Consider the following 60,948-nt stretch of genomic DNA (forward strand, 5'->3'; position numbering starts at 1 on the left):
CATTGGCACTGTGCTTTGCTGCCACAGAACCCATGAAAAGGCACTTCCCTGGCACTCACCTTCCTCCCATGCATACCCGCACACGGCTGCGTCTCACGGCATCCTGGAGGCTCCCTTGCAGGGAGTGACTGGGACTCGCCACTTGGGGATGGTGCAGAGGTGAGGCCGGCTGGGACCCAGGAAGACCCCAGCCTGACGGAGGTGAGCATTTCCCAGACATCAGCTCCATTCTTCGGTATAGCGGCTAGGATTGTCATCTCTTCTTGTGGAATAAGTTACTGGGCTTTTAAAAAAATAATTATTTAGGCTGGGCACGGTGGCTCCATCTATAATTATGGCAATTTGGGAAGCCAGGGTGGGAGGATCACTTGAGACCAGGAGTTAGAGACCAGCCTGGGCAACCTAGGGAGACTCCATCTCTACAAAAATGTTAAAAAGTCAGGTGTGGCGGCGTGCACCTATGGTCCCAGCAACTCGGGAGGCTGAGGGGGGAGAACTGCTTGAGCCTGGGAGGTGGTGGAGGTTGCAGTGAGCAGAGATCGCACCACTGCACTGCAGTCTGGGTGACATAATAATAATAATAACAAGATAATTTTTAAATTGTTATTTGCTAAACAATGCCCTGGCCTTCCTGTATGGCGGCTGTCGTCATACAGCCTCTGAACACTTCCCTCTGCGTCTGATGTCTCAGGAGGCCACAGCCCAGGGCAGGCCTGCTGTTCCCGTGTTTTCCCTGTCTCGTTGGCGCCGCCAGGGTCCCTCTGTGTGAGGGAGATGTTCTGTAAACACATGGCCAGCAGCCGCATCCACAGACTCGTGGGGAGAGGCTCGGCACAGCACAGGGAGAGGCTCGGCACAACGCGGCTCCACGGCAAACTCTCTGAGCAGTTTTAGGGTTCTGGGTCCTGGAGGGGACTCACCTGGGCACATTCTCACCAGCAGTGGGTGGGCCGTGGCCCAGCAGCCGGGACCAGCCCTTCCTGAAACCCAGCAAACCTTGTCCTCTCACAAGCTCCCCCCGCCTCCCAGCCACGGCCCATTTCCACGTATAAATCAATTTGTCTCCACTGAGGGGAGAGAATTGCAAAGCAAACAAATTATGCCCGCCCCATTGAGCCCCAGGCACTCTGGCCCAGGCTTAGAGCGTCGGAAGGGATTTTTTTTCCTCCACTTCTCTCGTAAAATGACCACCCCCCGGGGGGAAGAGAGAGAATGCCATGTAGCTCCTGGAGAACCACTCCCAAGTTCATCTCTCTTCAAAAGGCCACCTCGGCAAAAACGCACAGAGACCCAGCCGTCGCCTGGGAGGGTCTGTGTGTGTCTCTCACAGCTGCTGGAGGAAGCCCCACCAATGGGGTGCCCTCAATGGCAGACATTTATTTTCACACAGTCCTGGAGGCCAGAGTCCGAAATCAAGGTGCTGGCAGGACCACACTCCGGGTCCTCCCCAGCATCTCACAGGTCCCGGCGTCGCTGGTCAGCCTTAATGTCCCTCAGCTTGTGGCCTTCCCTCCAGCCTCGGCCTCAGCTGTCACCTTCTCCCGGCATCTGTGCGTCTCCTGTCCTCTTCCCATAATGGCACCAGCCACTGGTTAGGACCCACCTTAAATCCCAGGTGACCTCATTGTAACTTCATTACATCTGCCGTGGCCCCTTGTTCCAAATAAGGTCACAGTACCTGGGGTTGGACTTCAGTATATCTTTTTGAGGACACCACAACCCAACCCACAGCAGGGTCCAACCATCCTCATCAATGATGTGGACTGCCTTTTCTGAGGCTCAGTGAGCGCCGGCCCTGCCTCCCGTGGTCTCCGCCAGGAGGGGACATGAGATTTTGCCTCTTTCGCTGCAGACAAGGTGCTGCTGTGCAGAGGAGCACCGGCCACGCCACGCGGCCAGGCAGAGTCAGGGTTCGTACCACAAAATTCCACACCACCCACTACATCTGCACCCAACAGGTCTCGCTGGCACCCTGCTCGAGGGTGGCTGTCACCAGTGTGGAAGGGGAACACTGCAGCCCAGGAGCTGCACCGGGCACACAGCACCACCCTGCCAGCCACACACACTCCTCCCCAACACACCACATCACAGTGGGAGCCACAGTCTCAGGGACCTGCCTGGAGGCTGGTGTTGATCCCAGAAGATGCATTGGGCACAGTACCCAACCAGTCACCAACAGACTGTGGCACTGTGGTGTGTCTCCAAGCCTAGGCTTCAGATTCCCCTCCCGTGACATAAGGGGCAAGAAGGACCGGTGATCTCCAAGGCCTCCCACCATCTCCACCCGGGCAGCTCCCATCCCAGCACGATGAAGGCACTCACCTCTGACTCCCTCCAGCAGCGGGATATCCAGAGGTATCCTGTTGATGGTGATTCGCGCTGCACAGTGGCTGATTGTCCCCATGTCCCCACACCCACACACGCAGAGGGGAGCTGCCCTTCATCCTCCCCACCATGGTTGAAGACATGGGGGCTGCACCAGCCTTACCTCTCAGTCCGCATAGCAGCCCGGAAGGATGGTCATATCATCATCCCACGTTCTGGATAAGTACACAGAGGCAGAGTATTTGAGTACCTGCCCCAGGGCTGGCAGCCAGGAGACAGTGGAGCTGAATTCACACCCCAGAGTCTGAAGGGAACCTGGGAGCCCGAAGCCCAGAGCCTCTTCCTCTTCTGTTCTCCAATCTCCCACTCAACAGAACTCCATGAGCCGCTATGCCACGCTGGCACTGCATGCGTCCTTGCCCATGATGCACACGGCTGCTTCTCCGGGAGCACCCGCTCCAGTGTGCTGGGGTCCTCAGAAACCCACCTCTTTCTTGGAGTTCAGGTGGCTGACAAGGAATGCCCAACCCTTGGTGCAGAGTCAGCATGGATCAGGGTCAGGGGTGGGAAGCCATCATCTGCTCCATTCCCTGCTGGGGATTTTTTTCCTCAGCCACATTCCAGCGAGAACTAGGAGGAAGCACCAGTAACCCTGGGGACAAAAGCAGGCACGAGGGGAGAGGCCCAGCAGCGCCTGTTACGGGAGCTGCTGCCCCAGAGAGGCTCTTGACTTATGTCCCCTGCAAAAGATGCTAAAGTCCTAAGCCACAGCGCCCGGGAATGCAACCTTCTTTGGAAGTAGGGTCATTGCAGGTGTCATCAGTTCAGAGCAGGTCCTGCTGTAGCAAGGTGGGCCCTGATCCAGTGGAACTGGGAGAGGAGATGGGGACACACAGACTGACTCAGGAGGAGGAGGCCAGGGGGCCACCAGGAGCCTCCCCTGGAGTCATGGGAGGGAGCCTGGCCCTGCTTGATGTGGCGCTGCCGGCCGCCTGGCCTGGGATGGCGCCATCTCTGTTGTTTTAGGCCCTGGTGAGCGGGGCTTTGTGACAGCGGCCACAAGAATCCGATGCAGGCCTGAGGCTTGGAAAGCCCCTTTGCAAGGCCTTGTTGCTAAGTCTCCATTTTCCAGCTTGGAAAACTCCGTGATTCTGACAGTGCCAGCACCCAGCCAGGCAGGAGCCTCGCCCACCCTCCCCGCCACTCCAGCCTGAGGCCCTGAGGAACGAGGGCCGGGCAGCGCACAGGGCTTATGCGGCAGGCTTCAGGAGCCAGGACCAAAACACTCCTGTTCACAAGCCGGCTGCCGCCCTGTTGGGGGTGAGGCCAGGGGTCAGGCGGCCCCTCAGGACGGCTTCAGCTGCATGGAGGCTGCCCCTGCAGAGCCAGGGTGGACGCTGCTGCCATTCATCGGGGTCAGCACTCGGTCAGGCTGGGATTTACCACCGCCCGTCCCAGGTCCTCCAGGTGGCACCTGCAGAGGGACATCAGATGCCCTCAGACATGCCTGCACTTTACGGGCCAGGTTCAACACAGAAAACTCCAGCGGCAGGTACCTTCCGTGTGGCCAGCGGTGCGAGGCCAACCCCCGGGGGTCACCTTGCTCTGTCACCCTCAGGAATCCAGGTCTCTTAGCTCAGGGCTGCCACCGCAAAATGCCACAGACTGGAAGGTTAAGCGACAGTTATTCCTCTCAGTTCAGGAAACCGCAAAGTCCAACATCAAGGTTCTGGCCACGTTCTGTTCCTGGTGAGGCCTCCTCCTGGAGCACAGATAGCTGCCTTCTCCCTAAGGCCTTGGGTGGCCTTTCTTGGTACCTGTGGGTACAGAGAGAGAGAGAGAGAGACCGCACTTATGTCTTCTAGACAGGCAGATCTCCTGTCAGGAGGACCCCACCCTCACGACCTCATCTAAACCTGCTCACCTGCGGAGGTCTGGTCTCCATCACACTGGGGCTTGGGAGAGACACAGATGTTAAGTCCATCACACCGGAGACTGCAGAGGGCCATGGAGGCGTCTGCAGCCCAGGCGGGGCCCTCGCCCTGGGGGCACCGCCGCCTCTAGCTGAAGCAATGTGGTAGCTGTGACACCATCTCAGCGTCTGCAAACAGGAGCTCACCATTCCCCCTCTTTCTGTTTACACGGTTGAGGGGGGCTTTCTTGAGGCAAGTGCTTAGAAGTGTGCTTTGCAACGTAGGTGTGGTTTTTCTGATTCTGTCTCCAGGGAGTGTGGGGAACCAGCTTCTCGGAGGGGACTCTGCAGGAAGCCCGCGGAGGGAAGGCTTATGGAGGAGGGTCACCTGCACAACTCACCTCCTGAGAACATTTTCAGAAACTGCTGGGTGGGGGTCTCCGCAGAGCCAGCCCTCCTGCTAAGCACTTCACATGGGTTATCTTATCTAATCTTACGGCAACTGGCTATGGTAAGTACTTAAGAGTTGATTCAGTAATTTGGAAATGACTGGGCCACTGAGTGCCCAGTACTAAATGCTGAGGGTGCCTCGGGGACAACAAGAAGCAGTCCTTACTCAGGGAGCTTGGAGGGTGTGTGTGTGTACAAGTGCACACACACGGGTGTATGTTATTTCTCTCTTTGTTCCAGAAAGGCTTTCAGAGAGCTCCTGGTCTGGGCGGGCAGGGGTAGGTGGCCCAGGAGAAGGTAGCAAACCCACAGCAACAGCCTGGGAGACTGCGGGTCCAGCTGACAGTGGCGTGAGAGTGAAGGCTTCGCAGCAGACAGGAGAACTCGACGGTGGTTTTAGCCCTGGAAGTGGGTGTTCCCCTCCAGGGAGAGAGGAGAGTAGTAGGCCAGTGTTGGGGGCACCCTGTGCCCCCAGCACATAAGTGACTTCACGAGAGGTATCAGCTCCATTCTGCGGGATTGGTGGGAAGGAGAAACTTATCCTTGTCAGGGTGATGGTGAAGCTGACGTGGACGGGGATCATCTGCATGGGGCCTTGAGGGACACGGGGCTTCAAAGGAGCCCCTCTTTCTACTCTGTTTCTTTAGGAGTCTCAACCCAGCTGCAGACATGGCCAGCCTGCAGACACCTCCTGAGCACCCAGTGTGTCGGGCCTGCCGCCCACCTTTCTCCCAGGAAGCCAGAGAGGTGCGGGTAGTGTCACCGCACAGGCTGAGCTCCAGCTTCCCGGCGCAGGCCCAGCACTCCCACAATCCTGCCCGTCCTGAGCCAACCACGTCACCAGGCGGGAACTTGGAACCTCACAGCTGCAGGCAGGTCAGCAGTGGAGAGAGGCATAAGCCCAGGTGCTGGGATCCCCCGCTGTCCCCTGCACGTGGGAGGCCACGGTGTCCTGGGCTGGGGCCTGCAGTTCCCTGTGTTGCTGTGCTGGGCGCCGTCTGGGCATCGCTGCCATGTTGGTAAAACACCGTGGGTTTGTTTCAGCCGAGAGAGATGCAGACTGGTCAAAACAGGCTCTGATTCTCTTTATTGAATTGGGGATATTGGATTTGTAGGACTCAACTTTCTGATGACAAAAAAATTATCTGCGTGGCCAAATAAAGATGAACGAAGCTGAGAGCCAGCGCAAAGGGCCATTTCAGCCGCGGGCCCGCCTCGCAGGCCACTTAGCAAAGCCGGGCTGGTGTCCTCTGTGGGGCTGGGCTGCAAAATACCCTTTTGGATTTTTCTTAAGCGAACGTTAGTAAATTGCGTATAAATTGAATCTCAGCTAAAAGGTAAGGACAGCCCACGGCCAAAGGGCAGGGCCACCCCCCACAGCAATGGCTGTGCTTTATAACCAGTCAGACACAAACTAAGAGGGGAAATACGGTTCCCTCCACTAATCAATTACATTTGGGTAATTGATCGTATATTATTATTGATGAAAGCCCGTAATATGTGAGTTAGAAGGGAGAGGGTTCTCCAAAGATTAGATTTGTATACGAAAATGGAAGAGAAAAAACGACTCTCATAAAATCATTTGCGAGTGCTTTTTGGTGTCATGCCTGGCGGAACACGGGGCCTGGCCCTGATCATTCGTGAGTGTTTTATGGTGTCATGCTTGGTGGAACACGGGACCCAGCCCTGCACGGCTTCTCTCCGCTCCCTGTGCCCTGTCCACCTGGGAGAAAAGAACGGGACGTTTAGCAGAGAGGAAAGTTGTAAGGCCACAGGATCTGCCCAGCGGTCAAAACGTTGTCACAGGGAAGAGACAGGACGTGGCCAGTGCAGCTGCCGAGGGCCCCATTCCGTGGACGGTCCACAGAAGAAATGGGTTCCATGTAAGGAAGTGCTTTTTCACACGGAGAAAAATCCAGTAGCAACAGCTTCCCAAGGGGCTGATCACCCCACTTCACCCCATCCCTGAAGGCAGCCGGCAAGGGTGGTGAGAGCTGCCCCCAGGGACACTGGAGAGAGCATCGGGCTGGGTGTAGGTACATCTGGGTGAAGGCAGCTGGCAAAGGTGGTTAGAGAGGCCCCCCAACCCCCAGGTCTCTGGAGAGGACATCCAGCTGGGTGCAGGTGCATCTAGGTGAAGGCAGCTGGGAAGGGTGGTGAGAGCGGCCCCTGGGACTCTGGAGAGGACATCCAGCTGGGTGCAGGTGCGCCTAGGTGAAGGCAGCAGGTGCGTCTAGGTGAAGGCAGCTGGAAGGGTGGTGAGAGCGGCCCCTGGTCTCTGGAGGACATCCAGCTGGTGCAGGTGCATCTAGGTGAAGGCAGCTGGGAAGGGTGGTGAGAGCGGCCCCTGGGACTCTGGAGAGGACATCCAGCTGGGTGCAGGTGCGCCTAGGTGAAGCAGCAGGTGCGTCTAGGTGAAGGCAGCTGGGAAGGGTGTGAGAGCGGCCCCTGGGTCTCTGGAGAGGACATCCAGCTGGTGCAGGTGCATCTAGTGAAGGCAGCTGGGAAGGGTGGTGAGAGCGGCCCCTGGGACTCTGGAGAGGACATCCAGCTGGGTGCAGGTGCGCCTAGGTGAAGGCAGCAGGTGCGTCTAGGTGAAGGCAGCTGGGAAGGGTGGTGAGAGCGGCCCCTGGGTCTCTGGAGAGGGCATCCAACTGGGTGCAGGTGTAACTAGGTGAAGGCAGCTGGGAAGGGTGGTGAGAGCGGCCCCCGGGACTCTGGAGAGGACATCCAGCTGGGTGTAGGTGCGTCTAGGTGAAGACAGCTGGGAAGGGTGGTTAGAGAGGCTCCCTGCCTGAGATGCCAGAGAGGACATCAGGCTGGGTGAAGGTTTCTCTCAGTGCCCTTCAAAGCCGCTTCAAAATCAAGACTCCAGGCGTCTCGAGAGTGCCAAGCCCGCACTGGGGTGGGGGACTGGAGGGGCCTGAGATGGGACTCAGTGAAGCCTCTGGCCCTGCAAGGCCCCCAGGTCTTGTTCCTGCCCATATCCAGGGGTGGTTCCCCGACCCTCACTCTCCCACCTCCCCTCACTCTCCCACCTCCACACTCTCCCACCTCCCACACTCTCCACCTCCCCTCACTCTCCCACCTCCCCTCACTCTCCCACCTCACCTCACTCTCCCACCTCCCCTCACTCTCCCACTTCCGCTCACTCTCCCATCAACTCCCTCACTCTCCCACCACCTCCCTCATTCTCACCACCTCCCCTCACTCATCCCACCTCCCCACCTCTCCCACCTCCAACTCTCCCCACCTCCCCTCACTCTCCCACCTCCCCTCACTCTCCCACCTCACCTCACTCTCCCACCTCCCCTCACTCTCCCACTTCCGCTCACTCTCCCATCAACTCCCTCACTCTCCCACCACCTCCCTCACTCTCCCACCTCCCCTCACTCACTCCCCACCACCTCCCCTCACCCGCCACCCACCTCCCCTCACCCGCCCCCACCTCCCCTCACCCGCCCACCACCGCCTCTCCCCCTCCCACCTCCCCTCCCCTCCCACCTCCCTCCCCTCCCCCCTCCTCCCTCTCCCACTCCCCTCACTCTCCCACCTCCTCTCATTCTCCCACTTCCGCTCATTCTCCCATCAACTCCCTCACTCTTCCACCACCTCCCTCACTCTCCCACCACCTCCCTCACTCTCCCACAACCTCCCTCACTCTCCCACCACCTCCCTCACTCTCCCACCACCTCCCTCACCTCTCCCACCACCTCCCTCACTCTCCCACCACCTCCCTCACTCTCCCACCACCTCCCTCATCTCCCTACCTCCCCTCACTCCCCATCTCCCCTCACTCGCCCACCACCTCCCTCACTCTCCCACCACCTCCCTCACTCTCCCACAACCTCCCTCACTCTCCCACAACCTCCCTCACTCTCCCACAACCTCCCTCACTCTCCCACAACCTCCCTCACTCTCCCACAACCTCCCTCACTCTCCCATCTCCCCTCACTCGCCCACACACCCCTCCTCACTCTCCCACCACCTCCCCTCACTCTCTCACCACCTTCCTCACTCTCCCATCTCCCCTCACTCGCCCACCACCTCCCCTCACTCTCCCACCACCTCCCTCACTCTCCCACCACCTCCCTCACTCGCCCACCACCTCCCTCACTCGCCCACCACCTCCCTCACTCGCCCACCACCTCCCTCACTCGCCCACCCCCTCCCTCACTCGCCCACCACCTCCCTCACTCGCCCACCACCTCCCTCACTCATCGCACACCACCTCCCTCACTCGCCCAACACCTCCCCTCACTCGCCCACCACCTCCCCTCACTCTCCCACCAACCTCCCTCACTCTCCCACCACCTCCCTCACTCTCCCACCTCCCTCACTCACCCACCACCTCCCCTCACTCGCCCACCACCTCCCCTCACTCTCCCACCACCTCCCTCACTCTCCCACCTCCCTCACTCTCTGAGAACAGCTATTTTCTTACTGCTCAGAGAAAACAGGCCAGGAGGTGGCCAGGGTCTCCACTTCCAGCCTCCAGTCACCACACCCATTTCACCTTCCTTTCTGCTGCTCCAGCCCCCATGGCCCAGAGCCCCTGCAGGCGCTGAGGCCCACACCTTCTCACCCCCTTACCCCCACCCCCACCCCCACCTCCCTTTCCCAACTCAGACTTCAGGCTGACAGCACGCATGATTTAGAATCGTTTTGACCCCCCACTTCCAGAGGATAAGCACCCTCTCTTGGCCTCCCCCACACCCCAGTGAGGGCCGGTACCCTGTTTCCCTCGCGGATGTCTCAGTCCACCCTCCACCATGCCCCAGAGACGCCTCTGACAAGTCTCTGTGACATCCACACCAGCAACGTCAACAGCCCGTTTCCAGTTTTCATCCTGCTGCTTGTTCATTTATTCATTCATTTCATTCGTCGTCTCTTCTCTGCCCGGTGAGCATCAGGGTGGCCAGCTCTCTGCTCGGACCTGGGATGCAGAGGGGGTCCGAAGGACACAGCTCGCTGCTCCCTCCCGCACAGCCTTACAGGTCAGCAGGGACCCCAGACAGGGCAAGGACACTCCGGGAGCCAAGCCGAGCACCCGGTGACGGGGACGATGGGAAGCCCTGGGTGCACACCAGACCCCACACGCGTGCTCTCTCAAACACCCTCACCCTAAACGCTCCCACCGACACTGCTGCCTGGTTTCCTCCTCTCTGGAGACTCCGTCCTGGCCTCTTCACAAAGCCCTTCTCCCTGACTCCTTCCTATAAATTGAGATAAAATTCACATCACTTAGTAGTCACCATTTTAAAGTGCTATTCTTTGGGTTTTTGTATTTCACAGTTGTACAACCATCACCACTCTCTAACTTCAGAACTTTTTTTCATCATCCCCCCAAAAACTGCATCCCCATCACAGTCACACACACCCCAGCCCGGACGACCACATTCTCATCTCTTCTATGGTACATGAGCTGTTCATGTCATCTACTTCGTCTTAGGTCAATTTTACCCACTTATATTTATATTTTAGGATATGTTACATATTTAATTCGTATTTTTCTAGGAAGTCATCTCTTTTTTTCTTGGTGTTCAACTTTAGTGAAGAGTTATATAAAGAGTTCTATGAAGTTTTTTTAAAAATATATTTTAAATCTCTTCCCATTTTTTAGTCACAACTCTTTTCTTATTTTTCATTGTGTCTCTTTCGCTTTCTTTATTTCTTAATCAGGTTTATGACAGATGTGTCTGTTTTGTTGTGTCTTTAAAGAACCAACTCGGGGGCTTCTGAGTATTTTCCACCATTTTCGTTTGCTTTCTATTTGTTCTGTCATTTTCATCTCTTTTTCTAATACTTTCTTTTCTTTTCTTTTTTTTTTTTTTTTGAGACTGAGTCTCACTTTGTTGCCCAGGCTGGAGTGCAGTGGCATGATCTTGGCTCACTGCAACCTCCGCCTCCCGGGTTCAAGAGATTCTCGTGTCCCAGCCTCCCAAGTAGCTGGGATTACAGGCACCCACCATCACGCCCAGCTAATTTTTGTATTTTTGGTAGAGATGGGGTTTCACCATGTCGGCCAAGATGGTCTCAAACTCCTGACCTCAAGTGATCCGCCCACCTCAGCCTCCCCAAGTGCTGAGATTACAGGCGTGAGCCACCGCGCCCTGCCTCTAATACTTTCTTAAAGTGATAGATCAATTCCTTTCTTATAGTCTTTCTTCTTCAATACCGAATGTATTGAAGGCTTTCTTGTTTCTCACTGAGGAGCTTCCCTTTTCATGGCTGTCAGATTAGTTTCTAATTCCAGCTTTCATTCTAATTCCAAGAATGTCATACAGAGTGATTCCTTTCCCAAATCTTCTCTCCCCTCTCCCTGTAGTAACAACACCTTTGGTGTTTACTGGATCCACATTCACCCAGGATAAAAGGTGCATCTCCCAGCCTCCCCTGAGTCAGCTGTGGCCATGTGACTATGTCTGGCCAATAGGGTGTGAGCAGAAGTGATGGTGCCCTCCATGTCTGTCTGTTGGGGTACAGGTGTGACAGTGAGCCAGCTGGGACCATGTGGAGGAGGGCACCCCCTAAGATTGTGGACCAGCAGCATGATGAAGCCTAGGTGCTCGGAGAGCACCCAGCTCCCTGCCCACCACACAGCCCAGACTTTTGTGTTAGAAATAACAAAAAAAGTTATTTTTATGTCCATAATGGTGATCCACTCTTCTTTGGTTCTCAGCCATGCAGCTAAACCTATTCTGTAAGATTAAAAGTACAGTTTAACAGTATATTGCTTACTTTCCATATACTGAGAGTTTCTGGGGGGAGAGGAGCAAAAATTTATTATTTCTAATTTTTCTAGAATACAACTAGAAAAAAAAATCTACCTTTTCAACTTTCTTATGGTTTTCTTTGCAACTATAAACATCATCAATATTTATAAATGGTCAATGGGTCTTTGACAAACTGTATAATCTCTATGTGAAGCAGGGGATGTTTTACACATTTATGAAATCAAGTTTACTGGTTATGTGGTTCAATTCTCTAAAATATAATTTATTTATCATCTATTAAGTTGGTCTGATTCTGAAGATGGTACCTAGCATGGGGCCATCTGGGATCCTGCTTTTATTAAGTTCTTATATTTCTAAATAACTTGGCTTTTATAGAGTTAGCTGCTGAATTGATTCACGTATAATACAGATTTATTTTTTATCTTACTCACTACTTACTCACAATGTCTTTCCCACTTCATGCTTTGCTCTTCACCTTGCCTCCTCTGTACTAAAGCATGCCTTGCTGTCCGGCCTGCGGCTGCTTGGCACTTTTTTTTTTTTTTTTTGACAGAGTCTTGCTCTGTTGCCAGGGTGGAGTGCAGTGGTGTGATCTCGGCTAACTGCAACCTCTGCCTCCCGGGTTCAAGCAATTCTCCTGCCTCAGCCTCCCAGGTAGCTGGGATTACAGGCGCCACCACGCCCAGCTAATTTTTGTATTTTTAGTAGAGACGTGGGTTCTCCAAGCTGGCCAGGCTGGTCTCGAACTCCTGACCTCGTGATCCACCCGCCTCAGCCTCCCAGAGTGCTGGGATTACAGGCGTGAACCACCGCACCCGGCCGGCACCACTTTATTTGAAGCCTTGTTTATCACTGGCCCATCATTACGCTTCTTTAAAATGCATGCAACGTGTTTTCAGCCCCGGCGGATGATCTTTTTGCGGTTCCCTGGGTTGCAGAGGGCTCAGGCTTCTCTCCTGGTTTACCCGGAGGGCTCTCCCCTGCTCAGAGTCCCCGCGTGGTCCCGGCGCTCCCGTGCCACCAGGCGGCGCTGTTCCCTTCCATCCTCGGCGTCAGACTCCCAGTCCTGCAGGACAGGAACCCAAACACCACCCTCCACCAGCGACTGGGAGCCCTTCTCCCCACCACGCCTGAGCCCCCGGGGGCTTCCGGCCACTTACACCCCCAGGCCCGGGAGGTCAGCCGTGGGATGCCTCTCGATCGCATGCTCCTCATTCCACATTCAAACCTCACTTTCCCGGGGCTCTCACGTGGCCTTGAATCTCTCAGAGAGCTGGATAGCCCCTGCTTCCTCTTCCTCCTGCTGGCCCTGTGCTAAGTCCCTGCTCGTCTGCTCAGAGGAGGGTCTGGGGGTCATCTTCCCTTTATCCTTGCCAATCTACATGTCTTTCTTTCTCTGTGACCACGAATTCCATCTGAAGGGGCAGTGAGAGAGTGGCAGAGAACGCAATCCCAGCCCAAAGCCAGGTTTTCTGGTTTCTTACCCTGGCTGTGTGATGGTGCACAAGTCACTTGACCTGTCCCTGCTGTGAGATGGGGATAATTCTTTTTTTTTTTTTTTTTTTTTTGAGACGAAATCTCGCTCTGTTGCCCAGGCTGGAGTGCAGTGGTGGGATCTCGGCTCACTGCAAGCTCCGCCTCCGGGTTTACGCCATTCTCCTGCCTCAGCCTCCGAGTAGCTGGGACTACAGGCACCGCCACCTCGCCTGGCTAGTTTTTTGTATTTTTAGTAGAGACGTGGGTTCTCCAAGCTGGCCAGGCTGGTCTCGAACTCCTGACCTCGTGATCCACCCGCCTCAGCCTCCCAGAGTGCTGGGATTACAGGCGTGAACCACCGCACCCGGCCGGCACCACTTTATTTGAAGCCTTGTTTATCACTGGCCCATCATTACGCTTCTTTAAAATGCATGCAACGTGTTTTCAGCCCCGGCGGATGATCTTTTTGCGGTTCCCTGGGTTGCAGAGGGCTCAGGCTTCTCTCCTGGTTTACCCGGAGGGCTCTCCCCTGCTCAGAGTCCCCGCGTGGTCCCGGCGCTCCCGTGCCACCAGGCGGCGCTGTTCCCTTCCATCCTCGGCGTCAGACTCCCAGTCCTGCAGGACAGGAACCCAAACACCACCCTCCACCAGCGACTGGGAGCCCTTCTCCCCACCACGCCTGAGCCCCCGGGGGCTTCCGGCCACTTACACCCCCAGGCCCGGGAGGTCAGCCGTGGGATGCCTCTCGATCGCATGCTCCTCATTCCACATTCAAACCTCACTTTCCCGGGGCTCTCACGTGGCCTTGAATCTCTCAGAGAGCTGGATAGCCCCTGCTTCCTCTCCTCCTGCTGGCCCTGTGCTAAGTCCCTGCTCGTCTGCTCAGAGGAGGGTCTGGGGGTCATCTTCCCTTTATCCTTGCCAATCTACATGTCTTTCTTTCTCTGTGACCCACGAATTCCATCTGAAGGGGCAGTGAGAGAGTGGCAGAGAACGCAATCCCAGCCCAAAGCCAGGTTTTCTGGTTTCTTACCCTGGCTGTGTGATGGTGCACAAGTCACTTGACCTGTCCTGCCTGTGAGATGGGGATAATTCTTTTTTTTTTTTTTTTTTTTTGAGACGAAATCTCGCTCTGTTGCCCAGGCTGGAGTGCAGTGGTGGGATCTCGGCTCACTGCAAGCTCCGCCTCCGGGTTTACGCCATTCTCCTGCCTCAGCCTCCGAGTAGCTGGGACTACAGGCACCGCCACCTCGCCTGGCTAGTTTTTTGTATTTTTAGTAGAGACGGGGTTTCACCGTGTTAGCCAGGCTGGTCTCGATCTCCTGACCTCGTGATCTGCCCGTCTCGGCCTCCCAAAGTGCTGGGATTACAGGCTTGAGCCACCGCGCCCAGCCAAGATGGGGATAATTCTAATATGTCTCTCCTTAAGGAGAGGAAACAAGTTGAACAAATTCAGACAACATTTAAGTTGTGCCTGGATAGGGAAAACAGTCCGTGGGTATCAGCTATTATTATATCATTTATTATGAGTAGTATTATTCATGCTGGGGTATAGAGTGTCAGGGTAGAGCCCTTTCCTCTGAACACTTTGTATACATCCGTCAGTCTTCTTTTATTTGTTTGTTTATTTATTTTGGAGACAGGGTCTCGCTCTGTCACCCAGGCTGGAGTGCAGTAGCACAATCTCGGCTCACTGCAACCTCTGCCTCCTGGGTTCAAGCAATTCTCCTGCCTCAGCCTCCTGAGTGTAGCTGGGATTACAGGTGCCTGCCACCGTACCCAGCTAACTTTTTGTATTTTTTTTTAGTAGAGATGGGGTTTCTCCATATTAGCCAGGCTGGTCTCGAATTCCTGACCTCAAGTGATCTGCCTGCCTCGGCCTCCCAAAGTGTAGGGATTACAGGCGTGAGCCACCGTGCCAGGTCTTTTTTCTATTGTATTTTATGTCCCTATTATTTGCATATGGGGCTACTGGATCTGTTCTCAAAATCTCTTTTCCCTCATAACTTCCTCGAGGCGGTATTTTTGCTTTATGTTTCAGGTAATTCCTCCATTTGTTCCTCCCCAACATGAATTGAGAACTCAGAGACATGAGTCGCTCCTCTGATTCAACTCGTAAATGGGTTTTTCGTTTACAAATAATGATTTCTAGTTCCAGAAATTGTTCATGCTGCTGTTGAACGTATCCACCTGTCTGTCCATTGTCGTGTTTTAAGAGGCAGCACCTCTCCCTCAGACCAGTCCCCTGGGGACCCACTCCTCGGGGTCTCAGCTCTAGACACATGGCCTCCTGGCCAGGCGCGGTTTCTGGAGGGGCTGTGGCTCTTCATGGCACCTTGGTCTTCTCAGCTGCTAGGAATATTAAAAGTCAATCATCAGAGCTTATATGTAGCCCTGGTGGGTTATATCCCAGAACGAAAGGAACTTGAAGAAACAAGTGGAGCTGTTTGCAGTGATTGCACTGTGGGTAGCGGGCTGGCCCTGGGCTGTGAGATTATCGTGTGTGCTTCGGATAAAGCAGGCACAGTTGTGTGACTTTCTACTCTGTCCTTTCCCTGCTTTGCCCTGAAATCTGGGATTCTCTACACAGGAGAAGGTCATTCTGGTTTGGAATTGGAAGTAGCGACATGAACCCTCTGTGTTTTTTATTTTTGTTTCTGTTTTTGAGATGGAGTCTTGCTCTGTTGCCCAGGCTGTGGTCCAATGGCACAATCTCAGCTCACTGCAACCTCCGCCTCCCGGGTTCAAGCGATTCTTCTGCCTCAGCCTCCAGATTAGCCTGCCACCATGCCTAGCTAATTTTTTTCTTTCTTTTTTTTTTTTTGCATTTTTAGTAGAGATGGGGTTTCACCATGTTGGCCGGGCTGGTCTTGAACTCCTGACCTCAGGTGATCCACTGGCCTCAGCCTCCCAAAGTGCTGGGATTACAGGCATGAGCCACCACTCCCAGGCTTATGTGTTTTCCCTTTAAAAACAATTGGATATCTAGCTGTGTCCACGGACGGGCCTGGAAGCGGTGAGCACCCCTACAGCAATAGGCAGCCCTGGTCCATGGCTGTGTTTTCCCGATGCCATGTCCACACTAGCGTCCACCCGAACCACTGCCAGAGAGGCTCTCCAAATGAAAATGAGGTTCGTTCAGGAGTCGGGCATTGCAGTAGAAATACATATGCTGGAGTCCACTGTGCGTATTCAGGGAAGTACAAGCACAGAAGCATTAATGGGAAAGTGAGGAGAATCACATCATTGTTTTGGGATAACTATCCTTGCCACGGGAATCAATAACACGGGTGGTAACAGTCTGAGGCTGGGCAGGCGTCCTCGCAGAAGTGTGTTTTGTGTCAGGTTGTCATGGACTTTGCTCACGAGTGCGGCGTTTGCCGTCTTCTGTGATCGATTTATGGGGAATACCGTCAGGGTTGTGCCCAGCTTTATTGGTTGGGGTTCCGGTTTGCTTTGTTTTTTAACACAGGTGTCTCCGTTTTGATTCTGACAGCTTTCACACTGGAAACCAGGGGACGGCGGAAAGTGAGAGGGGGCAGCAGGGCCCAGCCAGGGGGTCCTGCCAGAGGCAAGGATGTCACTACGGACTGCGCAGATTCTAGCAAAAGGACACGGAGCCAGGCGTGGTGGCTCACTCCTATAATCCCAGCATTTTGGGAGGCCGAGGTGGGTGGATCACCTGAGGTCAGGAGTTCGAGACCAACCTAGCCAACATGTTGAAACCCCATCTGTACTTAAAAAAATACAAACATTAGTCGGCGTAGTGGCAGGCACCGGTAATCCCAGCTGCTTGGGAGGCTGAGGCACGAGAATCGCTTGAACTCAGGAGGTGGAGGTTGCAGTGAGCCTAGATCGTGCCACTGCACTCCAGCCTGGGCGACAGAGTAAGGCTCTGTCTCAAAACAAACAAAGAAAAAAGGACATGGAAGTGCGGAATGGTCCCCCACTGGCTGGATCTGGGGTGGTGTGTGGAGAGAATGCCATCTCCTCGTCTCCCCCTCCCCAGCTCCCACTCTTGCCATGGCCCTCCTGCACAGCCTTCCCCAAGGCTCCCTGACCAACTCCTCATCCCAGTTTCTATGATGGGGACCTGGTCCTTGGCTCCTGACATGAACTGGGCTCTGGAATGAGTCCTTCCACCCCACACACCCACTGATTAGGCTTTTCCCTAGACAATGTGAACGGGTGGGACAGAATGAAGTGCAGGGAAGGCCTCGTGCAGGTGCCCCTCGGGGGCACTGAGACTGAGCAGCCACCTGCACACCCGGAGTCCTGGGCAACTTGCGCCCGCTGTCTCCACACCCATATCAGCAAAGCAGGAAGCAGAGGCCTGCTCCATAGGCCTCCTGGGGTTTCAGAGGACCCCTGCATGGTGCCCTGTATGCAGTGGAACCAAATAAATGTAGACCTTCAAGTCACTAGGCACATGGGTGAATGTAGGGTGCAGGGGCTCAGGAGGCTGTGAGATGTTTCTCAAACACTCCAGATCATTACCCGTGCTTTGCTCAGCAAACCAAGCTCTGCTGTGCCAGTGCAAAACTTGAGGGCTGTAGGCTGCCTGAGCCCTCCCCGTGCCTTCCCCTCAGAGCACACCGCCCAGCGCCGGGGGTGTGCCTGCTCCTCTGGGCTTTAGCTGGGAACCCCGAGGCCTTCACGTCAGGGCATAGGTGCCAGGAGGCAATGGAGTGAGACTGAGGGTGCTGGTGGGGACCATGCTGTCATTCAGTTGAGGTCGAGGCATTGCTCAGAGTGGATGCCCATTTCCATGGAGGGGCCTGCCCGGGCCTGGAGCTCTGGAAACCAGGACAGCTGATGGGCACAGCTGGGAGCGCGTGAGGGGCCATTGCATGGCAGATGTTACCCTCTCCTAGGGGCTGAACCGTGTCCCTCCCACAAAATTCATCTGCTGAAGTCCTAGCCCCAGGTCCTCAGTGTGATCTTATTTGGAGGTAGCATCTTTATAAAGGTAACTACATTAAAATGAGGGTCACTAGGGTCTTATATGAGGCCCTAGCCCAGTATAAGAAGAGGAATGTGGACAGAGACACACGTAGTGGGACGATGATGGGAAGAGGAGGGGAAAGATGACTGCCAACGCGCCAGGGAGTGTGGCACCAGAAGGAGCCTGCCCTGCCGACAGGGCTCTGACGTCAGCCCCCAGGGCTATGGGAGGACACACTTCTGCTGCTGAAGCGTCAGGTCTCTGCTGCTTTTTGACACAGCCCTGGCCGGCTCAGGCACCTTCTCTGCCGCATTCTCTGTTCAGGCTATGGGACCCCTTCCTGGAGGATCCTGGGGCTGACAGACTTTCTGGATGGTGAGAGAGGGGACAAGAGAGGGTCCCTGGACCCCAGTAGCATGATCAGGATGAGGGAGGGCCCAGGAATATCCACCGCCATGGAGCCAGGCCCCCCTGGAAGCCTGTGAGCCTGAGTGTGGTCCCCTCGACCGTGCCATGAGGCCCCAGGCTCTGGCCAGCTCTCCTGCCCTTGAGGTCTTGACCCTACCTTGGGGTCACCTGCTGCCCACCCCCATCCTCCCATTCAGCGCCCCCGCTTCTCTGTACTCCAGGACACATGAGCTTCAGCTGCAGGATCCAGAGCACAGCTCCTACAGCGGCTCACACCCTTGGCCCACCTCAGTGTCCCGTTTGAAGTCAGTTCAAGGCCTCGTGGTCTGGGAAAAGCCAGCTAGTCCATCTGGCCCAGCACAGATGGGCTGGAGTCTCGGGCCTGCAAGCGGGACCTGTGGGCAGCAGGATAGCTGCCTGGGGTTGCCCCATGGGGCCCAGGCCACAGCTGTCCTCAGGCAACAAGGGTCAGTCCCCAGCCTTCCCTGGAAAGTGCCTCACACAGAGCCTCTCATTCCAGTGGAAAGTGGATATAAACACTTTAATAAAACGGCAGCGGCTTTGTGGGATGTCTGTGGCAGACAAAATCAAGAGCCAGGGGCCCGGGATGCAGAGATGGGCCTGGGTCTCCACATCCAGGCGGGTGCTGGGGCTGGGGCTAGTACTTGAGCAGCCAGCGTGGCCTGTGCGTGCTCAGCGATGTAAAGTAGGACCACCACCAGGGCTTGCTCCCGTCGGCCGAGGGCTGCCTGCGTGCCCGGAGTGGGTCGGGCTCCGTGGCCTCCCCCAAAGAGCTGGCACCTCCCAGCGGGTCGTGGGGCCCAGTCCTCCGCAGCCCGTGAAGAAAGTTCCTGGGTCCCACTCCCAGAGGCTGCAGAATGAAGTCGACACGGCCAGCCCTCTTCATCCGGGCGGGGAGGATGACTTTCTTCATGACCTTGGTGTAGCCAGGGGCTTGGGCAATGACAATGTGGGTACCTGGGGGCAGCAATCTCCAGTAGTCGCCATCAGGGGCTGTGGACAAACAGATTACAAATGATTCTCAGGAGGACTGCAGACCCAGCCACGGGGTGATGGGTGATGGGTGTGAGAGGGGAGAGGTTGGCGTGGGAGGCAGACGCCAAATGTTCACTTGCCTCTGTGTGAGCCTGGAATGTTCTTTCCACCTCTTTTCTCTGTCAGACTCTTTTATCCCTCAAAACCCTGCGTAGGCACCCCCTCTTCTCTGAAACCTTTGATGACCACTCCCATCCCCCATACCCAACCACAGTTAGCAAAAGTCCTGCTCTTCTCTGGACCACATCTCTGCCAGGTGACACATCACAGCATACTGTCATTTTTCATCAGCTGTGAAATCCCTTTAAGGGCAGCCAGAGCCTGCACGGGGCTGGACATCCCAGCTTGTCAATGGGGTATGAACTTTGGGATCGAAACCAACAGGTTTCTGGGTGGAGTCGGCTCTCCCCAGCACTCTTGGAGAAGGAGGCATTTTCGTAGGAATATAGGCATCCACCCGTCATTCAGTAGCCATAGCCGGGCAAGCTCTGCCCTCCCCAAATGCTGCAAGGAGACGCAGCCTGAAGCAGGCGCAGACCCTGGTTCCTGCCCACCCTCCCCGACCCAACCAGCCTGGGAAGGAATGGAGCATCCACCCAACGGCTGGGCACACTATGAGTGCGTGAGGGTGCCAGCTGCCACTGTGTGGCATTCCCTTGGCAGACGTGGGCCCCAGGGAACAGCCAGGGACGTGCTCACCTGTGGTGATGTCGTGGCGAATGCCTTTGACTAAGATCCGGGCGTTTTTGACTGGCTTGCCGAATTTGTCCATCACCACACCTTTGATGCCCCGGTGCACCTAGAGAGACCAAGGAGAGGCCACAGAGATGGCGTGAGCTCTCCCAGTGAGCATGGAGGCCGTCAGCTGGTTCCCCACATGCTCCTCAGAGCTCGGTATCTCGGGGGAACCACCCCACAGAGCCCCACTCCGCCAGCCCTCACTCTGCCATCTTTAACAAGTCAGTCACTCCCCTCTCTGAGCCTCAGTTTCCTCCCTGGCAATTGACCTGAGCATGTTCCGGGCTTTTGAATGATCCTGCATCTCGCCCGAGGCAGGGCTGACTCCATCTCAAGGGACATTGAGCAGAGAACCCTTTCCTGCCACTCTTCCGACTGACTGGCATTCCTTCCCTGCCTTCCCAGCCACAACGGGACTCACTGGTTCCCTCTGAGCTGAGGTTCCTGAAGGCAGCGTGGGTATTGGAGAGGACGAGGGCCGAGTGCCTGGACCCTGGCTAGAGCAGCGCGGTTTCTTCATCATACACGAGGATAGCACGCCCTGCCTTGGTACCGCTCGCCTGGCCTTGGCACGAACTGATCCTCAGCACACAAGCTCCCTGCACGCCCACAGCGCCAACGTTTTCACCCTGGAAAGCCCCTCCCAGAGCTGCCTGATCCTATCCGCATTTCTTCTAAAACAGTCAATGGCAGACCACCAAATGGCCCCTGCTATAGTCAGCAGAAAACAGCTTGGGGTCCAAGGATGCTGAAGGTCACGCTGAGTGGGACCAGGATGCCTGTGGGGAGAGGAGTCAGTCCAGCGAGGCTGCCCCATGCCCAGGCCCTGCGCGGGGCTCAGCAGCAACAGATCCCCCAGGGAAAGGGCTCCCAGCCAGGCCCTGCTGTGCTTCCAGAAACTGTGAAAATGATCTTGCTCCTCTTAAAATCAGGATAAAAGCAAAACTTTTTAGGTTGGAGAGACTGTTTTCCTATATATTCATCTTTACGTCCACAGTTGTAAAAGTGCAGTTTTAAATACTTCCTATGGAGGGAGGAGTCCGCAGAAGCAAAGGGCCTGGGCCCACAGGGTCAGGACCCAGCCCTGGCAACAGGAGCGTCCTCCTTCCCTGGCCCAGGGACGTGAGCCTGAGAGGGGCTGGTTTTTCTCTGGGCCAGAGAACCAGCTCTGCCCCAGTGACTCCTCACTTCAGACAAACCTTTGCTTCTGGGTGCCTCAGTTTCCTCAGCTGTAAAATGTTCCTGAGGCCAAAGCAGCTCTGGCTTCTGCAGGACTGATGACTTTAGCAACCAGCATGTGAACTCTAATCCCACCGTGGCTGACCCCACAGTGACCCATGAGGAAACCAACTCGCCTGACACACGCTGCCGGCGAGCTCAGACCCCGCGGCTCCTAACTGCCGTTCTAGGCTCACGCCCAGCCCTCAGTGGCACGGGTGGCTTAAACAGGGGGCGGGCACCCAGTCCAGCTCCACCAAGCACAAGCTATCACTTGTCTCTGTGCTGCAGGAATTTGGGGAAGCCAGAGCACATGGAATCCTGACGAGCACATCACGGGGTCCCAGCCCTCCTGACGCGGTGGAGAGGGAGTGACGGCCACTGCCTGCTGCCCTCTGGGGCTTGTGACCTCCACCCTGGATGCTCTTGTCCACACTTCACAGCCTAATGGCATTGCACTCCTGAAACAATGTCTCGTGGACTCACATTTAGCGGGAGGGAGAGCGTAAAAAGTAAGGCTTTCCTGCGTGAGAGGTGATGGGGAGAAACTGGACGGCTTGAGAAGCCACCGTGCCCCTCAGCCACCCCGCCCCGTGGATCCTCCTCACCCCCAGACAGCATCTGAGCCCTCTCTGCTTAGAATACCCTCACCGGCCCCTCACCGGGACAATTCCTTCCCTTCCTTCAAAACACAGATCATACTCCTCCTCCTCCAGGAAGCCCTCCCTGATGACCAGCTACACTGGGGGCCTACCCCAGGGTCCCACAGCCCCAGGCTTCCTCTCTGCCAGCCCTCACTTCTGCCTCCCCCAGCCCCACCTGAGGGCAGGGGCTCTCCCAGGAAGGTGTCTTACAGGAGGCCCTCACTCAACATCGGCCTGCACTGGATGGATTTTTTTTCTGTCCCTGCTCTTGGGCCCAAGGGTCACCTTCACAAAACACAGGGCACATACGGTTCTCTGGCGGGGAAGCAGAGCTGCCACGCCGCCCCTCCCCTAGCCCCGGGTTATGTAGACTCCCACCCGAGGCCTGGCCAGGATCACTATGAAAAAAGCCTCAATTGGCCAAGACAGGCTTGATCCTTATCAGGAGGCCGCACCCAGCTCTCCGCCAGCCAGCAAACCGCCCGGCCTTCCAAGGTCCAGGCTCGCTGTAAATCTTCATATCCCAAGACTTCACGTGTAATATCCAGGAGCAATGCCAGCCATATCTGAGGCTCCTTCAACCTCATGTTCACCAGACAGCTGCAAAATGCAGTGTGCACAGGCCTGGCACAAGAGCTTATAGAAGAGTGAGACTCACTGCAGGTGGCACAATGCTGCGGCATAGCCATCAGAAAGAAAATCAAATGGAAGAATGTTCCATTATAACTTTGTTTGGGTCTTTGTTTATTTCCTTCCTCAGTGGCTGCTGCCCTAAGGAGTTCACTTAATTCTTACTTGGAGGCAAGTTCCTGATTTTTCTAGAAAGGAGGGGGCTCATGGACAGAAGGCTTGGGAACAAGCAGATCTGGGTGACACCAGACAGGCCATGTGACTCTCTGACCCTCTGTCTCCTCCTCTGGCTGTCTCACAGACACTGGGAGCCTGGAGCGTGAGCCTGTGTGTAGCCCAGAGACTCCAGGTCAGAACCACAACTCCATCTATAAAATGGGACGGCCCTGTCTGCCGCCCCGCCTGATGTCAAAACCGGCTGCCCTGTGTGGGTGGGCGCCAACTGTACAGTGCTGTGCCCTCACCCCTCCTTGCTGCTGCAGCTCAACCCTCCTTCTGAGGTCTGCTTCTCACTGGGCCTCTGTGCTCATATGCAATTCATGTGATTCTTGAAAACGCTTGGGAAGAAAATAGCAGAAGTGTCTTCAGAACCCAGGCTCTCTTCCGTGTGACATCCTGGGTCCTTCTCGGGGTCCCCAGCACCCTCGGTGTGAGCTGTGCTGGAAGGGGAGCAGACATGGGCACAGGGTCCCCACTCTGACACTGAGTGCTAGGGAGACCTTGGCCCTCTGGGGCAGCGAGGCGGTCATTTTAGACACATTCTCAGCCATCCCTACTCACCTCCCACCTGCCTGCTTCTGGGTGACCTCAGCCTCACGACAGTAGTCACCCCTCAGTCAGGCCGCCCTGCCCCGCCCCCAGGCTCTGCCAGCCACTTCCTGCCTGTACCCTCCCCTCCGAGGCCCCAAAGCCCTGCCTGAGCCACACAGCTACCCCACTGCCCACAGCCCTCACTCCCGCGCCTCCTGGAGCGCAGTGCCTGCCCCATCCCATGGCTTGAGTCCTCACCACAGCTCCCGCGGCTCTTGAGGGTTTCAAAGGCCCCATGGGGTTCTAGTATGCTCCCCTCTGCTGGGAGCTCTCCCTGTCCTGTGGTTTGATGTCTCCTACCCTTCTTCAAGATGAAGCTGTGCGGCCGCCTCCAGGAAGCCCCCCGGCCTCCGAGGCTGGGTCAGACACCTCACCGGGCTGCCCAGGCCCATGCTCCCTTGTTTAACTGTGCTGCTTTAGGTCGTGACACCCTTGCTACAGGGACTCCAACACATGGCACTGCCGCCCCAGCACCCACAGGGCACGCAGAGGAGAGCCGGCTGCTACATCTCAAGTTGCGCATGGTGGACAGTGAACCCCAAACAAGTGGCAGCGAGAGGAGCATGCAGTGAACATGCAGGGGCAGTGAGCTGCTGGGGCCGCCCTGGGAGCCTGAATCTGCCCCACCCCACCCAGGCCCCAGCTGGGCCAGAGCCCGGAGACCGTCAGAACTCACCGTCTCCACGAAATTCAGGAGTGACTCCTTGTTGTGCTGCCAGAGCGTGTACAGGGCCTCCTCGGGGGGAAACTTCACACAGCCCAGCTCCACTGTGATCTCAAAGCAGTTGGTGTGCAGATAGTTGAAGTCGGACATGCCTGTGGCACAGAGACAGCCGGGAGGTCAAGGGCGTCAGCCGCACAGAGACAGCCGGGACGTCGGGGGCGTCAGCTGAGCGCCCAGCAGGCAGGTGAGTGCAGCAGGTGCTTGGCAACAGACAACCCTCCTACGACTGAGGGGCTGAACAACTGGGAGGCGGGCCGTATGATCCCCACTTTGCAGATGTGCAGAGGGAGGCCTGGGATATTACAGGAAGGGGCAGAGCTGCACCTTGAGCCCAGGCAGCTTGGTGGCAAAGTCCACAGGCTTCCCCACCCCCGTGCTGTCTCTGGTGAGGTCAGGGATGAATCGGTTTCTAACAGAGAAGCCCACGGCACCAGGCAGCCACACAGGCCTCTGCCATCCCAGCTGCTGGCCTGGGGGCCCCATGGTGACAATGTCCATTGACCCAGACGCTGTCCTGACAAGAGTCTAGGAGGGCGATCCTATTAGCTCCATCTCCCAGAGAGACCACAGGCCCGGGCTAGGGTGGACAACCAGCCACCTGGCCAGCTGAGAAGGCCTCAGAGCAAGTTGGGCCTACCCTGGCTGCACCCGCTTCTGCCCTCTGTGCCACCTGCTTTTGGAGTTTCTTGTTCAGCAGAAGCCATGACCATCTCCAAGGCAGGCCTAGGGCGATGGCACCCACAGGGGGTCGCAGGGAGCCCTTCCGAAGTTCAAGGCTCCTGAGCCGCCGACCCTGCAGCTGCTGTTGACAGTCCCTGCCCAGACCCCAGTGTAGCCACAGTCACTGTCCCTGTGGTCCAGCTAGCTCTGGTCCCCGGCCTCCTGCTTTCCCAGGGCCGTGTCAGGTGCAAGAGGGGACAGAGGCCACGCACAGTGGCTCATGCTTATAATCCCAGCACTCTGGGAGGCCAAGGCGGGGGGATCAGGAGGTCAGGAGATCGAGACCATCCTGGCCAACACGGTGAAACCCCATCTCTGCTAAAAATACAAAAATTAGCTGGGTGTGGTGGTGTGCGCCTGTAATCCCAGCTACTCGGGAGGCTGAGGCAGGAGAATCGCTTGTACCCAGGAGGCAGAGATTGCAGTGAGCTGAGATCGCACCTCTGCACTCCAGCCTGGGCGATAGAGTGAGACTCCATCTCAAAAAAAAAAAAGAGGGGACAGAGAGGGGCCTCTCCCAGCTCAGCTCCTGGGTGTCTGTTGCAGACCCCAGTCACAGGGCTATGACTGGGGTTCAGGGCCCTCTGTCTGGGTTTGGGAAGGGAAAGAGGCTGCTCCGCACTGGGGAAAGACCACAGGTGCCAGTCATTGAGCAGGAGAGAAAAGTTTTCAGACCGGGCTGTGAAGGTGGCTTCAGAGTGTGCAAGAAGTGCCACCTTCTCTGCCCGCGTGCATGGGAGGAAGGGGCAGAAGGGGATGCCACGTGGGTCCCAGCTCTGCCACCTGTGGCCCTGGGCCTCCAGCAAGTCCTTCTCTCAGCTGAGCCCAGTGCTGTCATCTGTGTTGTGCTGGCATGGAGGGGTGCAGGCAGGGCCCAGAGCGTGTGTGCCTAGTCTGGCGGGTGCCCCTCAGGACACACAGTGGCATGTGCCTATTATATTGCTCTCGTGCAGCCTCCCCCAGGGCAAACTGAGCAGATAAAAATGCACACGCTTCAAGTCGGGCTCCAGAGAAACCACAGATACAGTTGTAGTATCGGTCCACCCCACGCGGGTTCTCGTAAGCATATCCCACGCATTGGAACATCCTTATATTGTCCTAAAAACAATTCCTCACTGTCTCTCGGGAATTCCAATTTAACTGGAAGTCCAGCGTTTCATCTGGCAACTCCACTTCCCTAAAAGTCACAAAAGGATTGGTCATGGGTAGAACCGTCAAATGTAAGTGTTCATAAAATAAACTACAGAAGCCGCGAGCCTGGGGCCTCCACAGCAGTCACACAACAGCTTTTCATCAAGACAGAAACCAAAACTCAAGCCAGCCTCCTCTCCATCAGGCGAGGCACCGACCTGTTTCCCAGGGTCTCCAACTGGATCCCAGCAGCAGACCTTGGAGTTAGGCCCTGCCCCTGCCCCACCCAGCCTCCACACCCCCACCCCTACCCCCACCCCCACCCCAGCCCCGCCCCATCCAGGCTCTGCATTCCCCGACTCCCACCCCAGCCCCTCCCCGCAGAAGTCGCACCTCCTGTGAAGCTGTACCAGTCCGCCCCATTGATGATGCTCCCCCTCTTCAGGAAGTTGCCTCCACACCTGTTCTCCGACCTGTCCATCATCATGGGGTGGACGTCAGCATAGGCTCTGGACAGCAGCTTGAACATCTGGAAAAGAGACCTGGCTCAGATAAGGAAAGGGTACCCTGCAGGATGTCCTGTGAGCTGGGGTCAGTGAGGGGATCGGAGATAGGAGAGGGGAACGGTGTCCCGCAGAGGACACAGTGTATGTGAAGGCCCGGAGGTGGGTCACAGGCAGTCTGGCACTGCTGGACTTCAGGGCCAGGTCCCCTGGGTATCTGGGGTAATCACTGAGCCTCTGCCCGCCTGGCCGGGTAATGTGGGCTTTTTCTCCTGAGGTTACACACAAACATGGTGTCCACAGGGTATGTGTAGATTGGCTTGACAGCTTATAAAGCCTGGGCTGTTGGAGCAATGAAGGCTGCGGGGGGCTGCATTTTCCCGGACTTCATCTCCAAAGCCAACTTCTTCTAAGAATAATTATAGATTCATTCCCCATCCCGCTCCAACTCCAGGCTGACCAGCACCATCAGAGGCTGGGACTCAGCCTGCGGGAAGCCCCTCCCTGACCATCCCACCCTCCAGCTTCCACTGCAGTTGGTAGAAGCATAGGACACAGCTCATAGGACTTGCCACCCCTGACATGTTTGGATGTGTAGCTGGGATCCTGGGTTCCTCCCCACAGGCCTCCCTCCCCAGCCCAGAGCTTCCCCACATTGTGCCCATCCCCCAGGCAGAATCCAGAGGTCCTCCTTCGTGGGCGTTCTCGGCCATCTGTAAGTCCCATGCTGACCCTGGGCAGAGGCTCTTGGTGGGTCAGGTAGGCGAATGGCTCCCCCTGCATGGGCTCATCAGGGCCGCACCATGCGGGACAAGTCTGTGCTGAGGAGGGGGCTCCCTCTGTCAGAAAGGAGGAGTGGAGGACACTGGAGGGTGGACAGGCTGGGCCCAGTGGGAGAGTGAGTGAGTGGGTGAAAGAATGAGTGACTGAGTGAGTGAATGAGTGAATGAGAGAGTGAGTGAATGAATGTGTAAGTGAATGAGTGAACGAGTGAGTGAGTGAGTGAATGAGTGAGCAAGTGAAACAGTGAGTGAATGAGTGAGTGAATAAGTGAGTGAATGGGTGAGTGAATAAGTGAGTGAAGAGTGAGTGAATAAGTGAGTGAATGAATGAGTGAATGAGTGAGTGGTTGAGTGAATGAGTGAATGAGTGGTTGAGTGAATGAGTGAATGAGTGGTTGAGTGAATGAGTGAATAAGTGAGTAAATGAGTGAATGAGTGAGTGAGTGAATGAGTGAATGAGTGACTGACTGAATAAGTGAGTGAAGGAGTGAGTGACTGAGTGAATGAGTGAATAAGTGAGTGAGCGAACAAATGAGTGAATGAGTGAGTGCTCCAGGTCAGAGTGAAGATCTCTCCCTGGTGGGGGTCATGCGACTCGGACTCCCAGACATGGGATTTGGGGGAGGTGGGGAATGGGTCCAGCTCCTCAGAAGTGAGGCTGTGCCATCTGGACTCAGTCCCACAGATACAAACCAAGGGCCCAAACAGAACCCCACTCAGGCCCTATGGTTCCAGGGTAGCGGACCATGGACCACTATCCTACCAGCAGCCCCTGCACCTGTGGGTGGGACCAGCATCAGCTCGGGAGTTGCCTGCCCCGCCTCATAGCGGGAAGGCTCACTGGACTTTCCCATCAAGAACGAATCATGCCCAACAAAGGGTCCATCTGCCCAGGACATGTCTACTACATTCTACCCGCGTCTCACCTCTGACCTGCCTTTATCCATCAACATGACAGAGTGTAGCCTTGGGGGGTAGGAGGGTGGGAACAGACTCTCTCCAAAGTCTGCTCCTGACCCAACCCACCATGTCACACTTCCTCCCCACAAGGCCTCCTGCCCTACAGTCCCTCCTCCCCACCCTTGCCTGGGGCCTCCCTCCCATCACTAGTCATTCTCTAGGGCTAAGGCATGGAAGGTGGCTGCCGACCACCAGTCCCCAAAACCCTGGGGTACAGGAGCCCAGGTCTGGCTAAGACAGGCCTGACCTGGGAGGGCAGGTGCGGGACAAGGACATCAGAGGAGCTGTCGGTCCAGAGGCTGGGCACACATGGGCAAGGAAGACACACAGATAAATGAAACCAGGTAGAAGCGGGGAAGCCATGACTGAATAGCGACACAGGAACACAGGCTGAGGACCATGGGAAACCCAGCCCACCCAGCTCCTGCCTCAGGAAGCCCTTGGGAAACTGGCTATGCTGATTCCCACAGTGAGCGTAGGCAGAGCCAAAAAGGGCTTTGCAGGCAGGACAGAGCGTGAGCAGGATTCGGGCAGAGGGGCAGGTGTGGAGCGGCGAGAGGCAGCCATGGCCAGCCTGCAGGGCCTTGAACACTGCCCCCAGGCGCTGGCTCTCGTCTGTAGGGCACCATGGAAGTTTGGCAAAAGGGTACCTTGGCATACCCCAGCCAGCCCGTCTCATGCTCCCTGGCCAACCCCAGGCCCCTCCTGGGACCCTGGTTTCCAGAGATCACTGCTGGCTGCAGGACTGTATGATCACTGCCTGATGACTGATGGCTTGGGAACAGTCTCATTTTCTCTGGCTCTGATGGGACTTATTGGGGTGAACGTACCCCATGGGGACATCTTCTCACATCTGGTTCTAAGGCTGAGAGACACTGGGCCTGTGCAGAGGGGGACACCTGCCCTACCCGGCCATTGCCCCCAAGAGCACAGGGGCGCAAGGCCAGGCTAGAAGTGGAGGCCACCCAGTCACCCCTGGGGGCACTTGCAGAGGTCTGAGCAGAGAACCAGACACCTCACCCCTTGCACCCTTGGTGTGCACTGCCTGCAAGCGTCAATGAATGAATGAGGGAGGGAGGGAGGGGGTGTGGGAATAACAAATGAGTGAAAGAATAAGAGTGAGTGAATGACTGTGTGAGTGAATGAATGAGTGAGAGAATGAGTGAGTGATGAGTAAATGAGTGAATGAGTGATGAGTAAATGAGTGAGTGAATGAGTGAGTGAATAAATGAGTAAATGAGTGCATGAGTGAATAAGTAACTGAATGAATGAGTGAATGAGCGACAGAATGAGTGAGTGAATGAATGAGAAAATGAGTGTGTGAATGAGTGAATGAATAAGAGAATGAGTGAGTGATGAGTAAATGAGTAAGTCAATAAGTGAATAGGTGAGTGACTGAATGAATGAGTGAGTGAACGAGTAAGTGAACGAGTGAATGAATGAATGAATGAGTGAGTGAATGAGTAAATGAGTGAGGGAGTGAGTGAATGAGTGGGTTAATGAGTGAATGAGTGAGTAAATAAGTAAGTCAATGAGTGAGGGAGTGAGTGAATGCGTGAGTGAATGGGTGAGTGAGTGAATGCGTGAGTGAATGAGTGAGTGAGTGAGTGAGTAAGGGAGTGAGCGAATGGGTGAGTGAGTGAATGGGTGAGTTAACGAGAAAGTGAGTGAGTGAATGGGTGAGTGAATGAGTCAGTGATTGAATGAGGGAGTGAATGAGGGAGTGAATGAGTGAGTGAGGGGGTGAGTGAATGAGTGAGTGAATGAGGAATGAGTGAGTGAGTAAATGGGTGAATGAGTGAGTGAGTGGTTGAGTGAGTGAGTGAGTGAGTGAGTGAATGAGTGAATGAATGAGTGAGTGGTTGAGTAAATGAGTGAATGAGTGAGTGAGTGAATGGGTGAGTGAATGAGTGAGTGAATGGGTGAGTGAATGGGTGAGTGAATGGGTGAGTAAATGGGTGAGTGAATGAGTGAGTGAATGAGTGAGTGAGTGAATGAGTGAGTGAGTGAATGGGTGAGTGAATGAGTGAGTGAGTGAATGGGTGAGTGAATGGGTGGTGAGTGAGTGATTGAATGGGTGAATGAATGAGTGAGGGAGTGAGGAAGGGAGTGAGTGCATGAATGGGTGAGTGAGTGAACGGGTGAGTGAATGGGTGAGTGAATGAGTGAGTGAATGGGTGAGTGAATGGGTGGTAAGTGAGTGAGTGAGTGATTGAATGGGTGAACGAATGAGTGAGGGAGTGAGGGAGGGAGTGAGTGCATGAAGGAATGGGTAAGTGAGTGAGTGAACGGGTGAGTGAATGAGTGAGTGAACGGGTGAGTGAATGAGTGAGTGAATGGGTGAGTGAATGAGTGAGTGAATGGGTGAGTGAATGGCTGGTAAGTGAGTGAGTGAGTGAGTGATTGAACGGGTGAATGAATGAGTGAGGGAGTGAGGGAGGGAGTGAGTGCATGAATGAATGGGTAAGTGAGTGAGTGAATGGGTGAGTGACTGAATGGGTGAGTGAATGAGTGAGTGAGGGAGTGGGTGAATGGGTGAGTGAAGGAGTGAGTTAGTGAATGATAAACAAGTAGAAGGAGTGAATGGGTGGGAGAATGAACAAATGCAGGACAAATGCGCCAGTAGCCCAGGTGTTGCTGTCACCGCCCCGGGTCCACAGGGTGCTCAGCTTGCTCTCCCCATTCCCGCTGGGCCACAGCATTCCCTGCACCTGGCTCCCTGGGGCTCCGCTGGGTCTCTGCACCAGGTGGCCTGTGCCTCCAGTGCCCCTCCCTGCCCCGCAGCTGGAAATCTCCACCTCATCTGTGGGGTCCTTTTGGGAAACCACCACCTCAGGGAAGCCCTCTTGAAGTCCCAGACCAGGCTGGGGGTTCCCCCTGCGACACATGCACGTGTGCACATGAATGCACACGCACACACAGGCATCCATGCACACACGTGCACTCACAGCCCTCCTGCAGCCCTGGCGATCTTCTCCTTGCCAGTTTCAGGCTCCATCTCCCACCCTAGGCTGAGGACCCCCAGCGCAGGGACCGTACCATTGCATTTCCAGTGATGGCCCCAGGATAGGGAGGGGCCGGAGGGGCCAGGTGAGGCAGGGTTGATATCTGAGTGCCAATCGCGGGCCCAGCTATGTGCCCGGCCGGGTGGCCTCAGAGAGGAGAACAAACGACATGTGAATGCCACTATCGGGGCCTGGCACCTGGCACTTGCCCACCCAGGGCCAGTCCCTCTCTCCCTGCCCCTTCCCCCAAACACCAAGGGAAAGTGCCCGGAAGGAGGTGGAGGGCAGGCCTGGCTCTCCACGGGAGGCCTGGGGAGTGACTCTGGGCCATCACAGGACCAGGTGGAGGGCAGGCCCGGCCTCCGGTGGAGTGGGCAGTGCCCCCTAGGGAGGGGCAGTGCAGGCAGCTAAGCTCCAGGATCCACAGCTGGGGGCTGGGGGCTGGGGGCTGGAAGCTGGAGGCTGGGGCCCACCTCAGATCACAACCCCTCCCTCAGCCTCCATTTTTTCATCCTAAATGTGAGAAGGGACCAAGTCCACGCCCTCCCTCTGCAAGTCGTCCTAAGGTTAGGGTGGGTTGGGAGGGTCCCAGCATCATCACGGGTCTCATCGCCGGCTGCTCTACGAACAGTAGGAGAAACTGAGGCCCAGAAAAGGGAGGGCCTCACCTAAGGGCCCAGTGGACGGTGGGACCAGAACTCCCCCATCCGGAGGAGCCCAGCGCGAGAGAAGCAAGCAGGACCCCCGGGAAGCAGGACGGGCGGGCACCATGCGCGCTGCAGCACTGCCCTCTGCCGGCGCTTCCCGGAAACGCACCCCCTGCGGTGGAATGCACTGGGGACCCCTCCAGGTGCAGGGCATAGCTCAGAGCAACAGCGGCACTGAGCCAGGGTCCCCACCCCAGGAGCTCCCAGATAGGGACATGTGAAAGGCAGTGCAGCCAGCCTTGGGGAGACCAGGGGAGCGAAGGCTCCTGAGGTCGCAGACTTCCAGGAGGAGGGGGCTTCTCTGCAGAGCTGGGCCTAGGGCGGGTGGTGCTGACGGGCTCTGAGCAGAGTTTCCTAGGAGCTTCGTCTTCACTGAGCTCAGGACTGGAGGGACACCAGCTCCAAGGGGACCGCGCACACCGTATCCCTCCCCTGCACACACCCCGCAGCCCTCTCACCTTCTCATCGGGCGTGGGAGAAAACATCTTCTCCTCCTGGGGGTGCTTGGAGAAGTCGAAGGGGTAGGACACCACCAGGTCGCCCCCATGAAGGCTGGCCGAGAGCACGAAGGGTATGGTCTGCATCCACTTCATGATGGCCTTCGTCTCCGGGGCCACCTGCCCAGGACAGACGAGGCCACCCTCAGGGCTGGGCTTCCCTGCCGGACCCTAGCCATGCCCCGGGCTTCTGCAGCCCTCTGGGCTCCAATGGTGCAGACCATCAACGACCAGTCTCTACATCGATGCTCCAGCTGGACTTGGCCCCCATCGCTGGGCCCCTGCGGGGATCTACGCATTTCCAACATGAATCTCTGCAATCTCACCAACACCCCAGCAAGGAGGTGTTCCCATTTCACAGACAGGTAACTGAGGCAGGGAGGGAGCACCAGGCTCTCCTTTCCCCGGGGAAGGACAACTCCGGAGAGCCTGGAATAACCAGGGACTCTTGGATGCCTTTGGTGGCGACAGGCGTGGACAGCGGCGGCGCCTACCTTACCCCACCAGTAGTGCTGGGGGATGGGGATGTGGTCGCTGCGCACGCCGCGGGTCTCTGCCAGCTGGTAGTACTCAGACGTCAGGTCCGGGAAATTTCGGTTCAGATCCAGGTTCTGTGCGTTCTGCCTCCCGCTCGTCCACCCGTTGTAGCCAGCACCCTGAAAACACGGCCAACCCCTGACTGGGTGGGGTCAGCACACCCCACCCTCCTCCTTCCAGATGGGTCTCACACTTGGCTGAGGGTCAAGGCCAGGAGCTTCGGTTTTTCCGGGCTTCATGTGATGAGCTCGGGGGTGCGCCTGACCCTTGACCTCCTCTCCACCCTGGGGCTCCCTCCCCGGGGTTCCTTGCTGATGCCACAGCCTGGTGGCCTTCCCTGGCTGCTCCTCCTGAGTGGGACATCCCCGACAGTGACCTGCTCTGCTTGTTACTCACCTCCCCAAGAGCTCCCCTGGCCACCGCTGACACACACAGGCACCATCAACTCCCTATCCACCATTTTCCTCTATCACACGCATCACCTTTTTTAATACACCTAGAATTCTCAGTGCCTTTCCCCTCCCCAGCCCCTGAAGCAGGGGTTTGCCAGTGTCGACATCTACTGAATGCTCCTCTCCTAGAGAGGCAAGAGCTAAGCACTGCTAAGATAAACTACTTGTACATGAATGAATGAGGGGGTGGTTCAGGCAGTGGCCCACAGAATCCAGGCATCTGGGTGCTCACCTCGGCGGCTGCCACCTCATAGCCATCAGGATTCATGGAGGGCAGCAGGTGGATGCGGGTGGTGTTGAGCAGGCGCTGGATGCGGGGGTTGCCCAGCAAGTACTCAGAGCACAGGTACTGGGCTAGGTAGATGAGCATCTCCCGACCCGCCACCTCGTTGCCATGAATGTTGCCAATGAGCTTCACCTCGGGCTCCACTGGGGACAAATACAGAGACTTGGGGCATCATCTCAAAGCCTGGGGTCCCCAAAGGCATGAGGCCCCCCACTCAGCAAGGATGACCAGATGGGCTGGGACCAATTCATACTTGTTTTGACTCAGGAATCTCTGTATATAATGAAGTCTCATCAAGGTCATCACTTTTGTTAAGCTCGTTTTTTACACCCAGCCAGAATTATTAGTTCGCATAACTCAAGAATATGAATAATATATGTTATCATTGATCCATGCAAATTTCAGTGATGGTCTCTCTTCATGTTTGTGTAATAAGTCAAGGTATACATTGGTGCTTAGCTGGAAAGGTGGTTGGCCCTTGAGTGGATGAATGGATGGGTGAATGGATGGATGGGTGATGGATGGATGGATGGATAGATGGATGGATGGATATATCAATGATGGATGGATGGATGAATGGATGAATCAATGATGGATGGATGGATGGATGGATAGATATATCAATGATGGATGGATGGATGGATAGATGAATAATGGCTGGCTGGCTGGATGGATGAATAGATGATGGATGGATGGGTAGATGGATAGATATATCGATGATGGATGAATGGATAGATGGATAGATCAATGATGGATGGATGGATGAGTAATGGCTGGATGAACTAATGGATAAGTTGATGCATGAATGAATAGATGAATGGATGGATGTGAAATGGCTGAATAAATAAATGGATGGATGGATGGATGGATGATGAGTGGATAGATGCATGGATGTATGAATGAATGGGTGAATGATGGATGGATGTGTAATAGTTGAATGAGTAAATGGATGGATGGATGAATGGACAGATGTATAAATGGATGGATGAATGGATGAATGGATGATGGATGGATGGCTGGATGGATAGATATATCGATGATGGATGAATGGATAGATGGATAAATCAGTGATGGATGGATGAGTGAATAATGGCTGGATGAAATAATGGATAAACTGATGCATGAATGAATAGATGAATGGATGGATGTGAAATGGCTGAATAAATACATGGATGGATGGATGGATGGATGAACGATGAGTGGATGGATGCATGGATGTATGAGTGAATGCGTGCATGATGGTTGGATGTGTAATGGCTGAATGAATAAATGGATGGATGGATGGGTGGATGGATTGATGGATGGATGCATAAATGGATGGATGGATGGATGCATGGACTATAGGAAGAAGAGTGGACCAGGTCCCATGGCCTTACTAGTTGTGTGATTACAGGCAAGTCACTTCTCCTCTCTAAGCCTCTCATTGCTCCCCTGGAAAATGACGTCTCCCTCCCCAGCTGTGTGTGGCCCAGGGACATCCAGGGATGAGAGGAAACACCCACATTCCTCAGATGCCACATGTCAGGTATAAATGACCTGGGAGCTTTCTGCGCTGGTCACCTCCCTTGGCCTTCTGCACAGGGGCACCTCTTGCCCTCAAATTCCAGTGCTGTAGGGAGAGCCTCTGCCTCCTGCCCAGAGCATGTTACAGTTGGAGGGGGAACATAGTGAGCCTTAGGGGCCAGGGCGTGACCACTGGTCCCTGGTAAGAGATAGAGCCCTTGGGTTCATGGTGTCCATGCTGCCTAGGCCAGCAGGATGAAGACTGGCTGAGGCTGCCAGCCCTGAAAAGGCCCCTGAGTCCACAAACAAAGAGCACGTGCATTTTTCAGTAACTGCTGGGGACCAAGGGTCAAATGGAGGCTGCTTCTAAAATAATCGATTCTGTTTGAGTAACGTGCTCGTGGGACAGGTGTGGCTGGGGGCTGAGGCCCAGGCAGGACTCAGACTCACTGACCCCTAGGAAGCCCTGGACTCCAACCCTGAATGTCCTCAGTGCCCTGGGAGAGGGGGACCTCCCCACGCGGGAAACAGAGGCCACCCATCCAGAAGGTCTGGGTGTTTGCTAGAACATCCTAGATTCTTAGACACCACCAGCTTGAGTGGCTCTTTGCAACTTAGGGTAGCAAATCACGATAGCAATAAAATTTGATTTCCTAATTTGCCCTGCAGGAAGACCCCTCTGAAGGAACAGAAATGCCTAGTATTTTCCATACTGCCCGTTCCCGCTTCAGAACAGGATCCAAAGCCTGATGGAATGAAAATGGACTTGGATTTTTAAAATAGAAAAATCTCTTTATTCATAGCATTCTGTGGTGTCACACTCCTGGAGCGGTTTGGAAAAGGAGAGGCCGGTGCCCAGGAACAAGAGTTGTACAGACTTGCCTGGGGTCCAGTGTGCCAGGACAAGGTCTTCAAATGGCAAAAATGCAGCGCATGGCCACACACTCCTAAGCACAGAAGGACCCAGCACTCCTATAGCCTTTGTTTTGCTCCTCCCTGACTTACGCCTGTGACATGCCGGGATGGTGCCCTCCTCCCTCCAGCCTCCCAGGCGACTCCCAGACAACCTTACTATCTCCCTGCAAGCCCACATCCCAATATGATCTTTTCTGTCTAAAATTTATTGTTTGGCCAGGCACAGTGGCTCACGTCTGTAATCCCAGCACTTTGGGAGGCCGAGGTGGGTGGATCACTTGAGGTCAGGTTCAAGACCAGCCTGGCCAGTATGGTGAAACCCCGTCTCTACTAAAAATACAAAAATTGGCCTGGTGTGGTGGCCCGTGCCTGGAGTCCCAGCTACTCAGGAGGCTGAGGCAGGAGAATTACTTGAACCCAGGAGGCAGAGGTTGCAGTGAGCTGAGATCGCGCCACTGCACTCCAGCCTGGGCAACAAGAGCGAAACTCTGTCTCTAAAAAATAAAATAAAATTTCTTGTTTGTTTTATGTATTTTCAGCTACTGGATCAATGTCTAAATTATTATCAAATAACCTAGTCTGCCATTCTAAATTTTGAAGTAAGATGGATATCTGGAGAAATTCTCCTTTATATATACAGTGGTTGCACACGCCCAGTGGGACGTGGCCTGCACCAAGCAGCTCCCTGAGGGCCCCAGCTGTGCCCAGACCCCAAACACCCAGCCAACTTGTGCGCCCCAAGGTGGAGCAGCCCGAGCCCTTTCCCGAAGCGGGGCCAGGCCAGGTCCTCCCAAGGGCACTCACTCAGCTCGTGCTGGCCGGGGCGGCTGGAGAACTCGATGACCAGCAGCTCCCTGCCGTCAAAGCTGCGCCCGATGCTGTAGGTCCTGGCCACATGGGCGCAGCGGGAGGCCGTCCGCCTCAGCACACGTACCATCTGGGCGTAGGAGTGGTGGCTGAAGCGGATGAAGGTGGGCGGCAGCCCCGAGGGCAGCGCCTCGTCAGCCTCCAGGCCTCCTGGGGGAGCAGTGGGGGGGCTCGGTCAGTGTCAGGACCTGAGGCTTCCTACTGCTGCCTGGGAACACTGACCACACACAGCACCCTTAGCCCCCTCTGCATGACAGCCATGCTTGGACAGCTCTATCTTTAATTAGAGTTCCCTCTGCAGTGCCTACAACAATATCTAAGCCAAATGACACCCGAGGTATGTACACAGCACAAGCCATGGTTCCTGACCGAATAATGTGACTGAATAAACGTACTATGGGGCCACTGTGGGAAGTTCCTAAAATACAGAGCAGGACAACAGAAAGGAAAAGAGATATATGGGGTCCTGGACCCCCCAGGGCCAACCCCTGCTAGGTGTGCAGAGGGGGCTTTTTCCTGGGTGTGTTTTCCATGACAGTGGCACTCGGGCAGTTCAGTATTCTGCTCCGTTTGCTTGGCCAATGGTGGAAACAGGAAGCCTCCTTGTGGTGCCCCCTCCGGCTGCATGTAAGGCTTCCCAGTGTTTCTGTTACAGCCTCACCAGCACAGCAGTGAGCACCAGGCCGGGAAGGAAACAGAAAGGGAGGTTCTGGGAAGGACTTCAGGGAGGAAGAAAAAAGTGGGTCGGGGGAAGAGGGAGGGGTTCTGGATCCAGAATACGAATGTCTCTATGTCACATATGCACCAGCTTCCCCACCATCCTGTCATCCACTAGAATAGAGACACCCCGAAGACCACCCCGGTGACCCTCAACTCCCTCCATCCTGCGAGGGGCTTTGCAGCAGCCAGGCCCACAGGAGCAGGACGCAGGTGCCGCAGGCTGTTCCTGGGTCCACAAAGAGTTAATGTGTTTCTCCAAGCTTCTCCTCACCCTGTGGTTTTGCTTCTGCTCAAAACGGTTCTCCAGGGGAGAGACTAGCAGAGGAAGCCGGCAATTTGGCAGTAGAGACGCCCAAAATAATCTCAAAGTGACTCCTTGGGCTTTCCCAGGGCTGTGGGCTTGGCTTCCTTCCTCGCCTCCCTGGCCTCCCACAGGCACCTCCACCACCTCTGCAGGGACTGAGCTCTGCAGACAGACGGCTCCTACCTGCTGGCAAAGGGCACCCTGCCACTGCATCTGCATGGATGCAGGGGTAAGCACTGCTGTTCTAGAGGGTCTGTGGCCAAGAACTGGATCCCCGGGGCCAGCCCTGCATTCTGAGCCCAGGCTCCCTAACACGAGGCCTTCTGATTGCACCCTGGGCAGGGGCACTGCCGCCACTTGGACTCAGCACCCTTCCACCCCAGCCTGCCCCTAAGGGCTGGAGGCTTCTGCTGGGGGGCCCTAGGCGGCGAGAGGATCCTCCATCTGCACTGAGTCCCCAACCCTGCCTGGCACCCTTTGTGGGGAACGTGTTGCCCTGGGGAGCAGCCCCGCCCTCTACCAATGCCTGCACTGTCGCCACTGATGGAAAAGGCTTCAAGTTCCTTCCAGTGTGGCTCTTGGTCCTCCATGACCACCTGGACCCTGTGAACATACAGACAGCCCCCGCCGCCTTCCCTTACCCCGAAGCTTCTCCAGTGGGTCGTAGCAGCCCTCGTCCTCACTCGTGAAGTAGCGGTGGCAGTCAAGGAAGTAGGGCCAGGCCATGTCGATGGCGTCGAAGGCGGGCTGGCAGGCCTCCCGCAGGCCCTCGCAGATGTGCCGGCAGGGTCTGCGCACCTGGCCGCCCTCACACCGGGGGGCCAGCACAGCACAGCCCAGCAGCCTCAGGTCTGGGTTGCACTGGCCCTCCAGGAGCTGGTGTAGAACACTCAGCAGGATGTACTCGGAGCTGGCCTCCACCACCTCCCACGACCGGTGCCGCAGCAGGGTGGGGAAGGTGGTGTGGTTGTAGGCAGCATCGCTGCAGGTCCTGAGCTGCAGGTCCACGCAGGTGACTGGGGAGGCAGGGTCGGCATGTCAGTCCCTCCTGCAATGGCCCTGACCATCACACGTCAGACATTTATGAAGGGGACCCCACGCAGGGCCAGGGCCTGTAGGGAGGGGGCACCCACAGTCTGGTAGGGGAGGACCAGGACAACAGTTACTGTGCAAGAATCAGAGACTGTGAGAGACCAGAGAAGGCGCCTAAGACCAACCAGACTCAACTACCCACTAGCAAGCGAGCTGCAGCAGAGGCTGCCCTGAGCCTCAGCATCTCCATCTGCAAAGCAGCTGTGCCACACAAGTGCCCGTGAAGGCAGCCAGCCGATGCTGCATTAGGCAGGGACAGGCACAAACCACCCAGGAGCCACAGCCGCAGCACAAAGACGTCCCAAAAGACGCACCCTGCTTTAGATGTCTTGTGTCTTTGGGGACCCTAATGGGTCAGGTGGGCCTCGGGACTTGGATGAGAAGCAGATAATGACAGATGCAGCTCGGCTGGGCTCATCTCTGCTCTGCAGCTTGCAGGGCTGCCTTAAGCCCAGGCGGGGGGTAGGGTCCTCACTGTTGCTGGGCACCTTCCTGCTTCCTCATCACAGCTGTTTGTTTAGTTCCAAATGCCCCATCTCTAAGGCCCTCATTGGCCTAGCAGGGCCCTCCAGCCCCCTTGGGAGCAGACTGTGTCCCTGCAGCCGCTAGCTCCATGCTCGCACCCCCAGACGGCCTTCTCCTCTTTTCCTCAGCTGGACTTTCCAGATGTGGCATTGCATGGGACAAGTCATGACATTTTGCCACTTCTCATGTCAAAGTCTAGAAAGGACAGGATTCTTTCTGCCTCACATTGCCCTGCTCACCACATTTTACAGCCGGGCAAGGTAGCTCATACCTGTAATCCCAGCACTTTGGGAGGCCAAGATGGGAGGATCGCTTGAGGCCAGGAGTTTGAGACTAGCCTGGGTAACATAGCAAGACCTCCATCTCTAAAAATAAAAACAAGATAAATCAAAAATAAAATAGACATTTTACATATGTCATTGACTTTGTACCCAGAATTTTTTTTTTTTTCCTGATTTTTTAAAAGCCTCCACTTAGAATACACCAGATGCCCAAATCTGTCAGGAGGCAACAATGAAATGTTCGACCCTTTCAGGGAACGAGCCCTGTCCTCAGTCCTGACCTGAGCACTCCACATTGGTTGGATCCCATGCCACTTTTGAAGCCATCTCACCAGATTCATTTGGCATTTCTCCTATCACAAGGAGGAAAGCGGGGCCCGGCGCGGGAGGTGACTCACCCAACCCCAGACTCAGCAGGGGCCCGGCACAGAGCCAGTGACCATGAAATGCATGTGGGCAAGGTCCAAACTCAGGATGTGTGACTGCAGCGGGAACTGGATTGGGGCCGGGGGCAGGCAGGCGCGGGGAGGGATGGAGAGGCCATCTCTGCAGGGACTGCATGGGCAAAGCCCGGTGGGAAGCCGGTGCACCTTTTCCTGGCTGGTCTTTTTTTGTTGTGTCTAATTTTTCTCTGGCTCTTTACAAGGGGGTTCTGATTTGATTGACGGGTTGTGTTATCCATCACCCACTTGTGAAATCACGGGCTCAGCTGCCTAAAGTGCTCTGACAGTGTGGGAGCCGCAGCCCTCCTACAGAACAGAAGCCAGGGAGGTCCCGGTACTGTACCGCTGTCTGCAGCCGGCGGCCTGTGGCATTCACCTGGAAAGAGAGACATGGCACTGTTAGGGACCTGGCTCGCCGTCTGTCACTCACCGGGCAACACACACCCAGGGCCCTGAGCACAGGCAGGGACCAGCCCGGGCCACCCTCCGCCAGCTCCTTCTCATGGAGTCTTCACAGCAGCCCCTGAGGCAGACGCCGTAGTCTCCCCGATTTCCCAGGTGCGAAGGCTGCCTCTGAGAGGTCACATGACCTGCCTAAGGACAGACAGTTGGACAGCAGTGGGGGTCAGTGGCATCCATCTGGCTCAAAGCTCAGGCCGCAGTGCCTGCAAGCCTGATGTCCAGGACAGAAGAGCCCTGAGGTGGCATCTGTGAGTGCCGTGGCACAAGAACCTCCACCGTAGCCAACCTCAAGCTTCCCACCATAAGCCGCTGAGTCCTTAGAAGATTCCAGAAGTTTTAATAGTTAGCCTCCGGACCCCTCACCAGCAGGCACTGCCGCACCCGGACCCAGGCCCCTCCCAGAGTCAGCCATGCAGCCTCCGTGCCCCCAAGGACACCGCCAGCGTGTGGCCTCTCCCCGTTTCCTGAGTCAAGGGCCCTCTTCCAAGAAAAAAGGACCAACACACAAAACTATCCTGGCAGTCGTGGGGTTTCAAGGGCCCTTTCCGAAGCCCAGACACATGAACCCAACAGTAAGGCCTCTGGGAAGGCCAAACATAGCCAACCCTAAGTAATGCCGGCTGCTAAGGGCCCTGTATGAAGCAGGACCCAAGGCTCTGTGCGCTTCAAGCGGGGAGAACACATTCAAGGAGGGGAATCCGGCGTCAGATTTAAAACCTGGCTAGTGCTGGGACAGGCCCATGTCAGAGGCCACCTGGCCAGAGTGGGGGCAGGCTGGGCGGTGGGAGCAGCAGGACCCTGGAGAAGGGGACATGACCCACAGGCAGGACATGTGGAGTGGGTGCAGGGGGCCAAGGAGATGGGAGCAAGCAGGCTGGAGCAGAGGAAAAGGCCTGGCTGTGACTCTGCACCTCCAGTCAAAACTGGGGACAGAACCTTGAGGCTGGGAGAGTGCAGGCCGCTTTTTGAAGCTCACCCTAGGATCTGGGGGCTGTGAAAGCTTGGCTGAGCACATGGCAACTCTCCAAATGGTCAGAGAGACCTGGGCTGCTCTGTGGCCAGGCAGCTCCCACTCGAGGGAACCACTCGGGACTCGGTTTCCCCACTGAGGACTGGGCAACCATAGTCCTGGATCCCTGCACCATTCAGCTCACAAAGCTCTTGCGGGATGGTGACGTTTAGGGCACCCGTCCACCACCAGGCACTCCTAGGAGAGTTTCCATTTCCATCCTCACAACAGACGACAAAAGAGGTCCACACAGTGCTCTCCGGGTGTGGAATAGGCGTGTGCGGGCGGCCCTGGGGAAGACGCGGCTGCCTCGGGGTATGGAACAGGCGTGTGCAGGAGGCCCTGGGGAAGATGTGGCTCCCTTGGGTTCGCCCTTCCTCCCTGTCCAAGCTGGCAGGGAACATGGACCATGAACCACAAGGGTTGTGGAGGACAGGGAAGATGCCCAGCCCCAGACCACCACATCACAGCAGGGGGCCTCAGGCAAGTGGCTCTTTTGTGTCTCAACTTCCCCCATTTCACATGAGTTCATTATAATCACTTTGCAGGGATGCTGTGAGATGAGATGACCCATGGTCCGAGCCCAGCACAAGATCTGCCGGGGGGAGCAGTCTCCATCAGCTACAGTGTGCATCGTTCCTGCAATGGTTTCAGAACAACCCGGAGATGAGCTGCAGGAGCCCGTGCTGTGCTAAGTGTGGGAGAGCAACAGGCAAGCGTTGCTAAAGCATCTGGGAGTGGAGCGGCCCTAACTGGAGAGAGGGGGCTGCAGTGTGACCACCCGCCCGTGCCCGCCCATCCATGCCCACGGATGCCCACAACGTGCCCTGGGATGAGCACAGAGGAGCTTGAGCCCCCCCTGGATGGCTGTCATGGACCTGTGGGCGTGAGGCTCTCCGGGCACCCTCCCTGGCACCCTCACGTGACTCCCAGGCCTTCATGGTCCAGAGCATCCCCAGACTCCACCCATCTGCAGCATAAAGGAGGCATGACAGTTTGAACTTTAGGAAAAAAGGAATGGAAAAAAAGCTGGTCCGGGATTCTGCTTGGAACACTGTGCTCTCATCCGCCTGTCTGTGTGGCTAAAGACAACTGGGTGATATTGGGAAGAACAGATGAAAGGCTTGCATCCACACAGGGCCCCGTGTGAGCACCCATCCCGTGCAGGGCCCTGAGTGAGCACTGGTATGCAAAGCCGGCCGCCTATAGGACCACTCTGGGAACAGGGTTTACACTCAGCTGACCCACGGTCTTATCCTGCACTGAGCTTGAACCGAGGCAGATGCTGCAGCACAGTGAGCTCAAGGATCAAGGTGATCTCAGCCCAGTGCCCTTGTCCCCACTCCCTGGGTACCCATCACAGGGCTCTGATGGTGCCCGGCTGGCACTGAGCTTGGCCTGGCCCTGAGCTGGCAAGCCTGGGTGAACCTAGAGCTTTGTCTGTTCACTCAGCAGGCGTGAGCGAGTGGAAGAACTAACTTTGACTTGACCCTGGGTCTTCTGCTGGCCTCAGGGAGCTGCAAGGTGAGGTGTCCACCCCTGCACCTGCTCCTCCAAAGCCACCAAGAGCCCACACGGGTGACTGGACCATCACGCAGGGACTGGACAGGCGATCCCTCTGGCTTCCTGTGGCTTCGAGTCTCCCTGGTTCACAGATGAGGACACTAAGGCTCCAGGATGAACCACTGCCCCTGCCTCAGTTTCCTCATGTGTAAATTGGGATAATGATCACACCTACCTCATAGGGCTGTTGGAGGATCCATCAAGATGATTACGACCGCAGGGTAGGTGCCCAGTGAATGCTCAACACACAGAGGCTCGGGGCGCGTGGTGGGCAGGAGCAGGACTGTCTGCTGTGACCCCCCAACCAGCCGTGCAGCCCCATTGGGGTTTCCCAAGGGGCAGGAAGAGCGTCTGCCAGCTGGGTTGCCCTGGCTTCCACTGCCCACCACGTGCAAGGCACAGAGAGGGGTGGGTTTGTTTGCCAGGGCTGCCCTAGCAAAGTGCCCACCATACTTGGGTTAAAGCAACACAACAGCTGGGTGTGGTTGCTCACACCTGTAATCACAGCATTTTGGGAGGCTGAGGCAGGCGGATCACGAGGTCAGGAGTTCAAGACCAGCCTGGCCAACACAGCAACCCTGTCTCTACTAAAAATACAAAAATTAGTTGGGCATGGTGGCGCACACCTGTAGTCTCAGCTACTCAGGAGGCTGAGGTGCACACCTGTAGTCCCAGCTACTCAGGAAGCTGAGGCAGGCTAAGTGAGATGAGCTCCATCTCACTTGGACCTGGGAGAGGGAGGTTGCAGTGAGCAAAGATTGCACGACTGCACTCCAGCCTAGGTGACAGACTCTGTCTCAAAAAAAAAAAAAAAAAAAAAAGAAGCCACAACAGTTCAGAGTCCTGGAGGCTGGAAGTCTGCAATCAGGAGTCTGCAGGGCCACACTCCCTCTGAAGGCTCTAAGGGAAGAACCCTCCCGCCCCTCCCGGCTCCTGGTGGCCCCAGGTGCTCCTTGGTTCATGGCCACAGCACTCCGGTCCCTGCCTCTGTTGTCATGTGTGAAATTTGTCCCTGTTTCTGTCTCTGCCCAAATTCTCCCTCTTCTTCTAGGGATACCAGTTATTGGTTTAGGGCCTGCCCTAATCCCTTGTGGCCTCATCTGAATCAATGTAATCCACAAAGGCCCTGTTTCCAAGTAAGCTCCCATTCACAGGTGCCAGGGATTACGTCATCAGTATGTCTTTTCTGGAAGACACAATTCTTCCCCCAACAATCAGCAAGCCCCAGTGGGTGCTGCTGTGGCCACAAGAGAGTCAGGATGGTCTGAGAGGAGCCCTCAGGGGCTGCAACTGTCCCAAGACCACACAGCCAGTCCCATGATGTGGCTGGGCCTTTGCCAGCTGGCTTGGCCTCCGTAGGCCTCTAGTTTTGCCACTTATTGCATGGGGGCAGGCCTGCTGACCCAAAACCCACGCTCTGCCTCTCCTAGGCCCCGCCTGCCCTGGCAGCCACAGAGCAAAGCCAGCGAGACTGTGGGTGGTTAGACTATTCACCATTGCTTCCCCACCCCAACCACTGTGGGGCACCGACACCCATGGATCCCCCTGCAGACTTGCAAATGCACAGCGGGGTGAAAGCCTGTACCCCTAGAAGGCTCTCAAGCCACGCTCTCCAGTACAGCAGCCACGAGCCACACGTGGCCACTGAGCCCTTCACATGTGGCAAGTTCAAACCAATGTGTGTGATGTGTAAAATGCACACCAAATTTCAGACGTAGTACTAAAAACAGTGTAAATGTTTCATTAATAATTTTTATATGGCCGGGCGCGGTGGCTCAAGCCTGTAATCCCAGCACTTTGGGAGGCCGAGACGGGCGGATCATGAGGTCAGGAGATCGAGACCATCCTGGCTAACACAGTGAAACCCCGTCTCTACTAAAAAAAAAATACAAAAACTAGCCGGGCGAGGCGGCGGGCGCCTGTAGTCCCAGCTACTCGGGAGGCTGAGGCAGGAGAATGGCATAAACCCGGGAGGCGGAGCTTGCAGTGAGCTGAGATCCGGCCACTGCACTCCAGTCCGGGTGACAGAGCGAGACTCCGCCTCAAAAAAAATAAATAAATAAATAAAATAATTTTTATATGAATGCCAAAATACTGGAATTTTTTGGACATATTGGATCAAATAGAATTTGTTATTAAAATCAATTTCACCTGTTTCTGTTACCTCTTTAGTGTGGCTACTAGAAAATATAAAATTCTGTGTGTGGATGGCTTTGTGTTTGTGTTGGATGGCGCTGGTCTGAAAGCTGCTTTTGAAATGGTTCTAAGACTCTTAACCACGAGGTGGCAGCATTTCTTCAACAGGGGAGTGAGATCCCGTCAGTCCTCCCCCTCCTGAACTGACCAGCAGCTGCGCCTGGGTCAGGAATGAGACCTGAATGAGGTCAGAGAGGTCAGGCCATCTGCCCAGGTCACACAGCAGAGTCAAGGAGTCAGAATCTGAATCCCAGACCCTAGGACACAAAAATCCCCTCCGTCCCCAGGCTCTGGTGAGGACAGGGAAACCTCCACCAGGGAAGGCGGGCGGGCAGAGGGGAGAGAGCACCAGGCTTCCTCTGAGCAAGACCCGATGGCGAGACAGGGACATGGCAGCCTGGGGTGTGGGGGCCTGCACTGCAGCTGACTGGCTCTGCCCACTTCTGCCTGTGGGCTGGAAAGGTCCTTGACTTCCACACTCATCCGTAAGACGGGAGACTGGACTGGAGGATGAGTGATGCCTCCTAGAAACACTTGCCGATGCCATGGCTGTGCTCAGCACCTGCCAGGGACAGAGATCAGCCTGTGCATCCTGCTGGGTGAGGACAGGGCAATCTGTGCATCCTGCTGGGTGAGGTCAGGGTGATCTGTGCTGCCTGCCTGCAGAGGAGGAGGCTGCACTTCTTCCTGGGAAAGGGCAGGTCAGGAGAGCTTCCTGGAGGAGGGGGCTGTGGTCTCCAACAAGCCTATGATTCTAGATACTGTCTGGGCTCTCAGGGGCCGAGGGGAGTCCCACCCACGACACGGCACAAGCTCCAGAGCACCCCACCCGCACACCTGCATGAGCACACACGCAGGGGGTAGAAAAGAGCTGAGGTAGGGTGAGGAGCAGAGGTCGGGGGAAGACCCAGGCATCAACAGGATGGAAAGGAAAAGCGTCAACATCACGCCCCAGGGTGGGGTATCGTGGTCCTGGCACATCCACTCGCAGGGCTCAGGCAGTTCTCAGGTGTCCACAAATCCCAGACAACGAGCAATTGAGAACATGACACCCTGCACCCTTGAACCCACACAGGGCCCCACGCCTGCAGGAGCCCAGATGTCTGTTTCTGATGAGAGTCCTGAGCAAGGTTTGCTAGATGCACCTCCATACCTGGAGAGGCTGTGAGGCCAGGTGGGAGCCCAGGATCCAGCCCCCAGCCTCTACCTACCTGCTCCCCCACCCCCGCTGCACACACCCCTTGGTGAGGTCGTGCAGGCACACACCTCCTAGAGGGTCCCTGCGTCCCTCCCTTCTCCCAGCCCCAGATCCCTCTAGGGGGCCCACGCCCCCTCCCAGCCCTCAGGGCCACTTCCGGAGACTTACTGTCCACATCACAGCTCTAGCTGGGAGGGAGGGGTCGAGAGTTTGCCATAGTCCAGAGAGATCGCCCTGTTCCTGGAAGGACCTGGGGACCTTGGATGGCCTCTCAAACTGCAAAATCCTGGCACCTGCTCCCCCGGGCCCACCAGCAGGGTGCCCCTGCTGCTGTACCCGACAGGAGAAAGATCTCGCCCCTGGCCCAGGCATGGTGACCCTCTGCTGCCTGGGGTCCCGGGCCGGATGCTGTAGAGAGCCTCCCTGGTGTCCCCGTCCAGGGGAGAGGTCACCCTACCAGTCCCAGGTCACATGCTGCCCACTTTGGAGACGTTCTCGCGGGGGCCATAGGCGCCTAACCTACTGGAAGAAAGTTCCCAGGCCCCTGGGAAGCGACGGGTCACACTCCCCGGAGGTTGCAGGGTGGAGGGTGGAGGGTGGGGGCAGGGGACGGCCTTACCCGCAGGGTTCCGCTCAAACTCGCACCCCGGCCGGGCAGCGACGAAGACCAGGACTGTGAGGAGCAGCAGCGGCGGCGGGGGCGGCATGGTGGGGCGGCGGGCCTTGGACGGCCGGCGCAGTGATGTGGCACTCGGGCTGCGCGGGCCGGGGCTCTGCGCTCGCTGGGCTCCCGCCCCCGGCGCAGGGAGGGCGCCCCAAACGCAAATGCCGGAGTCGGGTTACAGTGGGCAGCTCCAGAAGCTAGAGGGAGGATGCCGTTGGGGGAGGAGGAGGGGCAGGACAACAGATAAAGGCCCCTGCCTGCCCTGGATGGGGTGCCCCGCCTCCTCCAAAGGGCTCACTGCCCCTCCTTGGGACTCAGTTTCCCTATCTACCACCTGAGCGCACTGTGGAGCTCATCTGCAGATTCCCTGCTGATCTGCCTAAAACCCCTGGTCCCGGGCACAGGCTGCATCTGCGGGTGGAGGGGGCTCTGGCTGCAGCCCTGACCCCAGCTGACCAGGGCCTGTCAGGTGAGGAAAATGAAGGCATGTCCCCACCTGCTAACCCTTGTCCCCGGTGTGGATGCAGGGGAAGGGGCTTTGCTGGGTGGCTGGACCTTTAGGAGCCATGTGCCTCATGGATCCTTTGCCAGCTATGCCAGTGCACCAGTACCAGGCCCCAGAGCCAACTGCCACTCAGCCCTGAGACTTAGGACAAGCCCCTTTGCCCAGAGGCTGGTGTAATGGAGACAGTACTCACAGTGGCCCCAACTCATGGCTGGCACCCAGCAGGTGCTGCTTCCCGCGGGTCATCTGCTTGAAGATGCCCATTTCAACACCCCCGTGGATCTGGGGTGTCTGGTGCTCAACGCTGCCCTGTGTCTGCCTGGACTTGGCTGGGTCCTTCCGGAAGCACCTCTGACTGCCCTGGCCAGCCCATGGGGGGTGCCCTGCAGGACAAGCTTCTAGGAGAGAAGCCAGTTTGTGTCGTCAAAAGAGCACAGACTCACGGCTCAAAGGATCTCGAGCCAGTGGCCTGGCCTCCTCGAGGCTGGGAGCTCTCCACTGAGAAACAGCACCGCGCTCACCTTGGGGCTCATGAGGATGGGGTGGGGGCAGCATGACAGCCAGGAGGAGTCCATCAGTGGTTGGAAGCCAGCTCCGCAGCTGGACATGATGCGTGCGTGCCGGCATCCTCAGCACTTGCTGCACAGCGGGTGCTAGCGATAAAAGTGGGTCTGACGCCGCTCCTACCCACCCCACAGCTGGACCCTTGAGAGGGGTGCTGGGGCTGTGAAAGCCTGAAGAGGGAGGGTTGTGTCAGCCTCGGTCAGGTGGAAGGACTTGGCTAAGCAGAGGAGGAGGAAGTACTAAGAGAAGGCCCAGAAAGGATGCAGGCTCCCCAGGGAGGGGCCAGTAGACTAGGGCACCCAGCACTTTAGCCCAAGGCCATGTGGATAGGAGTGAGGAACAGCCGGAGAACAGAAAGGGCTAGCAATGCCAGGCTCAGGAGCAGAGACCACAGGCTCTGGCAGGAGCACAACCTGCTCTTGGCTGCATTTCCAGGAGCTCGCTCTGCTTGGCGGAGGGTGGGTGAGAGGAAGGGCTGCTTCGCCAGGGACCAGGAAGGGTTCTGGAGGCTTGGCCATGGATGGGTGTCCAGGTGAGGCAGGAGGAGGGTGAGGGTCCGCAAGCGCAGAGGGGATGGAGAGAGGGCTCCTGGCTCAGAACCCCTTCTGGCCCAGGTTTGCACCCCGTGTGAGCAGGAGGGAGGCTCGGGTGAACGAGATCATGGTCTCGAAAGGACAAGAAGGCAAGCTGAGTGAGAGGACTGTCACTCTGGGCTCCCACAGGGCCTCCCTCTGCCTCACCCGTCATGGAATGCTGCAGCCCTCTGACAGATGGAATCAATAAAAAACTCCTGGTCCCCCAAATAAAATAAATGAGCAGTTATGTCCTTCAAGTTGCCTGCCAGCCTCACAGCCTCCATGGCTCTCTGCTTCCCGCCCACCCACGGGAAAGCCTCCCAAGCTTGCAGCTCCACTGTCAAAACAACAGGAGAAGCCTCCCTCACTGGGCCGCACACAGGGTGCAGGGCCTAGCCTGGAGGTCTTGGAAGCCCAGCAAGGGATTGCATGCAAGCCCAGGCATCTAGGAAGCTCTGCTCTCCCGGTCATTGAACTGTGGCTAATGCGAGGCAGAATCCCCCCCTTTCCATGGAAATGAGACACCCTCTGAATAAGATGTTTATTGATTCACAGCATTCGTGAGACCCAGCATCATTTTGCAACACATTTAAGTGCACATGAAAAGTATCTTTCAAATTACACACACACACAAAAAAAAGTCCCCATGCCTAAGGCAAGGGAGAGCCTGGCGTGGCAGCCACATGGGCTGACGGAGAAGGGCGGAGGGAATGCCTTAAGATGCCTGTTCCAGAACATTCCATGGAGCTTCCGAGGAAGGTGAAACATGACAGCAAGCAGTCCCCGTCTCTAATACACAGCGTGCCTCCCTCTAACCATGGTGCCTTCCAGCAGGGCAGGCTGCACGCGTTTCCTTGAGTGGCGCTAAAGCAGTGACCAAGCATTTTATTTATTTATTTTTTTATTTTTATTTTTTTTTTTTTTGAGACGGAGTCTCGCTCTGTCACCCAGGCTGGAGTGCAGTGGCCGGATCTCAGCTCACTGCAAGCTCCGCCTCCCGGGTTTACGCCATTCTCCTGCCTCAGCCTCCCGAGTAGCTGGGACTACAGGCGCCCACCACCCTCGCCCGGCTAGTTTTTTGTATTTTTTAGTAGAGACGGGGTTTCACCAGGTTAGCCAGGATGGTCTCGATCTCCTGACCTTGTGATCCACCCGTCTCGGCCTCCCAAAGTGCTAGGATTACAGGCTTGAGCCACCGCGCCCGGCGTGACCAAGCATTTTAGCCTGGCGGAGATGCACTAACATGGAGGGTAGGCCCCGCTGGCTGCCAGGCTCCTCACACCTGGGGAGCTCCCAGGGACAGGAGAGGGCTCAGCCAAGGAGCTCACAGCCTGGGCTCTGGAACTTTAAACAATGGGGACCAACCTGCTTCTGCTGTGCGAGTGCCCTCCCTTGTAAGCACAGGGGCACCGGGGTGCAGCAGGGTCTCAAGTTCACGTGCCCTCTGCGAACCAGGGTGTGATGCCCACCTGCCCCACCTCCTGCCTGGAACCCCCGGGTTTGATTGAACTGGCCAGGTCTGTGTTTTAATGTTTTTAACTGCTTCCTGACCACATACCTAGAGTTGCTATTATTCCAAACAATAATTTGTTTTATTTGAATTACACTTCATGATTTACAAACATTTTTAAATTTATCCTTTTGAGGAAGGCATTGGCAAGTCAGCAAATAACACCTGGTTTTGGCTGGGTGCGGTGGCTCATGCCTGTAAGCCCAGCACTTTGGGAGGCTGAGGTGGGCGGATCACTTAAGCTCAGGAATTCAAGACCAGCCTGGGCAACAAAGTGAGACCTCCATCTGTACAAAAAAAATACAAAAATTATCCAGGCATAGTGGCCCATGCCTGTGGTCCCAGCTACTCAGGAGGCTGAGGTGGGAGGATGGCTTGAGCATGGGGGGCGGAGGCTGCAGTGAGCTGAGATCCGGCCACTGCACTCCAGCCCGGGCGACACAGCAAGACTCCATCTCAAAAAAAATAAATAAATAAATAAAGTACAATAATAACACCTGTTTTTTGGAAAAGACTCTGTGAAGCCACCTCAGCTGAGTTCTCCACTGTTCATACCAAGAGCAAGTGACATCCACATGTGTCTTTGAAGAATTCAGCCTCTGAAAGGAAATAATGTGATGTCCACGCTCTCCCTGCATTGCTGGCCTTGGGTATAGGGTGTCATGACACAGGCTCCACGCCTGCAAGAGCCTATGGGTGAAGCCCATCAGAGAGTTCCATGAGGCAGGGGTCTGAGGTCTTGCAGTCCACCCTGTCTCTGCAGGGGATGGCCCTGGGCCTTGAAGAAAACAGCAATGACAGAAGCTGAAGAGAGAATCGTGTCCATTCATTCACTCACTCACTCATTTACCCACACACCTCTCCACTGGGGGCCCATGTGCACTGTGTACCATTCGTGTCCATGCATTCACTCGCTCACTCATTTACCCACACACCTCTCCACTGGGGGCCCATGTGCGCTGTGTACCATTCTTTCCCTGAGCTGTGAAATAGGACAGATGTGCACAAATGTCCTCAACACTGTCCCATGGGGACATTCAATGACATTGATGGCGGGTGCCCCCACCGGGGAATGGCACCCTGTGATTACTAAACTGGGGGTGGTGCACACAGCTACTCAAGGACACTCCACCTTCTCGTGGCTCCCCCAGCACTGCTGCTGGGGAGCAAGGGCCCTCCCCATCCTGGACCACCCTCTCTGGAACCTGGGCCCTGGCTACTACTTCCAGCTCTTGACCATCTCAAGTCTAGGATCCAGAGGCCCAGAGGTGGCCTTCGGGGGCAGGAAGCAGAGGTCATGTGCTCTGATGATATCATCACCAGAAAAGGCTCTGAGCATACAGACTCCACATCCTCCCCAGTCAAGATGCCAAAGCCCTGGCAAACCACGGAAAAGGAGGCAGGAGACAGGCTCCATCTGCTTGCCCACACAGGCAGTCACAGAGGACAGGCCTGGAGCTGGGGCCCTCTAGGCTTCCAGAGATGGGCATGTCCCAGGGACCGCCTGTGCCTGCCGGGCCCTGATCACAGACTATCAGATGTGAGCTCTGGGAGCCCCCAACCAGACTCTGCCCCGGCATTTATCTCCCAAACCTGGGCAATGCTGAGAACAAATCGGGACAATGCTAATAACCAGGTGGGAGTAACAGGTGTCCACCCGGGCTACAGAAGAGACCCTGAGCAAGCGTAACCACCTCACCCACATGAACAGCAGTCACTGATAGGACGCCTACGGGTACCACGTGCCACACAAGACGCTTTCCTACCCACCGTCTCAAAGCATCGCCACGACCCCAGAACAAGGGCGAGGCTCAGAAAGAAAAACCGCTGTCCCGGGCCAGGTGGCCGAGCCTGGAGCTCTCCTCCCCTGCTCCTGCTGTCCACACCCACATCTGGCCCTCTCCTCTTCCTCCTGTACTTCAGCCTCAGTTCAAAGTCAAGCCGCCGGTGTCTGGGGGATCCCCAGTGGCGTTTCTGTGGCAGGGCCAGTGCCCTTTCCACAGGGTTTCTTAGAAGGTGGAGCGGATGAGCCCTGCCAGGCCCTCAGTGTGTCTGCTGCAGGCGGGAATTACTCTCTGCGTCCAGGGAGCTGCTGTGGGTGGACGCTGGGTGCGGGGTTCTCTTCAGCACCTGGTGCACCATGCTCACCAGGTCCAGGGAGCTGTTGTGGGTGGACCCCCGGCGCGGGGCTCTCTTCAGCACCTGGTGCACCATGCTGGCCAGGTCCAGGGAGCTGTTGTGGGTGGACCCTGGGCGCAGGGTTCTCTTCAGCAGCCGGCGCACCATGCCGGCCAGGACTTGGCGGAACGGCCGGCGGAGCAGAGAGTACGTGAACGGGTCGGCCGCCGCCTTGCTGTAGGTCAGGCACTTGCTGAGGATGCCCCAGTGGGCGTTCACGGTGACGAAGGGCACGAGCTCCACCAGCCTGTTGGGGAAGCGGAGCAGCTGACTCAGCCACAGTGACAGCACCCGCCACACACTCATGCTCCGGGACGAGGCTTCTGACCAGCGGCAGCACAGCCTGAGGTGGGGGCCACAGAGTCAGGACAAGTACACACCGCAGCCCTGACGCTCACTAGCCAGGGGGCTCTGCGCCAGCACCCTGAGCGTAGGTCTCCTCTTCCTAAAACGGGATTACAAGGCCGGGTCCTGGGACTGCGGAGCAGCCGACATCAGCCCGCATACAGCAGGTACTCAGTAGGTGGCAGCACCGCCACCGTGACCCAGGCCTTCTCCCACCATCCTCACTCTCAGCTCAGTCCACCCACCTGCGCGCACAGCTGCCGCGAACGCCCGCACACAGAACCAGCTACGGAGGGAGCCATTACCACTACCATGCTGCAGACCAAGACACCCCAGATGTGAGCGCTGGGAGCCCCCAGCCAGACTCCCCTCTGGCATTCACCTGCCAAACCTGGGCAATGTTGAGAACAAATCGGAACAACACTAATAACCAGGCTGGAGTAACAGGTGTCAACCTGGGCTGCAGAACAGACGCTGAGGAAGCGTGACCCCCTCACCCACTTGAATCGCAGTCACTCATGGGATGTCCTCGGGCACCTCGCACCACGCAGGGTGCTTCCCTACCCACCCTCTCGCAGCATCACTCAGAGAGTCTTAAGGGCATCTCTAGGACCATCAGGCATACAACTCCCAGAGGAAAGGCTCAGTCCCACATTCTGAGTCTGAGCCCAGCGCTTTTCTGAAATCAGACTAGAACTCAGAGTGGAAGGGACTGGGCTCTGCGTGGGGGAAAGCAGCAGGGGGCCCGGCCTCTGGGGACTTGGATGGACCCCTCCGCTCTCAGCGCAGCCTGGGGTAGGGGCCACGGGGTCAGGACAAGGCTTCTGACCAGCGGCAGCACAGCCTGAGGTGGGGGCCACAGAGTCAGGACAAGGCTTCTGACAGCTGTCACAAGTGCATGTGCTGACCAGTGGCAGCCGTTCCGCTTCCCAGGTCCTGGCTTTGAACCAGGGCTCCCAAAAGCCAGGGCTTTCCCCATCAGCCTGATGACCCCCCCAGGCAGTGAATTTCTGTCCCAGGATGTCCCACCCCCCACTCAGAAGGACTGCAGCCCTATGATTTACAAGTTTGGCTGGGTCACTCATTAGTCTGGAGACCACCTGCTGACCACCCACAAACACAGCAGCTGCTGGGGTGCAGCAAGGATTAGACTGACTCCCTCCCTCCAGGGCACCCAGTCCAGCGAGGTGGGGATGAGGAGGCAGGCAAGCAGGCAGGCAGCCACCTCAAGCTGAGAAGCAGAGCCAGAATGTGAGGACAGGGAGAACTGAGGGGTGTGGCCAGAGGAGAGGCATCCAGAATCCAAAAATCAGGGCAGGGACACAGATCCAAGGCAGTCATGGCCCTAATCCCCTACCCCAGGCTGAGGTGAGAACCCAGTTACAGTAAATGACAGTCCGCAAAGGACTTTGCAACCGGCCAGCATATGCACATCAGGTACACTGTCACCCCCACGTCCACGAAGCCCACCATCAGGCATGGACTGGAGACTGGTCACAGCCCACCATCAGGCAAGTGGGAAGGAGAGTCCTATCGAAGGATCTGAGAAGCATGGCATTTCTTTCAGTCACTAGGGGACTGAGCTGCAGGTGAGTAAGAAAGCCACACACATGGCAGAGTGTCTATCCCCTAGTGAAGCCACGGTGCAGATGGAAGTCATTGGAAACACCCAGCTGAGGCTGTGTCTGGAGTCACACTGGGACCAGAAGTCATGTGTCAGCCACTGTGGCATTCCAATCAGCCACGACCCTGCGGAGAAGGGGACTCGCTCACGTGTCCACTGATGCTCAGCACCTGGTGACCATATCCATCTGTCCTCCCCGCACCCCCACAGTAGACCACAGACTCCACAAGGGAGGCTCTGTAGCCCCGCCCTCCTGGTCTCACTGCTGCACACCCCAGGGACTTCATCTGCACCATTGATTAAGTCAGTAAAACTCAAGAGTGACAACCAAGAAACAAAAGAAAAATCCTATATCCCCCATCTGCTTTACCTACTTGATCCACATGAACTGGCTCAAGGTGACTTTGAGTTATTTCTAACCAGATTAAATTCACCTTCAAGATGTCCACAGAAGAGTCTAACAATGCATCCCAGTTCTGCAAACCATTCCCAGGAGAAGAGCTCTGAAATATTTTTAGCAATTGCAGAACAATTGGAACGAGTGCACTACCTTCTAAGGGGCAGCAGGGACAACATGCTCCTGGATCTCTGACTTCCTGTGGGTTAAGCCAACTGCATTAGAACCTCGTCCACACACTGGGTGGAAGCTCCGGCTGGAGCCTTAGGGCAATAACGGAGTGAGGTTCTGATTCGATTCATTCCTATGATGTGAGAGCCACCTGTCAGGCAAACCTGTCCAAACTGATCCAGCTGTGCTGCTCCCAGGCTCCATCCCCCAAGGTCCCTCCCCCACTGAAACACCTGCCTGGTCTTGCTGACCTGCATCTTCCGCCATCAGAACCAAGAGGAGCCTGTGTTCCATTTGATTTTGTAACTGCAGGACCAGGCACAAAGCCCAGCACAGAGTAGGTGCTCATTAAATGTTTAGTGAGTACGTGAAGAAATATATATCCTCATTAATGCTATATTGTACCCACGTTTTTCACAGAGAAGAAAGCCTGAGCTGCCCAGATCCCAGAGTTGGTAACAGCATTGTGGAAACAATGCTGCAAAGGCAGGCTTCATGACTTTGTTTGGGATTCTTCCTTTGAACACTTGTGTGCACGCTCATAGCTATGCATGCTTACACACACGGTTAGGGCCTTGTACACATGCAGGAAAATAATGGTTACACCCATTAATCAACATAATATCATGGCTGAGTGAGCCAGTCTCACTCATCATTCATTTAAACTTTCAAAACTAAATGCTGGAGCTCTGGAAGCGTTAGCACTCACCTTCTACATGTATGTACATACCTGTGCATGTATGAATACACACATGAAACCTCCCAACCTACACATGCATGCATGAGCAAACACATGGCACACATACACACAAGCATGACAATCAGATAAACAGCTAGTTCCCAAGAGAAGGACGCCACAGTTTCTCCATCCACACTTGTGCCCATGAAGTTTCCTAAGAACCAGAGGCCTTTGCCAGGTTTTATGTGAGCAAGGAGAGTGCCTGTGATCCCCAAGAAACCTGGCTCTCTGTCCCTAAGCCAGATGGGATCGGTGGCCAAGAGCTCCTGTCCCAAGTGCTGATTCCAAAGAGCTCAGAGAGAGCCTAGTAGGCAGGACAGAGTTGGTGCCACTCATCATGGGCACTCTGGGACCTCCCAGGTTCCTGGGACACAATTGTTGCCCCCCCCCCACAACATACCTAAGCACCCCAGTGACCTAGAAAGATAGGCAGGCATCCTGGACAGGCTGGCAGACCTTGTAGGGCATTAGATAGCAACCCCAGGAAGACCCTACACAAACAGAGCCAGAATCCTGGTACCACACTCCCTGCTGGCTCCCTCCCCTGGGGTGGGGACCTGGGCCCCTTGAGGATGAGGGCCATGGACCCCTCCCGGGAGCTTCTTCCTTCAGGGCAGTCTCCTGCCGTGGCTCAACATGTAGGGTGGAGACCTCCCAGCCAGCCTGAGTGCTGCAGAGGCCTGGCCAAACCTTCCATGGAGCTTCCAAGAAAGGCAAAACATGATAGCAAGCAGTCACCCTCTCTAATAAACAACGTGCCTCCCTCTAACCATGTTGCCTTCCAGCAAGGCAGGGTGCACACATTTCCTTGAGTGGAGCTAAGGTAGTGACCAAGTGGCCAAGTGGGTGACCCAGGAACCCCAGAGGCAAAGACTGCAGACTCCCCTGCCCCTCAGCACAGGACTGGGACAATGGTACCAGCAGAACCTTTACCCACAATCTTTTCCAAATTACCTGTGACTCCAGGTAATTCTGACCTGACAAGCACTCAGGCCAAGGTCTCCAGGAAAGAGAGGAGCAAAGAGAACACTCACCTGGCAGCGTGATTGCCTTGAGGCTCCAGCCGGAGCTTCCACCCAGATTCCCGACTCCATACCCGGGAGATGCGGAGTCTAAGGTCTGGGTTAGTCCCAGGCCGCCTGATTTTGAAAGCTTCCTAGGTTTAAAGAGCCAGGTGCTGATTCACAGACCCCATATCTGCCTGTGCCTGGACAAGGAGAGTCTCCTCATTTATAGGACAGGATGGGGGCCAGTGCCATCTTCCTCCAAGGGTCTTTCCCAGGAGCTGCCAGCACAGCCCGCAGCCCATCAGGTGTGGAGGAGGGTCCTGTGGTGATGGCCACCCTCCCGATACCCAACTGAGAGACCTCAGAGGCCTACTCAACTGAGGCCAAGCCCTCCCAGCTGTTCCCACGACGGGAGCCGGACTCGGGACCCACCTGGTCACGACATATGGGGCAAAGCAGATGAGGAAGCTCGCAATAGAGATGCCAATCTTCCTGGTGGCCCGGTGGCGGCGCCGCTTCTGCTGGATGAGGCAGCGCTGCCGCACACTGTGGGGACAAAAGACAGCGGTCAGGATGATGGCAGGGTGGGGACAGAGCCCAGGCCCAGAGCCTAGGGGCCGAAGTGAGGGCAGACAGGAGGGGTTCAGGATGTTTAGCCTGGAACCTCAAGAGGACAGAGGGATGGGGGAGAGAGAAAGAACAATGAAAAGGGGTAGGCTTGCTTTTTTGTAGGTGAAATAAAGGAAGCCTGGAAAGAAGGACCACCTCCTCCTTCTTTCCCTCCGGCTCATCCTTCTCCACACAGAGGGAACTGAGGCAGGCCTGCTGATGGAGAGGCAAGGCTGGGGCCCTCAGGGAGGGAGAAGTCACCTGGTCTGCCCACCCCAGGAGCAGGAGAGCCTCTTGGGGGTTCTGTGGGGGGCCGAGGGTGAAAGGGGAACACCCTACGGGAGGTAATTTGGAACAATGGCAACACTAGCTAGAGATTCAGGAGACAAATCCTGCCAAGTAGTGAGCAGAAAGCATGGGGGATGGACCCTGCTCAAGACGTGAAGCCCAAGGCCATGCAAGTGTACTGGGTCAACAGCAGGCAGAAACACGCAGATGCCTCAGACCCACAGCTACTCCATAGGAGGGGTGCGTCTGGCTGTCCACAGCAGAGCCCTCGGAACCCCTCCCGGAGACGCACACCCCACCGCTCTGTGCAAAGTTCCCTGTGCGCTGTGAGCACATATCCCAGGAGGCAGAGGCCCCCGCGGTGTCTGCACCAAGGAACCAACTGGAAAACCCCGCGAGCAGCATGCAGGGGCAGCTGCCATGGCCGGTGAACTCTGGGCGAAGTAAAGGTGATGATGACCACAGGCTACTCGAGCCAACTGCCCGGGGAGCACCTGAGTCCCTGGCCTGGGCCGGTCGGCATGCACTGGGCCAATACCTGGGGTGCAGGTCGGCAAGCAGCATGAGCGCCTTCATGGTGACGATGTCCATGCGCTGGCAGTGGCTGCGCGCCACCCGGTGCACCTGGAGGGAGGTGAGGCAGATCACTGCCAGCGGCAGCGCAAAGCCCATGGCGTGGAGTGTGGCGGTGAAGGCTGCGAAGCGCGGGCGCTCAGGCTCCGGTGGCAGGCGCAGCGAGCAGGACGCAAAGGCGCTGCTGTAGCCGAGCCACGAGCAGCCAAGTGCAGCGACCGAGAAGACCAGCGACTGTCCCCAAGCACAGCCCAGCAGCAGGACGGCATCGCGCGGTCGCAGGCGTCCAGCGTAGCGCAGCGGGAAGCCCACGGCCAGCCACTGGTCTGCGCTCAGCGCCGCCACGCTCAGCGCCGAGTTGGACGCCAGGAAGGTGTCCAGGAAGCCGATGGCTTGGCACGCGCCGGGCGCCGACGGTGGCCGCCCGCGCATCACACCAAGCAGCGTGAAGGGCATGTCCAGCGCCGCCAGCAGCAGGTGACCCAGCGACAGATTCACCAGGAGGACGCCCGAGGCGCGAGTGCGGAGCTTAGAGCTGTAGGCGCAACAAAGCAGCACCAGCGCGTTGGATAGCAGCGCCACAGCCAGCACCATCACCAGCAGCCCCGCTAGCAGGGTGTCGCCGGGGCCCATGGCGCTAGCGTCTCTGCAGGCACCCTGAGGTTCTCATGGCTCTACTTGGGCGCGGGCCTGAGAAAGTGCGGCGATGGAGTGGCTGAGCGGCGCGCCCACAGCGTCTGGGAGGTGCAGACCCGGCCGGCAAGGCCCAGAGCGGCGCGAGGAAAGCTGCGGCAAGTGCGCGGTCCGGGGTACCCGGGCGGAGGGCGTTGCTCTTCCTAGCCGGAGCAGCCCGGGGCCGCCCTGGAGGCAGCGCAACCGCGGTGCTGTCCAGGGTGCTGAATGCGCTCACCGTCCCGGCAGGACTGTCCTAAGGCTGAAGGGAGGCGTGGGGGCGCGGGACGTAGGGGCGAGGGAGGTCTCTTTGCTGACACTGTATCTTTCCTTCTTCCCTCCTTGTAGCGTGACAGGATGGGACTCTGGGCTCTTCTGCTCCGGGCCAGGTCTGTCCCTGCCCTGGTCACACCTCCAGCCGAGCCTCCCAGCGCTGGTTCATGCGCAATTGAGACGCCAGCGAGAGCCACTAGGTGGATCCTAGGCTGCACAGCCCTCACCACGCCTCTGCCTCCAGGCGCTGGCACTAAACTGGAGCGACCTGGTGGCTTATAGGGGCGGTAGGGGCGGTGGGGGCAGGAATGAAGTGGTGAGAAGCTGTGCAGGCGGGGCAGAGGGAGTGACAGGGCGGGGGCGGGGGCGGGAGCTGCCCTCAGGACTTCCCTCCCATCCCCCAGCCTCAGCCCAGGAACTGTGACTGCATTGACGTTTGTTGAAGCAAGAAGGGCTACAAGAAGTGGAAACAAAGTTGAGAGAGGTATGCGGGAAGGAGAGAGAGGAAGAAGAAAAAGTAAAGAGGAGAAGAGGAAGTGGGGGGAAGAAGAGGGAAGAGGAGAGAAAAGCAACAGAGGGAGAGACAAAGAAGGGGGGTCCCTTGAGAGGACCCACCCAGAACGGGGTGCCATACAGAAATGCCTGTCCTTCGTCTGGCTCCTGGAGCCCCGCGGTGCGAGGTGCGTACCTCTCCCACCTCTGCCATCCCCTGTGATGGCTTCTGAGCCTTCTCACCCGGTGGGAGTCTTCCAATCCATTTGTGGCCAGTTGGCAGGACAAGGATATGGTGAAGCCTCCTGGAAGCCGCTTCTTCCAGGAAGCTTTTTGACATTTTCTCCCCAGTGGCAGCCACAACATGACAGAAATGAAGGGCAGACCATTGCCCACCCCTCCCCACACCCACCCTCACCTGCAGGCTCTGCCAACCCTTTCTGAGGGACAAAGGGTGGCTGTGGGGTGGGGGTTCACCCGTGGGCCTCTCTTGTACCAGTGCTGCAAAGTGGCCAGGGGAAAAGCCACAAGTGCACAACTGGCCTCCTGCAGCACCCCCAGCTGTGTGCCTTGGGCACATTACTCAAACCCCTTGGGCCTCGCTATCAGATTCTCATCTGTCAGGTAGGGATATTAATAGCTAGCAATAGCATCTGCCTGTGGTGGTTGCTGTTAGGGTTAAATTGGCCAACATGCACAAAATGCTGAGAACATCCCAACAGGCAGTGAAGGATCAGAACAAAGTTGGCCTTTATTAAGGGGCCCATCTTACAGCTGTGCAAAAGAAGTTTCATTCAAGTGTCTGTGCCAAGTCCCCATAACTACACACCAGGAATGCTGAGATTCATACCTCAGTCCTTCTGGCTCTAACTCCAATGTCCTTGTCATCCAGAGAGGCCATCACACCAGCTCCAAGCCATTGCCATTCATCAAATGCAGTGGCTTTCTCTCTCCCCATTTCTCCCTGGCACCCCCATCAAACTGCTTTCAAATTTTCACCAAATTAGACCTTGCCTGAAGCCAGAGCAGCC

The 60,948-nt window shown here is 56.4% G+C and overlaps 2 protein-coding genes across 2 annotated transcripts; both read right to left on the reverse strand.

Moving 5' to 3' along the window:
• Positions 1-18,767: 18,767 nt before the first annotated feature.
• CPZ (carboxypeptidase Z) lies at positions 18,768-47,609 on the reverse strand. The gene is made up of 11 exons (XM_033213593.1): positions 47,351-47,609; positions 40,647-40,679; positions 38,604-38,978; positions 36,876-37,088; positions 33,600-33,796; positions 32,873-33,034; positions 32,340-32,498; positions 26,318-26,453; positions 24,026-24,165; positions 20,009-20,108; positions 18,768-19,267 (listed from the first exon to the last, which is right to left on the reverse strand). The coding sequence occupies exons 1-11, from the start codon at positions 47,436-47,438 to the stop codon at positions 18,912-18,914; spliced, it is 1,959 nt and encodes a 652-aa protein (XP_033069484.1). The 5' UTR covers positions 47,439-47,609; the 3' UTR covers positions 18,768-18,911.
• A 4,579-nt stretch (positions 47,610-52,188) lies between these two features.
• On the reverse strand, positions 52,189-59,529 carry GPR78 (G protein-coupled receptor 78). The gene is made up of 4 exons (XM_033215955.1): positions 58,446-59,529; positions 57,443-57,556; positions 52,752-52,974; positions 52,189-52,679 (listed from the first exon to the last, which is right to left on the reverse strand). The coding sequence occupies exons 1-4, from the start codon at positions 59,111-59,113 to the stop codon at positions 52,593-52,595; spliced, it is 1,092 nt and encodes a 363-aa protein (XP_033071846.1). The 5' UTR covers positions 59,114-59,529; the 3' UTR covers positions 52,189-52,592.
• Positions 59,530-60,948: the final 1,419 nt, after the last annotated feature.

The sequence above is a fragment of the Trachypithecus francoisi genome, unplaced genomic scaffold (genome assembly GCF_009764315.1).
Source record: "Trachypithecus francoisi isolate TF-2019V2 unplaced genomic scaffold, Tfra_2.0 Lachesis_group1, whole genome shotgun sequence".
Taxonomy (NCBI): Eukaryota; Metazoa; Chordata; class Mammalia; order Primates; family Cercopithecidae; genus Trachypithecus; species Trachypithecus francoisi.

Bases quoted from the DNA above. Each gene is read 5' to 3' on its own strand.
- CPZ (XM_033213593.1), bottom strand. From the start codon at position 47,438: ATGCCGCCCCCGCCGCCGCTGCTGCTCCTCACAGTCCTGGTCTTCGTC. The intron at 38,979-40,646 runs GTACAGTACCGG...CTGCCTCCCCAG, and splicing joins GCCGCCGGCTGCAGACAGCG to TCACCTGCGTGGACCTGCAG. The intron at 20,109-24,025 runs GTGAGTTCTGAC...TGGTCTCTCTAG, and splicing joins TCCTGAATTTCGTGGAGACG to GTGCACCGGGGCATCAAAGG.
- GPR78 (XM_033215955.1), bottom strand. From the start codon at position 59,113: ATGGGCCCCGGCGACACCCTGCTAGCGGGGCTGCTGGTGATGGTGCTG. The intron at 57,557-58,445 runs GTATTGGCCCAG...TTGTCCCCACAG, and splicing joins CTTGCCGACCTGCACCCCAG to TGTGCGGCAGCGCTGCCTCA. The intron at 52,975-57,442 runs GTGGGTCCCGAG...CTTCCCCAACAG, and splicing joins GCCCCATATGTCGTGACCAG to GCTGGTGGAGCTCGTGCCCT.